Genomic DNA, 72,089 nt, shown 5'->3' with positions numbered 1-72,089 from the left:
AGAAAATACCCTTCCCCCAAACTTTCCCCACACTCCCATACAAATGTGTGCTCCTGTGTGTACTCTGTGTACCTGCACACACACACACACACACACTAAATATAAACATATCATGTCCTCTAGGAAGTGAACCATGTGGTAGACACAAGTATTGAATGGAAAGCTACTTCTTCAGAAGAGGTTAATACATTAAAAGCCCAAGATAACATAGCCTAGGGTAACAGGACTTTGGATATAACAAAGTCAACATCAAATATTCTCATGGAGGGACAGGCTGAGAGGAGAAGAAAGAGCTGTACGGGCAAACTGCAGGTAATCCTGATTTAGAAAATGAGAGGCAGAGGATGGGTCTCTGCACTTCAGCTTTCTCCAAAAGGGCCAACAAAATGGTATGAATTAGGAGTCCTGGAATCTGCATCTGTCTTGAAGATCCCACCAAAAGTCCCAGGACCCCAAATCATTATTGATATTTAAGCCAGAGCAGATAGCTGCCACCAGTGGTGTCAAACCAAAGTCTGGGCTGGGACAGACTGCACAGTACCGTGGGTCCAAGGCTAACCCATTCAGTGAGCAACATCTCAGTCTTGCATTTTAGGAGCTTGGGTTTCTCAGCCTCCACTTATGGCTGTATGTTACGATTTTACTAGAGTGATTTTCTTTGGGATAATGATGATCCTTTGCATATCTAAAATGCTTTGTAGTTTATCCGGTGTTTGCTTTTGTTCTATCTCATTGCAAGAAGGGTGACAGTTAGACAGGATGGGGTCATTACTTTCATCTTGTAGGCAAGAAAATTGAGGTTTAGAGAAATCACAGAGGGAAGGGAATGCCTGGCCATGCTTCAGCTGCTTCATGGCCCTGAGCATTCTATCTTTTTCCTCATTGATCTGAGGTATGCTTGTAATGTGTAAAGGCTTTGTGTCAGGGGTTTCAAGGGACCCAGGGGTGAAGGAGTGTGTACCTGCTGTCATGAAGCTTTGAGCCTTTTCACCCTCTGCCCCACCCATCTTTGCTGTTGTATCAGCACAAAGAGCTGGGCCCTCTCTCTTCTGTGACCTTATTCCTCTGCAGGCTGCAGCCACATTCTCATCATCACACCTCGGATCCATTCTTGTTTTCAAAATGAGCCTCCCATACCCGACTAAGTCAGGGATACCAAGAGCTACACAATAAATCTGAATATTCTTCTGAAACACCTTAGAACATCAGTGTTTCTTCCTTGACACCTGGTAGACCTTTTGTCTGAAGCCATCCTACCACCTAGTGGCAATATATAGGAATTGCATCCTCATCCTGGCCAATCCCAGAGAAGCCTGGGTTGTCCCACCTCCAAAGCCCTCTTCAACAACCTAATAGGGCTCCAATCATTCTACAAAATGCTACACCTGTAGCATCGATTACATTCTTTTCCCCATGTAGCCATATGGCTCTGTCCCTCACCACCTTTAGATCTGAGCTCTCAGTGAGGTCCTCGCTAATAACTGCTGTAAAGGAACCCCATCCTCCTCCCCACTCCTCACTGTCTTCTTTCCTTTCCTTCACTGTGCTGTCACTGCCTGTCATTTTTTATAACATCTTTTTGTTTATTGTGTCTGACCACCCTACTAGAATCTAGGCTTTCTGAGGGTTTAAGTTTTACTCAAGTTTTTATTCCCGTGGCTAGAACAGCACTGGCATACAAAGGCTCCCATTGATGAATGAATGAATACACAGTACCAAATACACACTAGTCCATGATTTTGCTTTCTTTAAACACTTGATTTCAGTTTTATGAACTGTATTCCATTATGTGTCATCTTGTACATCGCAATATGTAATCTCATATTCTCTCCTGGATTGCAATGTCTGGAGAAGATTATGTTTGCCATTTTCTAACTGAAACTGAAACTCAATAAATAAATATTTATTATGAATATGATAATACTACTATCATTAATAATAATACCTCACATGTATAATCTGTTTTATAGTTTTTACCAATTTCTACCCTTGATCTTCTTGACAATTCTGTAGAAGATTAAAAATAGGAATTATGAATTCTATTTTTATATAAGGAACCTAGGGCTCAGTAAGGTTAAAGGACTTGCCCAAGATCACACAGCTCCTGAGTGGATGTGCTGGGACTTCTGACTTCTGAGCATTTGTTCCCTGGTTTTCTTGATTAGCATCCAAATGGGGAGACTCCCTCAAATGAGGTTGTTGGGAAAATGTGACATCACAGTGTGGGTAGAGAGGATATGTAAAGGGCCTGTGGTCTGTAGAAAAGCTGATTCTCTATCATTCCTTGCCTCTGCTGTATCAATATGCTACTGTAACAAAAAGTACCTGAGACTGGGAGGCTTAAACAACACAAATTTATTTTCTCATAGTTCTGGAGGTTCAAAGTTTGAGATGAAGGTGTCCACAGAATTGGTTTCTCCTGAGGCCTCTCTCCTTGGCTTGTAAACAACCACCTTCTCCCTGTGTCCTCACCTGGTCTTTTCTGTGTGTGTGTGTGTTCATGTCCTAATTTATTTTTATAAGAATATCAGTTATATTAGACTGGGGCCTACAATAATGACTTAATTTTACCTTAATTTCCTCTTAAAGGCCCTATATCCAAATGCAGTCACATTCTGAGACCCTTCAACATATGAATTTGAGGGCATCCAATTCATCCCACAATATTCTGCCCCTGGCACTCACCTCCATCAGACAAATGTCACCTTCTTTCTCCACAAGTCTGTGCACTCCTTGGAGAGCCTCTGGATATCTTCCTGCCTGTTCAGAATTGCCAGCTGGTTGGCTGATTACTGGCATATGGAAGGACAAGGTCCCAGGCTGCTAGTTACTGAAAGGGTAGAAAAACCCCAGAAGCCAAAGAGACCCCTGCAGGAAAATTAGCTGTTGTAAACTATGACCACTTTGGCTGCCAACAAATTAACATCCCAAGTAAGTAACAGGGTACTTTCCTTCTAAGAGGAATGCCTTAGGGCCAACATCTAGAACTTTCTGTGCACATGCACAGAGGAGGCAAGCACTCAGAATTTAATTTTGGAGACCTAAGAAGCTCTCCAAATTTGTCCCAATTAACTGACACCTGAAATGTGTTCAGCTCATTTTGGAGCAAACCTCTTTGTGACCCTGGACCTCAGTTTCTTAACCTATAAAGTGAGGAGCTTGGATAGGTCCAACAGTAAGGTTTAAAAGGAGGGTTTGGGTCCCAGCTCCCATACCAGCTAGCTGTATGACCTTAGTCATACACTTAACCTCTCTGCAACTTAGTATCCAAATCTCATAAATAAAGAGTAGGATCAGGTAATCTGGAATTCAGCACCATCTCTGAAATTCTGTTTTAAAGATTTTCAAGCAGTTATAAACTTACAAAAAAGTAGGAAGTACAGTTAGATAACAAAACCTTTTCCTTCCTGATCACATTTGAGATAAGTTGCTGACCTGATTCCCTATCAATGTGTGTTTCCATAAACAAGGACATTTGCCTCTGTAACTACAACATCAGCGCCAGGGGATTGACACTAACACATTGCTATCATCGTAATCTTCAGACACCACCGATGTTTTACCAGTTGATCCAATAAGATCTTTCAAAGCAAAAAGACCCATTCAGAATGATTGCTGCCTTAGGTTGTCATTTCCATTTAGTCCTCTTCAGTCTGGGACAATACCTCCATTTTCCCCCTTGATTTTCATGACCTTGATACTTGTGAAGATTGCAGTCCAGTGACTTTGTAGAATGTTCCTCAATGCCAGCCCACCTTCACAGGGACACTTCACTTGGACTCTGACTTCCCACGTCACTCATCCTGCTGCATGGACAGCCCGTTGCCCCATGCAGGCTCTGATCATCACTCTGGGTCACCTTTCCTTGAGGATACCCTTGTTGCCTGGCTTTGGCTCCACCACTACTGGCCGGGCCACCTTTCCTTGTGTGTGTCTTCCTCACTGCTCTCCTGCCGCTCTGAGACTGGCTCTCCTGTCCCTGAATTGAAGACACAGTAGGTATTCCACCACACATCATGGTTTCAGGACTGAATAGTTCTTTGTGAAAGGGAAGATGGTAGCTTAAGACTTTAGTCATGAGTGTGTCCTCTGAGTGTGGATGATGCCTGCAAATTAAGAGTCAATAAGAAGGAAGAGAACACCCAGGAGGCCCAGGATTTAGGGAGGGTTAGTAGTGGGGTTAGGAACAGAAAAACAAGGAAGCTGAGGGCACTGAGTCAGGTGTTGAACATTCCAGGGCTCAGAAAGACTGGATATGAGGTTCACCTTTGGGGTCTACAAAGAGAACCCTCAGAAGAGCAGGATAGGTATGGGTCTCACTTTGGGAGGCTATCTCACATGGGCATTTGTTCCCAGGTGAGTGACAGAATGGTTCAGATTGTAAAACTATAAACAGGAGATGTGGCAGAGAGCTGGGGATGTGCAACTTAGTGAGGTCAAGGCTCTGTGAAGCCAGAAGCATGGTCTTCAGGCATGCACACACTGTTCACTTGAGTGACAGGGAGCTGCCCCTATGGGAGCTGCAAAGTCCCCAGGGAGCTGCACCCAGTGTGTGCAAAAGAGCTACAAGGAGTCTGATGTAGCTCAGTATGGGACTTTGTTCAAAGCTGTGTAAAGCTGACAAGGGTTGACTGTAAGTGGTGAGTTCCTTGTCATTTGTGGCATTCAAGTTGAATAACTACTTGCTGTGGTTGATATAAAGAACTTCAAGGGCACTCAAGTACAGGCCAAGGAGGGAGAGAGGGGAGGAGAGGAATCTCAGTAAGGACCCACCCCAATCTGAGATCTTGTCATTCAGCTTGCCCTATGATGGGTGTTTTGTTCTACTGAGTGTTAACTGTGTGCCAGGCTTTGCACATCTCTTCATCTGCATCATTACACCCTGGTATTGGCCTTATGCAGTCCATGTGACAATTCTTCCCATTTTATAGGCAAGGAACATGGGGTTTAGATGCTCATGTTCTTGGAGCTAAGCCCTGAGCCTTGGCCGGTGTGATTTTGGACCTGACCCAAGAGCTCAGGTCCACTGCCCGCTACTATTCTCAAGGCCAACTCAGGACAAAGGAGCCCAGTGCTGCCAGCCCCCCTGGGGTGGGTCACACTGAGGTCTGGCTCTGCTCTCCACATCTGTGCCAGCAGCTGCTCACACAGCATCTGAGCCCCTGGGTGATCTGGGGACAGTGCTTTGGAAGGATGCTCCACAGGGAGGGGTGGCCCATTCACACACGCAAGCAGAGAGATGTGCCAGGAACCAAAGATAGAAAATGCCTCTTATTGGGCCTGTTCTGATGTAAAAATGCAGAACTCAGAATTAAACAGGCACTTTGCATTGCAGAGCAATAGTACCTAATTAAGCTATTCTGGGGCCTAGGGGCACTTAGGAATTTTGTGAGTTTTTATTGCTCAAGACAATGAATAATACATAAGTCTGTACAGTCTCAATTCAAATGATGACTCATCAGTCACACCGAAGGCTTCATTCCAATCCTATCCATATTCTGATGTGATCTTTCTATACTTCGGAAACCCTAGGCTTGGCAGCCTAGGCCCCTTTATTGGTGATTAAAGTTAGGCTCTTTTAGAAAAGTTCCCTTCAAAGGTGAAACGTGGACCCTTGTTGGTCTGCAAACTACTTTTCTTGGTCCATGAAGAGATAAGCACAGAAATGGAGAGTAAATGCTTAGAAGCCTTTATAATAATTTAACAGAGTGATTTTGTGTGGGTGGAATCTAATAATAAAAGTATGGGCTTGCATTTTATATGTTCGTTTTTTAGTTCATTTTTTTAGTAATTCAATTTTATTATGTTTTATGACAATATTGGTTTGTAATAAGTTAGCAATTTAAAATTTAAAAAAAAAAAGCCCTTGTTCTCCCACAGTTGGTCTAAGAAGTGTGGGTCCAGGCGATGTTCCTTCCTGCTCATTGCAGACTCTGCATAGCACATGGTCAGCTTCATGACCCTCAGTCCCAGGCAGTGGTTCAAGCACCTGGGGAAGAGAGCTGTGCCTTGCATTCACTGTGAGGCTCTCTGTGTTGAGTGCCAGCTGTATGGCCCCTTAGCTCAAGAACACAGCTGATCTTCCTGGAGACACAGTGTCCTCCTGGGGCTTGCAGACCAGTGACAGAATCAGGATATTAAAGTTCAAAATCCCGACTGTACCACAAAGTGGTTGGTGACCTGAGTGTGATATCTGAACCCAAGTATCAGATCCTCAGGCCAGAGTCCTCACGTTGAACAGTGTCTGGTAGTAGAAGCTGTGTGGCCCGGTAGTTAATCTGCCTCCCTTTAGATCAGACTGTCTGGGTGTGAATACTAGCTCTACCACCTCTTAACTGCATGACATTGGGCAAGTCACTTCACCTCTTTCAGCTTGGTTTCTTCTATCTGTAAACAAGGCATGATAATAATACCTACAGGGGACTGATGGGGATTTAAATACATATAAAAGTATTTAGAAGTGTTTTTGGCATATAGGAAACATTATGCAAATGTTATCTGTTATTAACAAAGAGTTGCATGGTGTTTCTTGGCCTGCTCAGAGCCACTCAACCAGTGATCGGAGGGGAAGAAATCTGAGACATTTTTTTATTTCAGCAGCAAATGAGAGGTTGAATTAGGACTTAGGACACTGAGGCTCATGGGGTGTTTTCAAGGGCTTAAGTATGGCTGTCCTTCAATAATCTTGATTCTTAGCACTTCAGTCTGAGTGAATACCTTCTTTTCTCTGAGCCTCAGTTTCTTCTTTTGAAGGGAGGAAATGGTCATCTCTACCCTGGTACCTATAAGAGCAACAGAGATGGGTGAGAAGGTGATTTTAAACAGGAAAAGTGAAAGTTTTCACAATCATTTTTCCAAACAAGTGATTTGTCAGGGGAAAATACCAACCAAGTTTTGAGTCCAAAATACTCCTCCTGGAAGAAATTGCTGTGAATCTGCTTCTTAGGAAACCAGATGACGTCGAGTGGCAAGTTAACAGTTCATTTCATTGGCTACATCTGTGCCCAGAGTGGGCGCTGCCAGCGGAGGTGGCAGAGTGCCCAGGCCAGTGACACCGACACTGGGCAGCCGGGAAGAGGCGGTGACATCTGTGTGGAGGCGGGAGCAGATGCATTTGTCAGGGTTTTGCTCTTTCTTTTCTAAATTCAAAATGTTTGGGGAGAGAACAAGAGAGAGGAATACTGATTTCCTCTCCAGGAAAGGATGATGGATGGCAGGTAGAAAACATGGCCACTTCCTTCCCTCCACCCCCTATCCATCCCATCTCCATCTCTTCTGTGAAGGCTGTCTGCTTTTTGTCTCTCTCCCTTGACCTCTGCTACCTCCCCATGCTACCCCACTCCACTTCTCACTCTCTCTTTCCTCAATCCCTGACCACAAATGCTGTCTGGGTTTGAAATTATACTACATGTTTCAGAAGGAGTTATTTTCCTTGTGTGTAATGGAACCTCTGTGACCAGAAAAGTGCCAACCTCAGTCCGGGTCATCTGTGAGGCCTGGTAGCAGAGTGCGTTTTCCCAGGTGGCCAAATGGTCACAGATGTGAGCAGCAAAAGAGATTGGACAAGGGCAGTATTGAGCTCACTCCTCCTTAGTTGTGGGGAGACATATGGCTGGGAGGAAGGAAATGTGAGGGTTGGAGGCTGTTACTGGGGACAGTCCAACATATAAGAGACCGTGTAAAGAAAGAAAAGGCTGGGGTGTGGGGAGAGGGTCCTTAGAACAAGGGATCAGGAGCCAGGACCTTGAATTCCAGCACCAACAGCACCTACCTGACTTTGAAGAACCACAACACCAATCTATTGACCAGTTAAGATAATGCAAGTCTATAGTAAGGTTTCTCAACCTTTGCACTATGGATATTGGGGGCCCTATAAGTCTCTGTTTTGGGGCTTGTCTTGTGTGTTGCAGCATCCCTAGGTAGATGCCAGTAGTATCTTAACCCCAGTTCCCAGGTGTAACAACTAAAACGGTCTCCAGACATTGCCAAGTGTCTCCAGAAGGCAGGAGCAGCAGTGGGTGGTGGGGAGGTATGTGCAAAGTCCCCACTAAGTTGAGAACCATAGAAAACAATTTGTTTGGAAAATATTACCTATTGGACAGTGGGCCTTTAACATTTTATTAACAAGTATTCAATCCTGAATCAATAAAGAATACTTCTGAGATTTATGTTGACCTTAATTCTGCAGGCAACAAGCAAAAATGGAGAGAGATTTGGTACTGGGCAGTACAGCTGGATCATCATAAAAGAAGATGGGACAGCTGAGTACCTACTAGACACCATGACATATGCTTCAATCCATTCGGATTGGGCTGCTTATGTTTTGTGGTTTTTATGTTTTCATTATACTGACAAATATTTTGGAGCTAATTAAGAAATTCCAATATAAAACTCATGAAGACTGGATATTAATTCAGGTAAACTAAGGCACAGAAAAGGAAAACCCTTAAATAATCTTAGTTAGAACTAGTCTTGGGTTTCTGCCATATATCTAAGCTCATGTACTGTAGGAGGGAAGAATACATAAAAGAGGCTCTCAGAGCCCTGTGTCACACAAGCCAAACAAATTCAGATACCTGGTTTCTTATAGTCAAGAAAATGGAACAGTAGGAAAGAAAGAATCTGGGTTTTAGGGGGGCATATCCACTATAAACTGCCTATCTCCAGACTTTCTTTACATCAAACAATAAATGCTTGTGTGTTTATTCTCTGCTTTTTCAATTACTGTATCTCTTGGACAATTCTGTAAGTTAAATCAGTCACAGGAGCTCAGCTCAGTCTTTGATGCTGGTCCTCAAGTTCTTGTTCAAATCTTACCTCCTTACCACAAAGATTTTCTTGATCCTTGAAACCTAAGGTATCCTGACTGTCCTCTGACTTCTCAAACCTTTTGGTCAGTTTCTCTCTCACAGCAAATCTTCCCCATTGCACCATTATCCATATCCATAATTCAATTGTCCCACTGTCTTTCCATCTTACTTGCCAGCAAAAATCCAACTCTGGACCAGTTCAACTGTCTCCTCACCTTTCTTTCTTTCTTTCTTTCTTTCTTTCTTTCTTTCTTTCTTTCTTTCTTTCTTTCTTTCTTTCTTTCTTTTCTTTCTTCCTTCCTTCCTTCCTTCCTTCCTTCCTTCCTTCCTTCCTTCCTTCCTTCCTTCCTTCTTCCTTCCTTCTTTCCTTTTTCTAAGTTACTCCTTCCCCCCACATTTCCCATTTCCCTCTTCTTTTTTCTTTTATTTAATAATTTAGTCAACAAATATCTAGTGAGTGCCTTTTCTTTTTAAGTTTAATGTTGCTTTTCTTTTTTTACAAATAGTTTATTGTCAAGTTGGTTTCCATATAACACCCGGTGCTCATCCCCACACGTGCCCTCCTCCATGCCCATCTCCCCCCTCCCCCCCACACCCATGAGTCCTTAGTTTGTTCTCAGCAATCAAGAGTCTCTCAAGGTTTGCCTCTCTCCCTTTCCCCCACCATTTCTCCCCTTTTTCTCCCCCATTGTCCTCCGTTAAGCTCCTCCCAATCCTCCTATACGTGCAAACATATGATATTTGTTCTTTTCTGCCTGACTTACTGTGTTATGCTGAGCGAAATAAGTCAGGTAGTGAGTGCCTTTTCTATTAAGTGCCAGGATGGGCTCTGAGTGTTCAATGGTGAAAAAAAACCAAAAACAAAAAAACATGGTCTTTGCCTTCATGGGCCCTCACTAAAGTTTATAGTCTAGTGAGGGTGATAGTCAATAAGCAAGTGTAGTACTGTGATAACCATGGGAAGATATTTAAATGAATATCAATTTAATAAATATCAAGGGGACCAAGTTAGAGAGTTAGAGACATTTCCTTTTAATAGATGACATATAACAACTGAAGGGTGAGAAGTATCCAGTGATACAAGACAGGCTGGAAGGTGGAAGGAGGACATTCTAAGGGCTAAATATCTTCAAAAACCAAGGGGTAGGAAAAAGCTAGTGCGTTCAAGGAATGGAAAAGACCAGGCTTAGATGGCTTCACTTGAAGGTAAATTCTATCAAATATATATTTTTAAATACAGACTATTTATTAACAAAGTCTTCCTAAATTTAGAACCTTTCTAGTTCATTCTCTGAGGCCACTGTTACCCTGATGCCAAAACTAGAAAAGATTTCACAAAAACAGGAAAAACAGGAAAAAGTGTGGAAAGAGCACAAAGACATGGAAGTTAAATAACATGCTACTAAACAACGAATGGGTCAATCAAGAAATCAAAGAGGAAATTAAAAAAATACATGGAGGCAAATGAAAATGAAAACAGAAGGATACAAAATCTTTGGGATGCAGCAAAAGTAGTTCCACATATGATATATGTGATAAAGGGTTAGTATCCAAAATATATATATAAAGCTTATAAAACTTATAACAATACAGGTCTACCTCAAGAAGCAAGACAATTTTTAAATAAACAACCTACCCTTACACCTAAGAAAGCTAGAAAAGAATAAAAAACAAAACCCCAAACAAGCATAAGGAAGGAAATACTAAAGATCAGAGCAGAAATAAATGAAATAGAAACTAAAAAAAACAATAAAACAGATCTTTGAAACCAAGAGATGATTCTTTGAAAAGATGACCAAAATTGATAAACCTTTAGCCAGACTCATCAAAAGAGAGAGTGGAAGGGGATTCAAATAAACACAATCATAAATGAAAAAAGAGAAATAACAACCAACGCCACAGTAATGCAAAGGATTATAAAAATATATTATTAAAAATTATATCCAAACAAATTGGATAACCTAAAAGTGGATAATTCCTAGAAACATATAACTTCCCAAAACTGAAGGAAGAAGAAATAGAAAAATTGAACAGACTGATTATCAGCAATGGAATTGAATATGTAATAAAAAAAATTCCCACCAGACAAAACTCCAGGACCAGAGGGCTTCACAAGTGAATTCTATCAAACATTTAAAGAAGCATTAATATTCGATTCTTCTCAAACTATTTCAAAAATTAGAAGAGGAAGGAAAATTTCAGTATTCATTCTGTGAGGCCAGCATTAACCTGATATCAAAGCCAGATAAAGACACTATAAAACAAGAGAACTACAAGCCAATAACTCTGATGAACATGTATGCAAAAAAATCTTCAATAAAATATTAGCAAACTGAATCCAATAATACATTTAAAAAATTATTCGCCACAATCAAATGGAATTTATTACTGGGATGCAGAGGTAGTTTAATATTTTCAAATCAATGTGATACATTACATCAATAAGAGAAAGGATAAAAACCGTATAATAATTTCAATAGACGAATAAAAAGCATTGACAAAGTACATCAATTCATGATAAAAATCTTCAACAGAGTGGGTTTGGAGGGAGTATTCCTTGATGTAACAAAGACCATATATGAAAAATCCACAGCTAACATCATACTCAATGGAGAAAAACAGAAAATTTCCCCTAAGGTCAGGAGTAACACAAGAATGTCCACTCTCATAACTTTTATTCAACATAGAAGTCCTAGCCCTATCAATCAGACAAGAAAAGGAAATAAAAGGCATACACACTGGTAAGGAAGAAGTAAAATTTTCACTATTTGCAGGTGACATGATACTATATACAGAAAATGAGAAACACTCCACTAAAAAAACTACTAGAACTGATAAATGAACTCAGTAAAGTTGCAGAATATAAAATCAATATACAGAAATCCGTGGTACTTATGTATCCAAATAATGAAGCAATAGAAAGGAAATTAAGAAACAATCCCATTTATAAATGCATCAAAATAATAAAATACCTAGAAATAAACCTAACCAAGGGGGTGAAAGACCTGTACTCTAAAAACTATAAAACATTGATGAAAGAAATTACAGATGACTCAAAGAAAAGGAAAGTCATTCCATGCTCGGACTGGAAGAACAAATATTGTTAAAATGTCCATACTACCCAAAACAATCCACAGATATAATACAATCTGTATCAAAATATGAACAGCATTTTTCACAGAACTAGAACAAACACTACAAAAAATTTACATGGAACCACAAAAGAACTTGAATAGCCAAAGCAATCTTGAAAAAGAAAAAAAACTGGAGGTATCACAATTCCAGATTTCAAGTTATACTACAAAGCTGTAATAATCAAAACAGTATGATACTGGCACAAAAATAGACACATCAATGAAACAGAATAGAAAGCTCATAAATAAACCTATGATTATATGATCAATTAATCTTCAACAAAGGAGGCAAGAATATGCAATGGGAAAAAGACAGTCTCTTCAGCAAATGGTGTTGTGGAAACTGAACAGCTCTATGCAAAACATTGAGATTGGACCACATTCTTAGACTATACACAAAAGCAAACTAAAAATGGATTAAAGACTTAAATGTGATACCTAAAACACGAAAATTCTAGAAGAGAGTACAAGGAGTAATTTCTCAAACAGGCTATAACAACATTTTTCTAGATATGTCTCCCATTGCAAAGGAAATAAAAGCAAAAATAAACTTTCATGACTACAGCAAAATAAAAAGCTTCTGCACAGCAAATGAACTTATCAACAAAATTAAAAGACAACCTACTGAATGGGAGAAGATATTTGCAAATGATATATGCGTAAAGGGTTAGTATCCAAAAAATATATAAAAAGTTTATACAACTCAACCCAAAAAAACCCCAAATAATCTGATGAAAAATGGGCAGAAGACATGAACAGACATTTCTCCAAAGAAGACATCAAGTGGCCAGCAAACACATGAAAAGATGCTCAACATCACTCATCACTAGGGAAATTCAAATCAGAACCACAGTGAGATATCACCTCACACCTGTCAGAATGGCTAAAATCAAAAACACAAGGAACAAGTGTTGGTGAGGATCTGGAGAAAAAGGAACCCTTGTGCACTGTTGGTAAGAGGGGAAACTGGTGCAGCCACTGTGGAAAACAGTATGGGGTTTCCTCAAAAAAGTAAAAATAGAACTACCTTATGCTGGGTATTTACCCAAATAACACAAAAACACTAATTCCAAAGGATATATTCACCCCTACGTTTATTGCAGCATTATTTACAATAGCCAAATTATGGAAGCAGCCCAAGTATCCATCAGTAGATGAATGGATAAGGAAGATGTTATATATATATATGCAATGGACTATTATTTAGCCATAAAAAGAATGAAATCTTGGGGCACCTGTGTGGCTCAGTCAGTTGAGCATCTGACTTCGGCTCCAGTCATGACCTTACATGTCGTGAGTTCTAGCCACACATTGGGCTCGCTGCTGTAAGCCCAGAGTCCGCCTTGGATACTTTTTGGATCCTCTGTTCCTTCTCTCTCTCTCAGCACCCCCCTCAAAAGTAAGTAAAACATTTTGAAATCTTGCCATTTGCAACAACATGAATGGATCTGAGAGTATAATGCTAGGCAAAATAAGCCAGTCAGAGAAAAACAAATACCATTATGATTTCACTTATATGAGGAATTTAAGAAACAAACAAAGGAAAAATAAGAAATAAATCCTAAACAGACCTTCACAATAAAGAACAGATAGTTACCAGAGGGGAGGTGGATGGGGGGATGAGTAAAACAGATGAGGGGGATTAAGAGTACACTCATCTTGATGAACACAGAGTAATATATAGAATTGTGGAAACAGTGTATTGTATGCTTTCAATTAATACAAGACTGTATGTTAACTTACTGAATTCAAATTGATTAAAAATTTAAAAAGGATATTGCAAATAAAGTAAATTAAAGACTATAATTCTATATAAATATAAACACAAAAAGTCCTCAACGACCTACCAGAAGAACAAATTAAAGGACATACAAAAAGATTATACACCATGACAAGTGGAATTTATCCCAGGAATGCATGATTGCTTTAATATCTATCAATTAATTAATGTCATGCACTATATTAATAAAATAAAGAACAAACATAAATCATTTAATAGATACAAGAAAAGCACTTGACAAAATTCAACACCCTTTCATAATGAAAACACTCAACACATTAGAAATAGAAGGAAACTTCCTTAATCTGATGAAAGACCCCTACAAAACACCATAGCTAACATCATACGTAATGGTAAAAGACGGGGTGCTTTTTCCCTAAGATTGGGAACAGAACATGGATGCTCATTCTTACTATTATGTGCCCTGGCTCTCACTGGGGAAATTAAGAGAGTAAAGGAAATAAAAGTCACCAAGATTGGAAAGGAAAAAGAATAGCTATACTATTGGTAGATGACATGATCTTGTATATAGAAAATCCTAAGAAGTTCATTTAAACACTATTAGAGCTAATAAACAAGCTTAGCAAGCTCACAAGATATATGATCAGTATACAAAAATCAATTGTATTTCTATATCCTAGAATGAACAATCTGAAAATGAAATTAAAAAAGCAATTCTGGGGGTGCCTGTGTGGCTCAGTTGGTTAAGTGTCTCTGACTCTTGGTTTTGACTCAGGTCATGACCTCATGGTTTGTGGGTTTGAGCCCCACATTGGGCTCTGTGCTGACAGTGCGGGGCCTGCTTGGGATTCTTTCTCCCTCTCTGCTCCTCCTCCACTCTCTTTCTCGGTCTCTCTTAAAATAAATAAATAAACAAAAAAAATTTAAAAAGAAAAGATTTTTGTTTAAAATAACACCAAAAAAGTCAAATACTCAAGAACAAGTTTAACAAAGAAGTGCAAGAGTTGGTGCACTGAAAATTACAAAACATTGTTGAAAGAAATGAAAGGAAATCTGAATAAATTGAGAGACATATTATGTTCATAGGGCAAAGGACTTAATACTGTTAAGATGGCATTATTCTACCATAGATTTCATATAATCCTCCCCAAAATCCCAGATGCCTTTGCTGCAGAAATTAACATATTGATCCTTAAAGTTGTATGGGAATGTAATGTACTCACAAAGCCAAAACAATCTTGAAAAGGAAGAACAAAGTTGATTTCAAAGCATACTACAAAGGTATAGTAATCAGAACAATATTGTACTGGCCTAAGGATAGATATATAGATCAATGAAGTGAAACTGACAGCCTCAAAATAAACCTTTATACTTGCATTCAATTGATTTTTGACAAGGGTCCCAAGACAATTCAACAGGAAAAGAACAGGTTTTCAACACGTGGTGCTGGGATAACAGAAAGGAATGGAGTTAGACTCTTTCCTTATATCATACACAAAAGTCAACTCAAACCATGTTATAAATCTATATGTAGAAGCTAAACATATTAAACTCCTAAAAAGAAAATAAGACTAAATCTTTGTGAATGGGGGTTAGGCAATGATTTCTTAGATACAACACAATGTTTTTTTAGACACAAACGTGACTAAAGGAAAAAATAGGCAAGCAAATATTTTCAAATCATGCATTTTATAAGAAACTTGTAGAATATATAAAGAACTCGTACATCTCAATAGTAGAAAAATTCATAGCTCAACTTAAAAATGAGCAATGCATCGAAAAAGGCATTTCTCCAGAGAAGATATATAAATGGGCAATAAACACATGGGAAAATGCTCAATGTAATTTAGTCTACAGGGAAATGAAAATCAAAACCACAGTGATACATCACTGACATACACTAGGATGTAAGATTAAGAAAATGAGCTATAAAGGGGTTGATGAGAAAGTGAGAGAATGAGAACACTAATACACTGCTGGTAACAATGTGCAGTGACTTTGGAAAACAGTTTAGATGTTCCTCAAAAAAAATAAACATAGATTTGCTATATGATCAGCAATTCCTCTCTTGGTATATATACAAAAGAAATGAAAATATATCCATACATGAATTTATCTATGAATGTTCTAGTAGTATTATTTGCAATAGTCAAATGTGGAAACATCCTAAATATTCATGAACTGATGAGTAAACAAAATGTATTATATCATAACAATGGAATATGATTCCACAATAAAAAAGAATAAAGTTCTGATACTTGCTATAACATCATTAAACCTTGAAAGCATTATGCTAAGTGAAAGAAGCCAGTCACAAAAGAACACACATTTTATGATTCCATTTATATGGAATGCCAGAATAGGAAAACCTGTAGCGACAGAAGACCCAGTTAGTAATTACCGAGTACTGAAAAGGGAATGCAGCTGGGAGGAATGAGGTGTGACTCTTGCTTTTGGCTAAGATAATGATCTCACAGTTTGTGGGTTCAAGCCCCACATCAGGCTCTGTGCCTATTGGGTATGTGGATACTTTAAGGTTACAAAAATGTTCTAAAATTGGATTGTGGTGATGGTTGCACAATTGTGTGACTACACTAAAAATCACTGATTTATATACTTTAAATAGGTAAACTGTATGGTATGTAAATTATATCTTAATAAAGACACAAAAAATCCCTTTCGTATGTAGCAAATGAAAAGCAGGAGAGTAGAAACACAGAACACACACACACACACACACACACACACACACACACACACACACACAGCCAACGGATCCAGGCAAGAGATAATGGCTTACCTTAGGTTGGTGCAGGTGTAAAGAAATGGAAAATTTGTTTTGGAAGAAATATCTAAAAAATATGAAGATGGGTTTCACATGGGAGATGAGACATTCAAGAATGTCTTCCAGGTTTTTGGCTTGAGCAATTGAGTGAATGATGGTGATGCCATTTACCTATCTTGAGACTGGAGGAAGAGACACATTCTGTGGGAGAGTAACCAAGTGTTCTATTTTAGTGTGGAATTTGAGATACTGTTTAGGCACTTAAGTCCATGCACCTGGCCTTCTGAGCCCTGCTGAAAACACTCAAATAGACTCATTGGAATGAACCACTCCTACACACAGTTTCCTACTTCTACTGAGGGGTCAATGGTGCCTGAATTTCTTCTCTCATTTGCCAACTTTCTATGCCAATCTCTGCAGTAGCTGCTTCAAAACTTCACATTCTCCTAAAACTTCCTATCCCACTCTCTTTCCCTTCACTCTTAAAGCTGTATCTCAACTCTTATCTCACCAAAGATTAGAAGACACTAGACAAGAATTCCCTCAACTTCTAGACACACTGGCTACCAATTCCTCTCCCCAGTTGCTCTTAATTCCTACCTTTGCGCCCAGCACTGTGTTGAGGCTGGTTCCTCCTGGCCTGGGAAAATCATTTGAAAAATACCCAAGAATTTTGAGCTCCGGTTGTTTTAACCAATGGTTGCTTGAAAATCAGCCAAGGCGGTAATATTACATAACAGAAATCAGCAGAAGCAACAAATCAATGCTTTTTCTTTCCTTCAGAGGGACTATTTATTAAAATGCTACCTCTACTCTTGTTCCATCCATTATCCCCTGAAGAGCCAAAAATTAAGTCCTCCATTAAGAGCAACCTCTGGCTGCATGTAGCCCCAGTCCCAGTCCCAGGAAAAGCCTCAGATTGTTCAAGGCTAAAGCCATCCTCGGACTGCCCTCAGTTCAGTTAATCAAAAAACATTCCTATGGTCTGAGTCAAGGCTGGGAACTGCAGTTACAAACTAGCCAATTTCTCACCACTTTTCTGAACCCCACTTGGGCCTTTTGATCTCACTTCATAATTGGTCATTTTCTAAGGATTCTCAAAAGTCATGATTGGGTCCCGCCAAAAGTAATGAACACCTCACAGATACTGAAGGGTCAAAGCTGTAATTGTAATTGGTGCTTATGTGATGATGCTACATGTACTGTAACAACCCCATCCCTTACTCCTTAAAAACCCTGTTCGCTATTGTTCTTTGCTTCACCTTGCTGCCATGACACCGACAGGCTGGTGAGCCCCTGCTCGAGCTTGTAATAAAGACCCTTTTGTATTTGCATCGGTGCCGGCTCCTTGGAGGTCTCTGGGACTCGTGATTCGGGCACAATACCCATTATGATACCTACTGACACATTCACATGTGCATTTAAACATATTCTCCAAAGAGGAAAATACTCTTTCATCTAAAATTTCCCTATGTTATTACCTGTTTCTCTCCTGCTCTTTCCAATCAAGGTTCTTGGGTTGCTCACCAATACGGTCTCCAGTTGCTCACCTTCTAGCCACTCCTCAATCCACTACAATCTAGCTCTGTCCCCACCATGCCATGAAAACTGACTTTTCTAAGGTCATGAATGACCTCCTTATTAAATCCACTGGACATTTTTCTAGTGCTTATATTCTCTGGTCTCTCAGCCACATTGGAAGGAGATGACAACTCCCTCCTCTAGCTGTTGGGACAGCACATTTTCCTGGCCCTCCTGACACCTCCCTGGAGGCCACTTCTCAGTCCCCTTTACCAAGTTTTTTTTTTTTTTTTCTGCTGCTGGTTCCTCAAATGTTAATTTTTCTCTAGAACTCTGTCCTTGCCCTTATTTATTTTCATTTATATTCTCCCTTGACAGTATCTTCCACTCCATTAGATAGAGTTAGCAATCCAACCTTCTCTTTACTCTGGGGATACCCTGGGAAAAATGGATGCTCATGTCAATTCCCCTTGTAAATAGAGTAATGCCAGACCTCTTGGAAAATACACTAGTGATATTTTCTAGTGGGATATTTTCTACTGAATGCATTTGGTAAGATATACCTGGTCTAGGTAGTATTACTTATAGTAAGTAAATCTAGAATATATAGGCATGATGTTCTGGAAAATATCATGTAAATCATGTACCTAAATCAATAGGAAATGGAGAAATTTTTTTTTTTCAAATGAAAGTCTCTGAGGTACTCATCATGGGGAAGGCATAAGTTTGTGGGACTTCATTTTTTTATTTTTTTTAATAGTTTATTGTCAAGTTGGTTTCCATATAACACCCAGTGCGAATTTTTTTAATGAAATAGTCCTTTGTTGTGTAAGTGATGTTCCTACAGATATTATTTACAGACCATCTATGTTAAATCCAGACCAGAACTTCTCTCGTGGCAGACAGAAAAGATCTGGCAAGCAGCCTCAGATTGCCAGGCTTTGCTTGTGCCCTTCAATTACCTGTATCTTTGAAATTATTAGTAAAACTTGTAACTTCTTACTGGGTAAAAGATCTGATTCATGAATCTCATTTGACAATCTGCTCTTTGTCATGGTTTCAATTAACTTTTTATGTGAGTGACTGTAAAGTTTATTTTCTCCTATTCTGTTCTCATCTGAACTCCAAACCATATATCTAAACACCTAATAAACACCTCTACTGGAGGTCCCACTGAGAGCTTAAATTCGACATATCAAAATATGAACTTGACATTTTATCTCTTCCCCTCCGTTTCCCCTTCCTGCCTTCCCACTCACCTTCAATCAGTGGAATGGGAACTTCAATTCCCCTAGATGCTCAAACAATAGCCTGACACAGAGCCAGCAAAGGACCTGGGGCTGAAGATACCATTGCTTAGATTTAAAGTGCTGAAGGCTCCTACATCTTGACTGGTTGGTTTGTCATGATTTCCAGACTCAAATGGCACCTGGGACTTTCCTATCTTATCAGCGCCTGCAGTTCAGTGTCACGGGAAATTCCTTTGAGTTTAAAGTGTGCAGATTGGAAGAATTAATATTATAAAAATGTCCATTCTACTCAAGGTAATCTATAGGTTCGATGCAATCTGTATCAAGATTCCAATGGAATTTTTCACAGAAATAGAAAAACAATGATAAAATTCATATGGAACCAGAAAAAACAAAACAACCAGAAAATAGCTAATGCAATCTTGAATAAGAATACAGCTACAGGCATCACAATTCCTGACTTCAAACTATATTACAAAGTTATAATAATCAAAATAGTATGGTACTTCCATAAAAACAGACACAGAGCCCAAAGGAACAAAATAGAGAGCCAGAGAGAAACCCATGCATATATGGTCAACAAATTTTTTAAAAATTAAAAAAAAATTTTTAAATGTTTATTTTTTATATTTTATTTTTGAGAGTCAGAGGGAGACAGCGTGAGCAGGGGAGGGTCAGAGAGAGAGGGAGATACAGAATCCGAAGCAGGCTCCAGGCTCTGAGCTAGCTGTCAGCACAGAGCCCAACATGGGGCTCGAACCCACTAACTGTGAGATCATAACCTGAGCTGAAGTCGGATGCTTAACCGACTGAGGTACCCAGGCACCCTGACAACAAATTTTTGATAAACGTGACAAAAATATACAATGGGGGAAAAGATAGCCTTTTCGATAAATGGGTGTTGGGAATACTGGATATCTACATAAAAAGAATAAAATTAGATCCTTATAACATACACAAAAATCAACTCAAAATGGATTAAAGATTTAATCATAAGACTGATATTGTAAAACTTCTAGAAGAACACCTAAAGGAAAAGCAAAATGAAGCAAGTGAAACTACGTCAAACTAAATGCTTCTGCAGAGCAAAAAAAAAAAAGTCAACAAAATGAAAAAGCAATCTAAGAATGGAAGAGAATATTTCCAAACCATATATGAAATAAGAAGTTAATATCCAAAATATATAAGAAACTCATACAACTAGATAGCAAGAAAACAAGTAACCCAATTTAAAAATGGGCAGAACTGAATAGACATCTTTCTAAAGAAGACATACAAATGGCCAGCAGATATATGATGCTTATCTAGTCATCAAAGAAATGTAAATCAAATGAGATATCACTTCACACTTCTTAGAGGGCTATTCTCAAAATGTCTAAAGAGAACAAGTGTTGGCAAGAATGTTGGGAAAAGGAAACCCTGTGCATTGTTGGTAGGAACATAAACTAGTACAATAACTTTGGAAAATAGTATGGAGGCTCCTCAAAAAATTAAAAATGATCCAATATCCACTTTGGGGTATATATCCAAAGGAAATAAAATAAGTATTTCAAGGAGATATCTTCATTCCCACATTCATTGCAACACTTTTCACATTAGCAAAAATATGGAAACAGCCTAAGTGTCTATTGACAGATGAATGAATTTTTAAAATGTGGTATACAGTAGAATATCATTCATCCTTTAAAAAGAAAGATATCCTTCTATTTACAACAACATGGGGAGGACATTATGCCAGGTAAAATAAGCTGGACAGGCAAATATCACATGATCTCATATGTATATGAAATAAAAAAAACTTTTTAAAGTCAAACTTTCGGAAACAGAGAGTAGAATGGTAGTTACCAGACACCAGGGTGTGGGAGAAAGGAGAGGCATTGATCAAAGAATATAAATTTTCAGTCTCAAGGTGAATAAGTTCTGGAGACCTAAATTACAGCATGGTAACTATGATTAATAACTATATATTTTACTCTTGAAATTTGCTTAGAGTAAATCTCAAGTATTCTTACCACACACACACCAACAGGTAACCATGGAAAGTGATGGCTGTGTTCATTAGATTTTGGTGATAATTTCACAATGGACACAAATATCAAAATATCACATTATACACCTTAAATATATACAGTTTTTAATAAAAAACAAATAAATAAAATATTTTTAAAATAATGTGCAAGAGTAAGACTGGTCCCTTTTGTATCAGTCAAAATTCTTCCAGTTGTAAGACACAGAAATCAAACTTAAAAAGTTTTTTTCATGTGTTCATAATAAAAGAAAACCTGTGCTTCCTTTCAGCATCTTGCAGTGTCAAGATGAAGTACGCAAAACACACACACACACACACACACACACACACACACATTGATAAAAGTATGTCATGGGAGCACAGAAACCAACAGGGAGTTCCCAGTAATCACCGCTGGATATTTGAGCAATAAAACAAAAACATTAGTTTTGGATTAAACCCAAAAATTAGTTTTGGATTAAGTAGAAAGTGAGTCCATATTGATATATATATATAAATGACTAAATAAAATAGTGAATGGGGTATAAAAGATAAATTTCCTGTGTAGACGAATTCTAAATAAATATATTCTACATTATAGAAGGTGGGGATATAACTCCATACTCCTTAAGAGTGGGCTGTGTATTGCGACTTCTTCCAAAGAGTACAGTACGGAAATGAGGGGATAAAGAGTAACTTTATAGTAGAAAGACTTGACAAACCTTGCCTCAGCCAAGTGATCAAAGTCAAAATCAACAGTCAAAAATCATGTTGATAGTATGTCCTCTTGTTATATGATAAAAATACACTTAACCTCTGTGATCTTCCTCCCCAAAACTCAATAGCTCCAGTATAATCATGAGAAAAAGATAAGACAAATTCCAATAGAATGACATTCAACAATATACTTGACCAGCATTTCTAAATGCTGTCAAATTAATAAAAAACAAGGAGAATCTGAGAACCTTGTCATGGCCAAAGTGCACAGTATTACTAAAAGAGCCCACACTTGAATTACAAGATATTAACATAGTACTACATCAGAGGTTCCCAGACTTCCCCAGTTCATGGGATTTTGGTGTCTTAGTAATTTTTTTCACAGCATTCCTAGGCTAAAAGAAATACCTAATGACTGAACTTATAAAGTAGTTAGGTCTTAATAACTTAATGGTAGTAGCCTGCTCATTGTCCAAAAGATGTCTTTGTGTCCATTGTGTTCCTACAAGTTTGTAGTAGTCCCCTGGGGCACCTCAGTACAGTTTAGGAATTACAATATAAGGTATTAAAATTCTGATGGAACATAGATAACAATCATGTAGCACAACTAATCACAAGTCAATTGACTGGATAATGTTTAAACTTATAGTTTCCGTATCATGAGGAAGCATTGCATTGGTTAGTTAACTGTTAAGTGGCAACATTGCTTCCACCTCATTATCTTAGCAGCCCTCTTCACTATAATGAAGACAGTCCTCACTGTATTACTTAGGGTTCTTTAGAGAAACAGAAACAAAAGGAAGTGCATACATATATAAAGAAAGAGAGAGAAAGATATATTATAAGGAAATAGCTCCTCTGACTTAGAGACTGGCAAGTCCAAATCTGCAGTGGAGGTTGGCATGTTCAAGACCCAGGACAGCTGATGGAACAGGTGAAGTCCAAAGGCAGTCTGTTGGTGTTTTTTCCTTTGATCAGGGAGACCAGTCATTTTTTTTTTCTATTCAGACTTACCCACGTTATGGAGGGAAATCCACTTACTCAAAGTTCACTAACTTAAATGTTAATTTTATCCAAAATACCCTCCAAATTGGTGCATAAAATTAATCAACAGAATATAATATGTATATATAATATATATAATACAATATAATATGTATATATAATAATAATATGTCTCCTTAAGTCAAACCTAATCTCCAAATAAGGGCAACAAGTTCCTACTTCCATCTAACATAATACAACTATTCTAGATACAATAGAAAATGCACTAAGTCTTTCTCCAGAAGAGAATGTAATGTCTTTGTGATGTTTAGTGTTCTCTTGATATTGTGTAATTAAGTACTCTTTCATACAAAGTTCTATATAAAGTTAACAATACTTAAATACTATGATATAAAGTAAATATATCTTATGTTACATGATAAGGAGATAAGAAGGATGAAAACAAAGATATTTGTTTGATATATACATATACAAACATTCATAACAAAATAAAGGAAAAATACTCATGACAATTATAGTTTTCATTTCTGTGACTGGTCTCATGGTTATATCTGGTATTTATAACTATCCTCTTCCAGTATCCATTCTGTCATTCCTTTGCCATTATCAAGCAGTTCGGCTGGTCATGGTTCTTTACCTGGTGGTAAATCTTCATTCCTGAAAGTCTTGGCCCATTAGCAGTCTTGTCTAGATTGAGTTGTTTTGGTTTTCATTAACCTTAATTTCAGGAATTGCTGGGGTTCCAGACATGCTCATCCTGACCTCCATTATGGAATATTAGATCAATTTCCCTTGGTAATCTGGATTAATTACCCTAGCCAGCCCAGTAACACTCTTATTTGTCTGTTGATTCAGAGGCATCCATTTTAAGGAGTCCAAAATGGCCAGGTGGGAGTCTTAACTTCTAGTTCAATGAAATCGTTGTTATGTCTCATGGTGGAAACATTCCTCCAGTTAGAACTACAACCTCTAAGTTGTGGGGACAGAAAGCAAAAATTTTATTAGCAGGTAAGTTGTGCCACTCTATTTCTAGCCCCTTCCATGATGGAAGTGGTTCAATTTAATCAATTGAGAGAAGTAGCTGGATGATCACCCTGGGGAATGGTGCCATATTGGGAATATTATTGATCTCTGCCATTGGCATGCTGAGCACTCAGCAGTGACTATGGCCAGGTTGGCCTTGGTGACTGGGAGTCCATGTTGATGCCCCCATGCATAATTTCTATTCTTGCCACCACAGTCACTTTGCTCATTAAGTCTTTGGAAGAAGACAAGTGTGGCTAAGTAAAGAAGCTGACTGGTATTGCCAGAACAGGTCATCTTATCCACTGGATTATTAAAATTTTCCTCTGCCTAGGTCTCCTTTTGGTGAGCATTGACATAGAACACAAGTATTCTCACTTTTTCACTCATTCAGAAAGGTCTGTCCTCATATCTCTTTTCCAGACTTCCTTGTCGCCAATTTTCTCAATCATGTTCCTTCCTAGTCCCTGACTCTCCAGCCAAACCATTGCCCACAGCCATGAATCAGTATATAATTGCACATGTGGCCATTTGTCCTTCTAAGAAAAATGAACAACCAGTTGCACGGCTCAAAGTTCTGGGAGAATTTCTCTTCATCACTCTCCTTCAAAAAATACATGTATCCCAAAAAGGAAGTATAGTACTACATCTGTCTACTTTCTGATAGTGCCTGCATATCACACAGAACCACCTGTAAAGCAAAACTGAGTTTCCTCTCCCTTGGTCAATTGATCACAGAGAACTTCTCATGAGGCCATAGGTGCAGACTGGGAGAGAGAAGGAAGTGTAGCTGGGTTGGAGTGAACCATGGGCATTGAAACATTTCTTAATGTAACTTACTTGTGTCTTCAGGAGCTGCTTGAGTCCAATCTTATATATACTAATGTTCATTGGATGATGGAGTGCTACTGTATGTACATGTCCAATTTTGTGGCTTGGTATGACAGATTATACACAGTTCATGATCGGCAGCTCAAGTCATAGGTTAACTTGGTGACCCATGGTTAAGTGTTCAGTATCCACAAGTCTCAGAATTGGGCCAAAACCTGCTTCTCAAAAGGAAAGTAGTTAATCTACAAAGGATGGCAGTACTTTGCTCCAAAATCCTAAATACCTATGCTATAATTTACCTTTAAGTGCCTGCCACAGTCTTTCAACAGTGTCCCTATCCCACTGATATTTCAAGCACCATTGGATCTGCTGGATCATATGACCCAAGTGTAGAGCAGCTTTTATGGTAGGCTACACCTGTTGCAGAGCCTTCTGTTTTGGGTTTCATTCAGCAACTTTTTGCATTACTTAGTAAATAGGCCAGATTCCTCATTTCACTCAAATGAGTAATATGTTGCCTCCAAAACCCAGTGAGGCCCAATAGGTTAAACCTATTTTTTGGTTGTAAGAGGGGACAGATGCAACAATTAATGATTTACCTTAGAAGGAATATCTCAACATGTTCCACCCACTGAATCCATAGAAATTTCACCAAGGTAGGAAGTCCTTTAAATGGGTTAGATTTTTTCCCCCTCACTCTGTAGCATGTAAATGTCTTACCAATAAGTCTAGAGTAATTGCTACTTCTTGCTCACTAGGTCCAATCAGCACAATGTCATCAATGTAATGGACTAGTGTGATATCTTGTGGAAGAGAAAAAGATCTTATGATTAAGATCCCTATGAATTAAATTATGACATAGGCCTGAAGAGTTTATATGCCCCTGAGGTAGGGCAGTGAAGGTGTAATGCTGGCCTTGCCAGTAGAGAGCAAACTGCTTCTGGTGGACTTTATGGATAGGAATGGAGAAAAAGGAATTTTCCATGTCAATAGCTGTATAGCAAATACTAGGCAATGTGTTAATTTGATCAAGAAATTAAAGCACATCTGGTAGAGTCACTGCAATTGGAGTCACCACTTTGTTAAACTTACAATAATCCTCTGTCATTCTCAAAGATCTACCAGTGTTCTGTTCAGACCAGATAAAAGAGATGAATGGGGATATAGTGGGAATCACCATCCCTTGAATCCTTTAAGTCTCTGATGGGGCATTAATATCTGCAGTCCCTCCAGGAATGCAGGAATTCTTTTGGCTTACTATTTTCCTAGGTAGAGGCAGTGCTAGTGGCCATCATAGTATCTTTTCCATCATAATATCTCTTACTCCATAGATCAGAGAACAGTGTGAGATTCTGCCAGCTTCTCAGTATGTGTATTCCAATTATGCATTCCAGAACTGGGAAAACAACCACAGGGTGAATTCTGGTACGTACTAGGCCTCCTGTGAGGTGAATCTGAGCTAAAATCCCATTGATCATCTGACTTCCATAAGTCCCTACTCTGACTGGAGGGCCACAGTGACGTTTGGGTCTCCTGGAGTCACTGTCAGTTCAGAGCCAGTGTCTAGTAGTCCTCCAAAGGGCTATTATGTTTCTTCCCCTGTGCACAGTTATCCTGGTTTAAAAAAAAAAAAGCTGTAGGTCCCTTTGGAGAAAGCTGAGAAAATTAACAGTATAAATATTTGGTAACATGCCAGGCTCCTTCATCAAGGGTACCCATATTCCTTTTCATTTAAGGGGTTCTGGGTATGTAACTTGTTAAAATCTGAGAATTGATTAAGGAGCAACAATGGTCTGTTTTTATGATTCAAGTTAGACCTTTGTTCACTTGACCTAGAACTTCTCTGATTATACAGAACAAGTAAGAATTTAGTAGGCCTCTATTTCACTTCTTGGCACACCATGATCAACTAGCTAACACCATGGGTCTGTGCGTGTCAGCCTATTCTGATCAATACATTGACTCTGCTGCTGTACAGTATCCATGTTCCCCTTGTCTTGGGTAGTTGAGTGCCACCATTAGGTATCTGCCACCCCAGGACCCAATTACTCCTATTATGGTTAGATTTCCCAGTTGAGTGACTAAATTTCACCCTGTACTTTGAGGACATGCAGTTTTATCCCTTTTTTTTAAAGTTTATTTTGAGAGAGAAAGAGCATGCAGGTGAGGCGCAGAAAGAGAAGGAGAATCCCAAGCAGCCTCTGCCCCATCAGCATGGAGCCTGTGGCAGGGCTCAAACTCACAACAGTGAGATCATGACCTGAGCTGAAATCAAGAGTTGGACACAGACAACGGAGTCACCCAGGTGCCCCATTTTTACCCCTTTCTTGAGAAGCCTTAATTATTTCTCAGGACCCTCTTTTTAAAAATCATATTTTTATTTTCTACCTTGGAACTGTTCTCTTTCATGGCAGAAGGGTCTGCTGTCTTTTCCCCTTGCTTTCAGCTTGCTACCAATTTTCACTTCCAGTTTATTCTTGAGTCAAATTAATGATGCTTATCTCAAACTAGTCCTTCATTTGCTCTTCTTTCCATGCTTGGAAAAACTTCACTTCACCCTCAAGCTGTTTCAGTCTCTGTGAGGAGATTTCTAGGTTCTGTCAGCCTCTGAAAATGTCCCCCTGTAGATTCCTGGGTTCCACACCCTCTAGCACACAATTGGGAGGGGCAGGTGTGGGACAAATTACTGTTTGCCAAGAAGCTTCTTGAAGATGCTGTCCTGCCTTCTGCTAAGTCCTCCAGAATCTGACACTGTGAGTTGTCAATATAAGACCAAATTACCGAGTGTTGTCATGTGCCTGTTTCCTCTGACTTTCATCTCCATTGGATTCCCTAGGCCACACTAAAGACTAAGTTGTAATTTAGGAAATGTAAAGCTTTAAATGGAAGGTTGGGTTTTTTCCATGATCTACAGCATGGCTGATACTTCTTTAGAAGGAGATTATGAGACAAAACACCTCCTAGTGCTATTTTCCCCCACTCTAACCTTGCTTTTCCAGTGGTCCTGAAGCAATTTTTGGACATAATTTCTTCATAAGCTCTCAGGAGCCTGAGATTCAGTTGCCTTGGGGGCCAGCCAGCTAAAATGTCCATCATCAAGGGACATCTTCAGTACACAGTCCTCTTTTCCTGTTAATTGCACCCTTATTTCTGTGTGGGATGCCACCTGCACCCATTATCAGTGCACATAGTTCTGAATGGCTGGCCTTTGTTGGTTCCTGGAATGGACTTGTCACTTGAACCTCTCACCATGGAGAGTGCCACTGTTGGCCACAGTGATGAGCAGTGATGGACCATAGCACAAGATTGACTGGAGCACAAGAATTAGACCACAGACTTTTGCTAGAATTATGAGGAACAAGTCTCTCTCTTTTTACTGGGGCTATTAAGTTGGTAGGATGCAAACTGGACATACTGTTGTCATTATGGTCACCACTTGAAAGCTCTTTTTGAGGGTTATCGTTATAAATAAAATAGTCCCTGTCAACATCTGTTGAGCCCCTAGTTTCAGCCATGCCTGAACCCAAACTCTACTCCAGGTATTTTTCTGTTATGTATATCTATAAATAGCTGTTTTTGGTCTTAGATGGTTTGATATAGATAATTCACCTGCAGTGGAAAGAGTACTGGCTAATGCAGGGACCCAAAGCCCACCCCCCAAGCCAGTGATGCAGTCTGTCTTTCTAGTCCTACTTTCTATTATCACTCTCAATTCCTGGACCTTAGATCTAATCTCATAGCCTGTCCCTCTGCTGGTAGCACACTTTCACACATCTTCCTTGAGTAAGGAATAGCACCTGCTTTATTATCAGTAGAAAATGGCCTAGAATAGCATATAGGACAGAAGGGAAATCAGGAGCCAGAATCTGGGGCTGCCTGTCTCTGAAAATTCTGCAGCATGAGACCTCACTTGTTTCCTGCTGGGAGGAGATCTCATTTCCTCAGCGTTAAAAGGCCTTCCCTCTATCTCGGTCACATTCTTGATCCAGAGGTTGTAATTTTCTAACAAGGTGTATATTCCCGGAGTGTTCTTCTGTCCACAGCTCCTGCCCCAGCTGATGATGCCCACCTGGTACCAATTCTTGTCAGATTTTGTGGTGCAGACCAGAGGCCCCCCACTGTCACCCTGTGGGCAGAGGACACAGTTAATAGTGAGTACCATTCTTGACTGTTCATTTGAGGCAGAGCATAGCTCATGAATTGAGAGAATGCACTGATCTCCCCTGTTCCTGGTTCCTGGTTGCCAAAGGAAATCTTGCCATTGTTGACCAATGCCTACACCTTTCCTGGGTCCAAGGGAGAAGAGCGCTGCTGTCAAGCTGGCTCTGGGAGTTGTAGGTGTAGATTATAAACAGTGGAGAGGACAACACTGAATAGGGAGGAGGAGAGAAAATTGGTAAGAAAAATAATTGCATCTTCAATACAGTGAGAGGGGCTGGAAGACAGAGAATGCTACACAGACCTAGAAGAATGAGACCTTATCAAATAAGAAGCTACAGGAAGGGCTATAAAAGAAAAGAATGAAAACAGGATACAAGAAGTATTGTTAGAGCTGTGGAAATGAATTGAGTCTCCTTTGATGTGCTTCCAGAGCCATGAAAGAGAATGATGTTCCTTTTTATTTCTTTTGTGTGGGTGTCTGCAGGGCACAAATGAGCTTTTCTAAATGAGTGACCCCCCTGAGGTGGAATCTCATGGGTCTATGACTCACATGATTTATACAGAGAAAATATATGCTTGGTCCTTACCATATACCACTCACATATATGGCTTCCTTTTATCCATCTTAATACATGGAAAATGAGGCTTAAGGAATTGAAGACCTGATCAGGGCTACAGAGTAGCCCAACCAGAGTTGGAACCAGGACTTCCTGATCCCAAAGCACACTTTCTTTCCATCTTGTTGCTTGCCTTTCATGGAAGTTGCTGACTGGCTACAATCATTCAGGCCTTTCTTCAGTGGAGACATAGCTTAATTTACCAATGTCATCAACAGGTGACTAGAATGAATGGAATCTTATAATAAGCTCTAACAGGTGGAGGAAGAACATTAACGTTTCCCAGACATCATAAGTGAGGCACAGAGCTATCCCCTTGACTTTTATTTCTCATCAACCCCACTACCTCACATGAGGTAGGTATTTTGACTCCCATTTTATAATTCAAAAATTGGTCAGAATTTATCAAAAAGTGATCAAAAATTGATCACTCCTATTTAACAAATCTTCACTGTGGAAAAACTAATTGTCAGGCCTTTGGAATACAAAACCTTATGCTCTAGTGGAAGAGAGAAATGTAAACCAATAGAATAAACTGTGTTCGATGGGATAGAAGTACAAACACAACATAGAAGCAGTACAAAGCGAGGAAGAATTGATTATGTTGAGGGGAAGGTCTGTTAGGGTAGACTTCAAAACATTTAGTTTGAAGGATGAAGAGGAATTTGACAAGAAGACTGTGTGAGGCACTGACTGGAGGGAAGTCAGACAGGAAGTAGAGGGACTAGTTAAGAGGACATGAAAATGGTGAGGATCTGAACCACAAATGACTTTGGATATAAATGATGAGGAATAGTTCCAAGGTCATAGGGAGTGGATAACAGAGATAAAGTGCAGAGGGAAATAATGAATAAATGTGTTCAAATGGAGTTTGGGTTGATTGAAGAACACATCCCCAAACAGAGGGATATACAGAGAATTAACAAAGAGGTGGAGGCTCAAGGACACCCAGGAAATGTGGGCCAAAACCAAAACTGTCCTTTCCAATACAAAACACTGCCTCAAACACTTGTCTGGCTTTTGAGAGTGCGTGTTTTATGCTGTGCTAGTTTTGTTTCAGTCGGTCATTGGGCAAGAACCAAATCAATAGGATTTCCATTCAAATAACTCCTTCCATAAATTTTGTTTTTATAACTTTCTTCATTTTATGAAGGGATGAATGTTATAAAAAATCTTATGAATATGTTGCCTTGATTATATGTTATTTTCTTACACAACATGGAAAGAACTGTGTTGGGCAAGTAACTCTCTTAAGCCTCAATTTCCACATTGTTCAAATGGAGATAATACCAACCACTTCCCAAGACTGTTAACAGATGAAATTTTAAGAATCTATAAATCACTTGGCACAGGGTAAATGCTATGGAACAAATGCCCTAGAAATGTATTAATATTGTTATTTTACCCTTATGTATTACAAACATTGCTTATAAATTTAGGAAATAGAGATTCTCTTCATGGACTCTTGGGACCAAGAGGGACATCTGTAAATACATGTTCTTTTACGCATAAACTTAATTTCTTTCTTTCTATTGGAAAGAAAAGGCAAAGATTGCCTCAAAGGAGGGTCTGGCCTCAGCAATTAAGGACCCAGGACTGATGACAGCCAGGGCCGCATCACTGTCAGCTTATTGCTAACAATAGCTAGGTGCCTAAGGAAGACTTTCTTCCAAGGACTAAGTCTGATAGCCAGAGACCTGTCTGGTAAGAAACATACTGACCACAGGAGCCTCTCAAGTTCACCACACTGAGATAATTATGCCATGTGATCACTCCTGTCTGTTTTGGGATAGAAGCAGATGACTTGGCTTCCAGCCTGGCCACATTGCCACCTGGACTTCAAGCAAATCTCTTAAATTCTAAATTTCTGTTTTCTCTGGCAGTGAGCACTGCCCAGCCCATGGTACAAGGTAGTGGAGAAAATGAGGTTGTTGAATATGTGTAAAAGAGCTAGGAATTTATTACACTGCTTTGGATTCATTCAGATAGTGAAGGGAATGATTGATGATTGAAATAACCGTGTTTTGTCATCTGTGAAACAGAGTCTTGATCAAATATTTCCATATATTCTTTTCAAGCTCTAAAAAGTCTGTAATTCTAAAAGTCAAAGATTCTATGGAGGGAAATAAGACTTCTGTGAAAGCATCATGGGTGATGAGCTCAAGATAACACAGGGCGGTGAAACTACTCCGTATGATACTATAATGATGGATATGTGTCATTATAATTTTCTCCTAACTCAGAGGATGGACAGCACCATAAATGAACCTTAAAGTATAGCATGAACTTTGGGTGATATGATGTGTCAGTGTAGGTCTATCAGTTGTAACAAATGTACCCTTCTGATGGAGGATGTGGGTAGTACGAGAGGTTAAACCTATTATACGGACGGGGGTAAATGGGAAATCCTTATACCTCCTTCTCAGTTTGGTCATGAACCTAAAACTGCTCTAAAAAAATAAAGTAGTTAAAAATAAAAACAGCTCAAGTCTAAATCCAAGTCAGCTTGGCAGTCCCATGACCAGACATCCCAACAGCCGAGCTGATCTCCTCTCCACCTGCAGACTCTTAGCCTCCTTGAGGACCTTTCTCAGACATCCCCTCCACTAATGCTGTCTTACTGATAGATAGTTGCTGACTTCCTTGGAAAGTTCATCTATTTGACAAGCATTTGCTGAGCATTTTTCACGTGTCAGGCTCTGCACTAGGCACTGGGAATTCACACATGAATACGACAACATTTCTGCTGGAGCCAAGACAGATAAGAAAACAGTGCATTTCGTTCTTTATTTCTTTTTTAAGGTTAGCTATCTTAGAGAGAGAGCCAGTGGGACAGAGGGAGAGAGAAAGACAGAGAGACAGAGAATCGAGCCTGATGTGGGGCTTGATCCCACGAACTTGATCATGACCTGAGCCTAAATCAAGAGTGGGATGCTCAACCAACTGACCCACCCAGATGCCTCTAAAAATTATTTTTAATTGAACTCTTTATTTTTCATAGTATAACCTTTTTAAGGCTACTACAAAGAGGAAAAGTGTTGAGAAAAGTAAAGAAAAAATTCAGTTGTTTTTAATTATAATATTTGATTAAATTTTTTAATGTTTATTTATTTTGAGAAACAGAGACAGAGAGTGAGCAGGGGAGGGTTACAGAGAGAAAGAGGCACAGAATCCAAAGCAGGATACAGGCTCTGAGCTGTCAGCACAAAGCCCAATGTGGAGCTTGAACTTATAAACTGCAAGATCATGACCTGAGCCAATGTCAGATGCTTAATGGACTGAGCCACCCAGGCACCACTGTAACATTTTATTTTAATTTGTATTTTAAATATAGCATGATCTTATTACTATTATTTTGGGCATATTTAAATGTTTTCATTATAAAATTATCATTTTCCTGAATTATGTGATGACATGGTTTTTAAAAATTTGCTAAATATAAAAGTATGATTTTATTTTTAAAGTCAATTATTTTTAAGCCTTAGGGGACTGTCTTCCTGGTTTATCTGTTTTTAAGTGATGATAATATTGTGTACTTTCAGAAAAATTTCCTTGACTGCATCACTGTCAGCTTATTCTTAACAATAGAAAGCTTTCTAAACAGAGAGCAAGGCTTCTCACTTCACAATTTTAAAAACAAGGCTTAAAATGATAACAACACATTCATTTATAACATTTTTAGATAATAGATAATTAATTCTAGAAGCTTTCACTAAAGTACATGTTAGCAGGAGAGGCATTAAAGCAAAAATCCTAGACTCCAGATGGTAGATCTAGCAAAGGGTACAAAAAAATGTCCTCAAAAATGACACTTAATTATTTCAAATTTTGCCATAGTTGGCTTTGGCCATTTGAATGTGGGATAGTGTTGAATCAAACAGATTGAAATAGGAGGTGGGAGTGCTCGTGGGTTCTGATTCTTATATTCTTGGGTGAGCAGTGGGAGGGACAGCCTGGGATACAGCAAGTCTTCCATGCCTGGCACACACCTCCCTTGGTGATATTGCTCTGCCCACTTCCCCCGACTCATCTTTTATGACTTTTGGCTTCTGAAATATTGGAAATTCCCTGAGGATATGATGCTGTTTCAAGCCTTTGTGATTTTTTCCCACATTCTCTCCAAATGCCCTACCTTTTCAATCTTATCTATTAAATGTTATTTCCCCTTTTCTATTGATATTGGAGCCCTTTTCCTCCTGCTTCCCTATGAAATGGTTGCTCTTTGAGTCTGTGGCCTGGCTATGATCTGAAATCTTTCTGTAATTTCTATTATTGGGAAGCTTTGTCTTCTCTTCATTATTTAATTTTGATATAGTTGTAGAATTATGTGCAGTTGTAAGAAATAATACAAAGAGATCCCATATTCTTCCAATAATAACATCTTGCAAAAGCGTAGCACAACCAGGATGTTGACATTGACACAGGGATCCCTCATGTTGCCCTTTTTGTGCTACATCCACTTCCCTCTCACCTGCAACCTTTCCTTAATCCATGGCAACCACAAATCTGTTCTCCATTTCTATAATTTTGTCATTTCTACAATGTTATGTAAATGTAATCATTCAGGGTGGGACTTCTGGGGATTGGCTTGTTTCACAGAGTATGAGTCTCAGGAGACCCATCCACATTGTTGCATGCATCAGTAGTTTCTTTTTGTCAAAACTGAGTAGTATTACATGGTATTTGATGTATCACAGTTTAGCCATCCACATCTTTCAAGACTATTGTTTTCAATTTTTGGCTATTATGAATGCTATAAACTGTCCTGTACAGGTTTTCATGTGAATACATGCCTTCATTTCTCTGGACTAAGTGCCTAAGACTGTCATTTGCTGGGTTGTATGGCAGGAATGCATCTAGTTTTTTTTTTTTTTTTAAAGAAACTGCCAAACTATTTTCCGGAGTGGTTGGACTATTTTAAATTCCCACCAGCAATGAATGAGTGATTCATGTCCTTTGCATTTTTGTCAGCATTTGAAGGTGTCACTTTCTTATTTTAGCCATTCTGAAAAGGATGTAGTGATATCTCATTGTAGCTTTAATTTGCATTTGCTTAAAGGCTAATGGCATTTAACCTCTTTTCATGTTATTTGCCATCTATATATCTCGTTTAGTGAAATGTCTGTTGGCACAAAAAATGTCTCCCTGTGACACATTTGGCTTTTGTTTTACGATATAATGTCCAGTACTTTTAGCTGTACTTAGTCAGAGGGATTGGGGGAAATGTGTCTACTTCATCTTGTTGAGAACCAGAAGTTCCAATTCTCTTTTTTTGTTTTTGTTTTTTTTTGTTTTTTTTTTTAATTTTTTTTTTAATGTTTTATTTATTTCTAGGAGAGAAGAGAGAGAGACAGCGTGAGCAGGGGAGGGTCAGAGAGAGAGGGAGTCACAGACTGAAACAGGCTCCAGGCTCTGAGCTGGCAGTCAGCACAGAGCCCGACGCGGGGCTCGAACCCACAAACCGCGAGATCATGACCTAAGCGAAAGTCGGACGCTTAACCGACTAAGCCACCCAGGCGCCCCTGTTTTATAATGTTTTAAAGTGTCCAGAATGTGAAGAAAACACAAGGTTAATGTGACATTGATTTTGTCTCTCCTTTTGGTCCTCACAGTATTCACCACATGGGAGACTCCTTCTAAACTCAGCATCATTGGGGCACCTGGGTGGTTCAGTGAGTTAAGCATCCAACTCTTGATTTCAGCTCAGGTCATGATCTCTGGTTCATGAGTTTGAGCCCCATATCGGGCTTTGCACTGACAGTGCAGAGCCTACTTGGGATTCTGTGTCCCTTGCTCTCTGTCCCTCCTCCATTCACTTTCTATCTGTCTCTCAAAATATATAAATAATCACTTAAAAAATAAACTCCACACCATTGTTGCTGGAGTCCATTCTTCCTTGCCTCAGAGCCCCTTCTCCATTCTCTTCTCCCTTGATTCCTTCAACCTATCCCAGAAACTCCCTGAAAAGGCCCCATCTCAGAGCCTACCAGGGGTAAACAATAATAGATAATTCTGTAGATACTCTCCCCTTCCATGAGACAGCTTTTTCATTACTCCATAGAATATTTGAAATCTACATTCATAGTTTTACACCAGTGACCAGATCCATTGCCTAGCAAATAAGTAGGATTAAGTGGGCTCTTCAAGGTGATGATGAAGAAAGCATCTCCCAAGAGAAAGAGAGAACCTTAAGCTTTAAAGACAAAACCTATCATTCATCCTTAGAGCCATAGAAAACTAATTTCTGAGTTTTTCCTCTATTTTTCTAGCATCAATCAAAAATATTTTTCTCTTTAATTTGCTGTGTTTATTTTATTAAAACTAAGACATCAGTCTTCAGTTCATCCACATGTATCATCCAAAATATTATTGGTGTTTACTCAGTAACTGCCTTCTCAGAAGATTATGGGATCCTTTAGGTGAGAAACTATGTCTCATTTATGATGGATTCCCTAGGGCTTAATGTGTGTAACAGTAGTTGCTAAATTAATGAAAATAAAACAATTCCTTATATGAATCTCAAATCCTGTTTGTTTTTCAAGAAGTCCAAGAAATGGAAAAGTCTTGGAGTCCTATTTTTGTAGTATATCTGGAGAAGAGCAGAAATATTTATGTAGTGTTGCTGCATACTGACTCATGGGCATGCACTAATTCCAAGGATCTGACAAAGAGCACTCCACAGTCCGTGACCCCATTCCCCCATTCCCATGGCTGAGCCCTGATTCCTATACATTTTCCAGACTCTTATTGTCTTTCTCAGTGAGGAAAGGATACCCTTGCATTGACAGTCCTGTGGTGATAGGACTCTGTAGGGTGAGGGTGGAGATACCTTCTAATTACCTGGCAAGCATCAAAGCTCTCATTCTCATATCCAGCACACAGCATATTCTTGGTAAGTCTTGGAAATGCCTTTGAACATTTCTTCCAATCCATGATGATCATAGGCACTTTCATCAGATCAGTTTTCATAGAGTTTTTGTCGTCTAGTCCACAGAGAAAGCACATTAGAAAAGTCATTAGACAGCAGTCCCAGTGCTGATAATGCAACCAGATCACCCTGCACTTCCCCATGTCCCACGAGCCTCTCGTCCACCTTCCTTCACATCCTCCATTCTCCACTTCCTTCCAGTAACCCCATGCAGTTCACTTACTCTACCATCCCAGGCTTGTCCGAACAATTCTCCTCCTACTTGAATTATTCCTCTTATTCAAAATCACATTCTTGCTCCTAAGCAGGCTTCCTGCTTGACTCCAACCAGCCCTACATACTTGACTTCTTGGAACTGGCTATTGATCATTTCTTAACATAATCCTGCCTCTTCAGCATGTGTACCTATTGTTACTTTTTAATATGTGAGTGTGGCACTTCCCCAAAACAGGCTGCTGAAAGTGGGTTTGCACTCCCAGTAAAAAATGCTTTCAAGTTCTCCAGGCAAGGGTAGGTTGGTTAAGGGTCTTTATAGGGGATTTGCCAAGGTCCACTCTGGACTGGTGGCTTTCATGAATTTGTCTGGACTTCTATCTCATTAACCCAGACCACACAGATTTCCAAATTATTCTCCTTATTGAGTAATTTTAGTCTTAAATGTACTCATCTGCTACCTCCTCACTTCTAACTCTCCAGTAGTGCCCAGATCCCAGAAACAATGTTACTTTAGTTGTCCTATAGTTACCAAACTCCTGAAATACTTACCATCTTCCAGACCCCAGCTGGTTGCAAAGCTCCTTATGGACTTAAGAGTCTTGTTCAGGCTTGAGACTGCTGTACTGTTCCCATCTCTTCCCCTACCTATTTTCTTTGGGGATAATCCAAGGGGGCTTTCATAATCCCTTTCTACCCTGGTACAGTTTCGCCTATTTTGGCCAAGTAATAATGTAACAACGAGTAACAACAGATTCATTTCTAAGAATGGTTGGGCAACACTCCAGGACCATCAAAAGTCTAGGCCAGGGCAGGCATCCTGAATGCCCGTAGGAACCAGGTGGGAAACATCAATGTGTGAATCAAGGCAGATGTGAGTGAATAAAAAGTATGGGGCCCCCTGGCAAACTGGAGAGTTTAAATGCAGTTAAACAAACAAACAAGGCTGCTCCGTGCTGGCTGAATATGACCACACCCGGGGATTGGCTTGGACCTAACATCTCAGCTTGGGGCTTTGAGGAGATGCTTCCTTGGCACTAGGAAGAGCTGAGATTTGGCGTCTCTGAGCTTCAGGTATGCGAGGATTTGCTCCAATCCAAGTCCTTTTCTCTTCTCTCCTTCCTTGGCCCCCTCTCCTTTCATGCTCCTGTCCATATCTTTTGATTTACTGGCCCATCCTCAGATGCCCATGATGTGGCTCCTCCCCCAGAAGCTCTCAAGAAATGTTGAGCAGTCACGTACCAGTGTTGGTCTGACCCCATCCTGCCACCCAGCATTTGTGCCACATGGAGGGGCTGAGCTTCCTGGGCAGGCAGATGGGCTCTTTCAATCCGCTGAAGGTGATGGGCAAGGCCAACAGCAGCAAGGCGATGTCATTGTCCATGTTGACTCTCTGAAAGTCCTTGTGAAGAATTATGCTGGTAACCCTCTTTATTTCCAGGGATGGGCTTCTTAAGTCATTGGTTCCTAGCACAACACTCAAGTCCATTGGACTGGTTGTATAGAGCCAGACAGGGGGAAGAGGGAGGGGAAGAGAAGTCACAAAGCACAAAGAACTTGCTATGCCCCAAAAACCTAAATCCCATATAGTTCTAGGGGCCGTAAGAACTTGTCATACTGGGGCTGCTGTTCAGAAGATGTGAGAATCTGAAGAAGGTAGAGGGAAGTGAAAGAGCAAGAGTGGCAAGACCACAGCTATGTCGCTGCTCCAGCACAGTCCTAGAGATGTGAATGGCACATTCCTGCTTAATGTTACAGAAGAAGTTTTTAGCTTTGGGGACTCCAAAGAATACAGAAAGGACCACTGTATCAAACATGCTTCAGATAACTGAGTTGCTATTACATTGATTTGTCTACCAGCAACTTAATAGACTCAGCACAGAATTTAATCTAGTCTACCATTGATTAAGCAGAAAGAATCTTTAATAATAATTTAGTAATTGTCTCCAAGCAGAATGGCTAGAAACTTCCCAATAACCAATCCTTAAGTATATTATAGAAGCATATGCAACAAGTTTCCTTGGTTATGCCATGGTGAAACTTTCCCCTGTTTTTTATTAACTTTTAAAAGTCAACCTTTCTTTGCATCTTCAAACTTTCTTGGGGTAGTGTAGCAGATACAGCAGAAAGCATAAGCTCTGGAGCAGGACTTAATTCCTATTTCTGTTTATTGTATGTGCACCTTCTGTGAGTCATTAGGCTTATTGGATCTGTTTCCCTATCTGTAAAATAGTGTTGCTCATTCTACCTGCCTCTGAGGGCTGTTGTAAAATTGAATGAGTTAAAATGGGGTTATTCATCTACCTGTTTCAGGGTTGATGTCTGAATGAATAAGTTAATGCAGGTAGTTTCCTAGCAGGTAACTGAATCATGATTATGCTAGATTTACAACCAGTCTCCTGGAGTGCAGAGAAAACTCCACAAGTAGCAAGTAAATAGGGTGTCAGACAGCCCAGGATCTCAGACTTCCAGAATTAGGAGGGTTTCTTCCTAGAAGGACTTAAATGTCCTAGAAGAGGCAAACGGACCAAGCCCTTTGACTCCACCAAACCACAAATGTTCCTGAAAAGGACAGTGTGTGACCTCAGGGAAACCATAGTTATTAGTCCTGGGTGACAATGAGGAGGACACAGAAGATGTTAGTTTCATGTTCACTGCCTTATCTTCCATGGGGCTGGTGGTGTTGGGTAGTAGTCATTCCTGGCTGACTCAGGACTGCCCAGGTCTAGGATTTCCTTCAGCAATCAGGTCTTGTGCTGAGTGTGGGTGTGCCCTGGGGGCTTCTGAATACTATCAGAAGCAATGGGATTTTGATACTCACGATAGCTCTTCAGAAAATAAGCAGTGAGCAGCAGTGACAATCCACCACTCGTTGATGATTGCGCCACCACAGAAATGTTCATTTCTTGCCTGAATACTCACCTGCCATGGGAACTCACCCACCTCAGCCTCCATCCCCCCTATGATTCTGGAATACTGAGTTCCGTCCTCAAAAATGGGTCTTTTACCACATTCTGGTAGAATGAAAGAGACAAAAAGGGAAAAGATGCAACATTTGGTCAGTTTCCATAGAGGCTTATAAGTAGTTATCACTATACCCATTCTAGAGATGAAGAAAGAGAGGCTGGCCCTGTAAATCACCTCTAGGAACATAAGTAAGCCAACAGATGGTTTATTTTGTTAAACAGAGTCTGGGACCTGGGTCAGAAGTGTTGGCTCTGTCTCCTCTCACAGCATTATGATCTCAGGCAAGTCACTTCACTGAGTTTATTTCTGCTCTAGTCCAAGGAGAAATCACAGTAAAATACTTGGTCCAGAGCCATCCTTGGAGTGGTAGGCAAAATAATGCCCTCCCCCCACCCCACCATTGACATCCACGTCTTAACGGACCACATCCTGGAACTTGTGACTGTTACCTTCCAGGGCAAAGGGGATTTGGGAGAAGGAATTAAAGTTGGTAATCTGCTGATCTTAAAATAGGGGATTATTATGGATAACGGTACAATGTCCAATGCAGTTACAAGGGTCCTTAACATGGTGGAAGGAAGTAAAAGAGAGGTGTGACTGTGGAAGAAAAGCATGCAGAGATGCAGCATTGCTGGCTTTGAAGATCGAGGGGCCACAAACTAAGGAATACAGATGACCTCTAGAAGCTGGAGCAAGCAAAAATCTCCCCTAAAGCCTCAGATTACGAACAAAGTCCTGGTGACAGCTTGATCTTCGCCCGCTGAGATCTGTGCTGGATATCTTTCCTACAGAACTGTAAGGTTAAACATGCATGTTGTTTAAACCATTAGGTTTGTGGCGGTTTGTTACAGCAGCCACAGGAGACATACACATGGGAAACCAGAAAGGAGGCCCAGAAAGGTCCAGGACCTACTGCAAGCCCTGAGCTGTGGTAGGTTAGAACACTGTGTTCCAAGCAGAGCAGCTCCATGCTCTGGGAAGCTGAGAGCAAAGAATGTGGCTGCTTGTGAAGAGAAGAGAATTCACCTCTGGAGAGAATATGGGTCCAGCTCTTTGCCCTAGGAGGAGGAGATACTCCATTAATATTTGCTGACTTGAAGGTCCACTTTGTGTTCTGGAACAAGGAATGAATTTGACTGCAAAGAGCCTAAGATCTGCTCTTGTCTCTTTCTTGATGCTACTTTTCCAACTTTTCACTCAATGAGCATTTTGAGAATTTTGTAGTGTAGGTTGGAGTGACCTAGTAGTGGTCATTTTTTTTTCCCTTAAAAATAAAGATTAGAGTGAAAATTCAACACTATGTGTCAAGAGCTTCAGCTGTCAGTAATCTATAAAGGCTTTTTTCAGAACTTAAAAATTTTTTTTTATATTTATTTATTTTTGAAAGCCAGAGAGACACACAGCACTAACAGGGGAGGGGCAGAGAGATAAGGAGACACAGAATCTGAAGTAGGCTCCAGGCTCTGACCAAGCTGTCACCACAGAGCTCAACATGGGGCTCAAACCCATGAAGTTCAAGATTATGACCTGAGCCAAAGCCAGACATTCAACCAACTGAGCCACCCAGGCACCCTCTTTGCAGAACTTTTGAATCTGTACTTCCTCTTTTATTTGCCAAACACACATAGATGGTTTGCTATATGTCACACACGGTTACACTCTACAAAGACCAGTTTACTTAATTTTCATAACAATGTTATGTAGTAGGTACTATTATTATCATCCTCATTTTATGGTTGAAACAGCCGAGCGACAGAGTTTAAGCAATTTGCCCAATGTGACATTGCTAATCATGGGCATACCAAGTTTTGAACCAAGACAATCTGGCTTCATGCTTGGTGTTCTTAGCACTACTCAGTGCCACTCTTTGGGATATTCTTCTCTCAGATGGCTGCATGGCTCACTTTGCTCAGGCTTTTGTTCAAGAATCACTTCTTTGGAAAGGTCTTCCCAGTCCCTCCCATCCTGGCCCCTCTTTATCTCCTGCCCTGCATTATGTTTCTTCATTGCTTTATCATTGTGTTAAGTCAGACATTATTCATCCCTCTTTGTCTGACATCAGAATGTAAGCTGCATCTAGGGAAAGAGACATGCCAGCCTTGTTGCTAGTGGAACCACAGCATCACAGCTGGCAGGCAGGAGCAATGGTGAATGATCCTCTGACTCAGTGGTTGCACTCCTGGGAATTTATCCTAAGGGAAGAATCTGGAATTCAACAGTATAAAGATGTTCACTACAGTGATCTCTATAATGGTAACAGATTGAAGACATCCTCAAGGTCATGACTAAGTAGAACACCTTCGTTCAGCCATGAAAATTATGCTTATGGAGAGCTTTGAATGATGTGAGACAAATGCTCATGAGACAATGCTGAGGGGAAAGTCAAAATAAAAAAATCATATACAAACTTATGGCTTCAATCATGTTAATAAGCTGGCCTTATGCATGCGGGAAGAAATGTGCCACAATACTAAGAGTGATTATGAACTTGAGGTTTAATCAAATGATGGATGACTGCTATGGGTGCCAGTTGTGTAACATCTCTGAGAAGCAGAATATGGCATTTGCTAAGAAGGTAGAAACTAGGGTCCCACAGCCCAGGATCCAAATGGTGTCTCTGTTGCATACTGATTGAATGATTTGGAGGAAAACTACAAACCTTGCTTATACTCCCTTTCTTCATTCTTAAAGTGGACCTACCCTATAAGACAGATGCACAAGGTGCCTGGGTGGCTCAGTCAGTTAAGCTTCTGATTCAGTTTTGGCTCAAGTCATGATTTCACAATTCATGAGTTTGAGCCCCATGTGGGGCTCTGTGCTGACAGTGTGGACTCTGTTTGGGATTCTCTCCCTCCCTCCCTCCCTCTTTCTGCCCCTCCCCTGCTTGTTTTCTCTCTCTCAAAATAAATAAATAAACTTAGAAAACCCAGATGCACAGATTAAACGAGATAATGAGTGTTAAAGTGCCCAACACAGTGCTTTGCACAGAATAAATCCTCAAGCCACATTAGCTGTCAGAATTAGCTCTTGCACCAAAGTCTCCATGAGGCTGGCAGCTGGGCTCCATTCTCCATCTTTGTCCTGAGAACAACCAATATCACCAGTGTAGAATTGTGTGGACTTGGAGATTAATACTAGAGCACAAAACCCCCAAGCTGTGATGGAGGCAGTGCTGAAATGGGTGAGAAGCAGCTGCAACTGAACACACTGGCAGAGAGATGCGTTCTGCTGATTCTTTCCCAACACTATGCGCCATCCCCCAATCATATTTCAGTCAACTCCAGGCCAGAACGAAGGAGGCCAGGTGAATAGGCTGTGTTCATTTCATGGGGTAGTGTGTAGAAGGGGGAATGTGAGCCCTGGAGTTAGATGGGTGCAAATCCCAGCTCTTCCACTCCCCCACTGTGTGACTTGGAACAAGATCCTAGCACATGCATGGGGATGAGAGTGGAGACCCCACTGTGAAGGTGTGTAAATTAAACATGGAGAATGATGTGACCCATAAAAGCAGCTAAGTATCCCAGCTTCCTTCCAACCTCAGCCACCCCTTGGAGACAGAACTACAATGGAGGCAGTAGGAGCTGCCTACTGACAACAGAAGGTCTTGGCCTTCCAGCCTCTTGCACACATGTGTGTGTGCCCAGCTATATTTCTGCTCTGCATCTGCAGTTCATAGGAGCTCTGTCATGCTCTCAACCCCCATACTCTTTTTCCTCTGATTTGGCGGTCTGACACTCAGCTCATTCTGGGCACTTGTTTCTAGGTACAACATGAGTAACAACTCATGCAGGGATAAATTTTGGGATTTCAAAACTGAAACTTAAGGTCAAACAGTCTGAACTTTGGGCTGGGAAAGAGAGGAAAATAAAGGGAAGTATTTTCGAGAAGGAGTTTGTGGGAAAACCTGAAACTACTGCTCTTGTGCTCTTGTGGGCCAGCCTCTTAGTGGCCAATTAGCTAATCAATGAGCTCACTAACCAAATCTCTCCCTCAGCCCTTAATGCGCACCACTGACTGGATGAAAGTGATGTGAGCAGGACCATTTTCATGCCTAGCCCCACCTGGAAGAGCTACTCTAGCCACTGGGAGAGGGATCCACATACCGAGATATATGCCCTTGGCTTGGGACATGAGCACCAGCATTGATAACAGGAGCATGGCCTTTGGCTTTGATGTTGGCCTAGGAGGTGATGAAAGCCAGGGCTGAGGGAAATAATGCTGACAGAGCCTCCCTTCTTATAGCCACTCCCTGGCTGGTGATGTCACAGTGGGTTTGAGAACTCCGGTCATGAAGCCTTCTCCTCTTGCCATTTTGCTTTCAAGGTGGTTGCATAGAGGAACCTCATCCTTGAAGCCTTCTTATCTGAGCTTCCCTTCCTGCTGATCTGGGCAGGACCCATCCCTTACTGAGTCCTTGATGGGCACCTTGCTTTTGTCTCTGGTCACTCCCACCCTTTTTAAAGGCTCATATGCCTCCTCTTCCACAAAGCTGGTCATGTAAGGGTTTTTCTGTGAATTTGTGCATAAGACATCAGCAAGGGGTTGCCAGACTGGACCTATAGATTGGGGAGAAGATCCAGGAAGCCAAGAGGCATCTCCCAGCACTAACACTCTACCCAGTACATTTGCCCTCATAGTTTTCTGCTCAGGCCTCTGATCTGGGGCTACAGGTGTGACCCTCACAGGCTGGGTTCAGAGGCCCTGGCATCCCCTATGCCCAGCCCAGCTGGTGACAATCTGTGCTCCCACTGCTTTCTGGTGGAGCCTCCAGATCTCCAGATAGGCCCCTGTCCATTTCTAAAGATGGAAAAGTCAGATCTGAGGTGGAAATGCCTGGTCCATGGCTTCTCCTTATGTAAGCAACTCAGTCATGGGATTTGGACCTTACTATTTTTTCCCTGCACTTTCAACACACCTATTTGGGTGGACTCTACCTAAACATCCTCAGTACTGTCTTCCTGACCACTGGCCAGGCCCAGCAGTAGGAAGTGAATCTCACTAATTTCAGTTCCTAAAGTCACTTTCCAGACCACAATGTCTACTCTGTCTAGCCTGCTCTCTTGGTTTTCTTAGTTGCAAAAAAGAAATAGTAGGGTCCACTAATAAAGTTATAAAGCCCAAAATGAGATCAAGTGACTTGGGTGGTGGCCCCTCTTTACTATACCAAGAATGTGGCTCCAGCTACTTTCTGAGGGGAGAAATTCCAGGACAAGTGACTGACTCCTTCTCTTGTCCTATGGCCCTTTGCAGGCAGCTGCTCCTCAGCACCTAGGTGTCCTTTCTGAGTATGGGGCCAAGGTCTGTTTTGTGGTCATGGGATAGTGCAATCCCTATCTGTTCCAAATGGTATATAATCTGCCTCCTCAAACAGAAGAGGCCTGATGAAGAGCTAACCCTTTCTTTTTTGGGGGCCAGGGAGCTAACCCTTTATTTTACTGGCATATAGGTTAAGGTACTAAAGCATACCAAGTCACTGGGCCCTAGTCACTAGGAAGCTCCTGCTTTCCTTCTGCTCTTCCTTTAGACTCATCTCTCTCCCTACCCCTGGCCCTGCTACTCACACTCCTGCTGAATGCTGGTGGTTTTTCCCTTTGCTCAGGTTCTAGGAGTAGGGATGCAGAGGGGAGGAGGAGCCTGGACCCTTACTCTTAATCTCTACTTGTGGAGAGGCAGGGATGATGGGCACATCCACTAAACTACTGCTCATTTTCTATGAAAGTATCTAGACAAAAGTACAGCTTACCTCTAGGAAGATCCATTTCCTTCTGGGTCTAAATCCCTCTTATTAATATGACTTGAGCCCTATTTCTTGCGAAATATTCATTCACTACACAGCATTTTTTTTTGCCAAGCTTTTTCACTATAACAACAGGTTACAAAATACCTGAACTGATGGAGGGGAGAGACAGGTGAGGACAGAGCCACTGAGCACAGCCACATCTCCAGTAAGTACCATTCCTATAGACTATAGTGGGAATACTTCCCTATCAATTGAGCAAATATGGGGGCCTAGCTGTGTAGAGAAGCCTCAGTGCTCTTTAAGGAATCTATAGAAATCTAAAGAGAAAAGAAGGCACATGGTGACATAGGTTACTTATGGGACTACTGCCTGGCGGACACTTCAGAGGCCCCCTGGGTGGCATTATCATAGTGACTTTTTTTTTTTTTTTTTACCACAGTCTTGACCAATAGATCTCTGACTTAGATGTGCAGCCTGGTGAGCTCATTCAGTGCAGATTAGGGTTGTCAGATTTATCAGACAAAAATGCAGGATGCCCACTTTATTTCTTGTTTTGTTTTGTTTTCAGTGTTTGTTTTTGAGAAAGAGACAGAGAGAGAGAGACAGAGCATGAGCAAGGGAAGGGCAGAGAGAGAGGGAGACACAGAATCTGAACCAGACTCCAGGCTCTGAGCTGTCAGCACAGAGCCTGATGTGGGGCTTGAACTCATGAACTGTGAGATCATGACCTGAGCTGAAGTCAGACACTTAACCAAATGAGCCACCCAGGCACCCCTAATTTTGAATTTCAGGTAAAAAATATATTTCTAGTATATGTACTCATGCAATGTTTGGGACATACATACACTAAAAGAAAATCATTGTTTACCTGAAATCCTAATGTATCTGGAGTTCTGTATTTTATCTGGTGACCCCAATGTTGATTTCCATGCTTCTTCCTTTCCAGATGCTAATTCAGTGGATTGGGGAGGTGGGGGGAGCCAGATCTAAGCATTTTAACAGCTGCCTCCAGATGATTCCAGTGTGAATCATCCTGGACCACACTGAGAAATGTCACTTAAGACTAGGGTTGAGAGCTTCCTGGGGTCCTGGGAAGCTGGGGCTGGAGTTTGACTCCACCTGGGAGATCTGGAGAATGAGAGAGTGGTTGACCAACAACTTAGACTCTGGGATATGTACAGTTTTTGCAGTGTACGCTGCACAGGAGACCTACCCATGGGGCTTCCTGGAAGAGACAACTGGGCCCCACAGGAAAGAGGATGGGATATACTATCAGGAGAAAAGAGGGCAGCAGGGAGCCATGGAAGAGCCCATGAAAACACTACTCTAAGAGACACCAAAGAATGCCTCCTAGGCCCAGAGGTCAGGAAGCTGATATTTGGGCTAGCTCACCTTTATTTGCACACTCTCCCCAACTTTGATCCCTGCCAGGAGAGAAAGCAGCTCAAGATGGGGGAAGATGAGCACAACCAGAGGTAACAAAAGGTCCATGTCCCTAACTGGACCCAGACTGGGAGAGGGAGACTTAACAGTCAGATTCAGCCTCTGGAGTGTGACAAGGGTTTAGATATTCTAATGCCTAAATTGAAACTGTGTTTGGGACTCAAGTGCCTGTAGGACTATCATCTCTGAACAATCAAAACATGTACCTAGAGCTCTCTTTCTCTTTTTTTAAGTCAGGACAGGACAAATCATTCCTGGTGAATGGAGTTTTAAAAAATGGTGGGGGACACAAATAAAGCTGTGGTTTGATCACAATCCATGCATTGCACTTGTTCAAAAGTAGCAGTTGCATTATCCATTGTGTTCTTCAGTTGCCTTTACAGTTGGTGGAAAAGGTCTGGCTGAAGCTTCATGATTTCTCTATTTACACCAGTTTGCTGAACAGTGACTGTGGGGAACATACTCATCCATATAAGCATGGGCAAGTCACCTAGCTCAAGGAGGCTGATGTCTGGTATAACTGCCATGCTTCACCCACTGCCACCCACAGCCCCCAGCTCTCATGACAGATGTGGCCAGTTCATCACAACTCTTTTCTGCTGAGCCAAGAATTGGTCACAATTTGGCCATTTAGGCAGCTGTTACCAGGTGATCAGACAAAATCCACTGTCATTGTTGGACTATGACCTTTATGGTTTCAAGAACTTCACCAATATCCAGTAATGACATTGTCAGAGACTTTGGAAGATGCATCTGGCCTCCTCTCTGATGTTCATGCAGGGACTTGGAGCCCCTAAAAGTTATACCTCCATTTATATTGTGCTATATAATTCAGGAGGTAGTCTGCATGTTATACTAGAGAGTGATCTCTGAAGTCAGACATAACTAGCTTCAAATTCTGCCTCCTCCACTTCTGTAAAGGGTCTTGGGTATGTTATTGCTCCTCTGAGAATTTTGTTTATTTCTACACAGTATATAAGAGCACCTTTCTATTAGGTTTGACACGAGGATCAGGCTATGGTCACAATGTGTCTTAGTCACTTCTGGCTGCTATAACAATTACAGTTGACCCTTGAACAATACGGGGTTAGGGACACAGACCCCACCTTGCAGCCAGAATTCCACATATAACTTTGACCCTCTAAAAACTTAACTACTGATAACTTACTGTTCACCAAAATCTTACCAATAATATAAACAGTTGATTAACATATTTTGTATGTTATGTGTATTATATACAGTATTCTTACAATAAAGCAAGCTAGAGAAAAGAAAATCTTACTAAGAAAGTCATAAGGAAGAGAATATATGTTTACAGTGCAGTACTGTATTTATTAATACTATAAGTTTGCATCATGTTTACAAGATGAATGGTTTGTCACTACCTACATCAACACTATCTTATATTATACAAAAAATTATAAATATTATACATATTACTAATACTAGACATCAAAAATGAAAAGATAAGTTGAAAAATAAATTCATATTTTTTACAGGTATAATGATCCATGCATTGAAGCAAAAATATGGTAGCTTTGTGGGAGCCCAGTATAACTGATATGATTGCATCACTTGTACACTAATGAGTGAATTGTTATAAATTTTTTATGGCATGCAGTATTACAGTCATATTCATAATGCAGTATTAGTAACATTGTTACAGTTTTTTAAAAACCACTTACCTGTGATGATATGCAGTTTCTCCAGTTATGAGAGAGAAATACTGTACAGAAATGTAATTTTTTGAAAGCAAAGTTTTAAAACAGTAATAAAGCTAACACAACATTAATCTACATTAAATATCACTCACCTTATGCCTATGTAGGAGAGGCTATTCACTTCCATACAAATCTTGCACACAATGTTCTACCCAATGAATATTTAGGCAATGATGATGACACAAAAATGTCTTGTACAGATTTTGCCACACAGTTATTAGATTTTCACACACATGCACACACACACACCACTGAAGGTTTATTAACTATATGGCATGATGATTATTTACTATTCATTCAGTGGAAGTAGTTCATCATAGAGGTCTTCAACCTCATTGTGTTCCATGGCTGAGGAGGAAAAGGAGGTGGTTTTGGTCTTACTGTCGTGGGGGCAGGAGAGGTGGAGGAGGTGGAAGGGGAAGCAGGAGAGGCAGGCACACTTGGTGTAACTTTATGGAAATACAACATAATTTCTGTCTGACTTTTTTGCTTCCCCCCCCCCCTCTAAAAATGTTTCTATATGGTACCAATCTTTTTCCCACCATTGCTTTAGTTTCAGTGCTTGTGTCATGGAAGTGTCCATGTTAGAAAAGAGTCAAAAGCAGTCTTCAATAATCAGAATGCTTCTGCCAGATTGTCTAATGTCAGTTTGTTTTCTAGCTCTGCTTTTTCTACATCTTCTTCCTCATCATCTGGCACTGGCTCAGAAGCACCCATCTCCATCAAGTTGTCTTCCATTAATCCCTCTAGTGTAGTGTCAATTACCTCTTGAATTTCTCCAAGGTCCGTATCTTAAAACTCTTCACTCCTCACTTTTTCCCCCCCATATCCACAATCTCTTCCATGACTTCAATTGGCTCTGTTGTAAATCCTGTGAAGTCATGCACAACACATGGACACAATTTTCTTCAGCAGGAATTTATTGTTTTAAGCTTGATGGATTTCATGGCTTTTCCTAGAACAACGATGGCATCTTCCATGGTGTAATTCTCCCAGGCTTTCGTGATGTTCTATCAGGACTCTCCTTTATAGCACTAATTATCATTTACACAGAGTACCATATGTAATGAGCCTTAAAGGTCCTTATGACCTCCTGATCTAGAAGCTTAATTAGAGATGTATTTGAGGATAAGTAGACCACTTCTAGACCTTCAGTGTTGAGCTCATGGGACTCTGTGTGGCCAGGACCATTTCCAGTGTCAAAAGAACTTTGAAAGGCTGTCCCTTAGTGGCAAGATATTTTCTGTCTTCAAGAACAAAGCATTGATGGAACCAATCCAGAAAAAGGGTTTTTGTTGTCTAGTCCTTGTTATACAACCAAAAGGCTGGAAGCTGGTGTTTATCTTTTTCTTTTAAGACTCAGGGGTTAGCAGCTTTACAGATAAGGGCAGTTCTAATTATAAACTCAACGTTGGCATAAAACAGTAGAACTAGCCTATCTTCCCTGTCTCAAATACTGGTGCTTGCCCTTCCTCCTTACTACAATTTGCTGGAAATGACAACAGCTTACATGGAAATAATTGGCATCATAGCATTTTAAGTGGATATTCCCAACACTGGAGCTCACTACAATAGCAAGGGGAGGTGGTTATAAAATTATTACAGTAATACAGGATACAGTACAGTTAATTTTGTGCAGTTATGATTTAATACTGCATCTTTATGTTTAATTATTATTTCTCCTGACTGCGAATGGTTCCATGTATGGACTATAAATTTTGTGTGCCTAAGTTTTGACAAGTTTTAACATTTTTTAATAGATTTGTGTGTATTTTATAGCAGTAAAGTATTAAATAGTCTCATATATACATACATTTTGTGCATTTGTGACATACCAAATTTTTTTGATATTTCTAGGCTATGTAATTTGTCTGTTTTTCCAAATTTTTGCAAATCCCCAAAAAATTTCTAGAGCATTTACTGGAAAAAAAATCTATGTAAGTGGACTTGTGCAGTTAAAACCCATGTTATTCAAGGCCCAACTGTGCCCTAGACTGGGTGACTTAATCAACAGACATTTGTTTCTCATAGTTCTGGAAGTTGGAAATCCAATCTCAGGGTGCCAGTATGGTTGGTTCTTGGACAGGGCTCTCTTCCTGGTTTTCAAACAGCTGCCTTTTCAGTGGGTCCTCACATGGCAAGTAAGAAATCTCTCCCTGTCTCTTATCATAAGAACACTAACCCAATTCATGAGGGCTCCACCATCATGACCTAATTACCTTTCAAAGTCCCACCTCAAAATCTTAACACATTGTAGTTAGGTTTCAACCTAATTTTGAGGTGGATACACGCATGCAGTTCACAACTGCATGGTAACGCATCCCAAATGTGCTTGCTGTGATGAGGCAATAGTGTTCTGGAGCCCAATTTACAAGTTTAATCACCAACTTTGCATTTTCAGTTAGTGGCAGATCATGATCATTGTCCCAGGTATACACAGTCTCTGAGGTCATCTTTACATCTAACCCTCTTGGATTCTGAGTGAGGTACCTGGCATTGTGGAAGGATAGGGCACTGGCTTGTTCTGATGGCTTTCTTCATGTTAAAGTTTTGTATTTGCCATCACATTTAATCTGCAGAATAACCCTGTAAACTAGACCAAGTTATCTCCTTTCCTCATTTCACAGGAAAGAAGGCAGCCTAGGACAAGTTAAGGAACAAGAACAGAATCAAAGTTTACTGAGTCTGGGGGGTTAATTTTGTGTGTCAACTTGACTGGATCATGGAGTGCCCAGATATCTAGTTAAATATTATTTCTGAGTGTGTCTGTGAGGGTGTTTCCAGATGAGATTACCCTCTGAATTTGTTGATAGAATAAAGCAGATGGTTCTTCCCAATGTGGGCAGACATTCTCCAATCAGTTGAAGGCCTGAATAGAATAAAAAGATGGGAGAAGGGAAAATTCGCTCTCTCTGCTTATGTGAGCTGTGACATCAGCCTTCTGCCCTCCAACTTACACAATTACCACGCTGGATCTCAGGCCTTTAGAGTTGGACTAGAACTTACATCACTAGTTATCTTATTTCTTAGGCATTTGGACTTGGACTAGAACTACACCATTGGCTTTCTGGGTCTGAGGCTTCATACTATACCAATGGTTTTCTTGGGTTTCCAGTTTGCAAATGGCCGATAATGGGACTTCTTAGCTTCCATAATTGCATGAGCTAATACCTTATAATAATAAATCATTACATATATGATATATAATAATAGCCTTTGGGTTCTGTTTCCCTGAAGAATCCTGACTAATTACTCTAAATATCATGCCACAATCCAAACCCAGTTCTGCCCAGCTCCAAAGGCCATTACTACTCCACATTGTGCTTTTAGACATAACCATAGTTAATTCTCACGTTATTTTGACTCATCCTCTTGAAAAACCCATAAGGGGAGAGGAAACAAACTTTGACTTGCTCAAGATAATACAACTCATCAAGGAAGAGCACACCAACATTCCCATGTCAATCTCTACCTTAAGTGGGAGGTCAGCTTTTTCTTCTCAGGGCATTTATTCATTCCAACTATTTATTAAGTGTTTAATATGTACACCAAGCAATTCTCTAAGAACTAGGGATATAGGAGTAAATAAAAAATAAAAAGCTTTTGCCCTCACTAAGGTTATAGTCTAGTGGAAGAGACAGTAATTAAATAAGTTCTGAATATTTAGACTGACAATCTAACCAGATGGTCATAAGTGCTATAGGAAATTAAAGCCGGGAGAGAGGATAGGGAGTGCAGGTTGGGGAAGGTAGCTGATGCTGCTTTTAGTGGAGTGACAGGGAGGTCTAACTGACAAGGTGACAAAAGAGACCTTAAGGAAGGAGGGAGCAAGCCTCGCAGGTAATTGAGAAGTCTTATAGGTAGTAGTAGGGAGACTTGTAGGTAACTGGGGGTTCTTGTAGGTGTCTGGGGAATATTGTTGTAATCTTGCGATATAGTAAGAAATATATGTAGTGGTCTTCATCTGGGTCCCTGGCCAGAGCCCTTAAAATCTTTGTAATTTACTAAGTGCTAAGAACAATAGAAGCATCTTTAATACGTGATTCTTGTCCTGGCCCCTAAAATAGCTCTTAGGTGGTAAGGAAGGAGTGTCTCTTGTTATCCATAACAAGCCTTTTTCAACCACACCTGAGTTTATGTTAATGTGGTGACTTGAAAAACCCCTTAGGATAAGGGGCTGGTTGCCAGGGGAACTGATCTCCTGATTAGAAGATCTCCTGATTAGAAGGTTGGAACTTTCAGCCTGAGAGCTGGAAACTGAATTAACCACCAGTGGCCAGTAATTTAGTCAATCATGCCTACATAATGAAGCCAACATAAAAACCTTACCTGAAGGGGCTCAGAGAACATCTAAGTTGGTGAACACATGGTGGTGCTGGAATGGGGGCATACCTAGAGAGGGCCTGAAAACCCCATGTTCCTTCCCCATACCTTGTTCTGTGTATCTTTTCCATTTGGTTGTTCCTGAGTTGCATTCTTTATAATAAATCAGTAATAGTGAGTAAGGCACTTTCCCGAATTCTGTGAGAGTAGAGGGAGAGCATTTTGAGACCGTGTTTATTTAGAAGGTTTTAAGGTGGAAATGACTTGAACACATTTAAAGATAAGAAAGATGTGGAAGAGAAAAAGAGCATGAGGACTAGGAAGGGAATGTATAGTTATAGTATCAGATTCTTGAGGACGTGGGGGGTTCAGAGGACACATGGAGGGGTTATCTTTAATCAGGAGGCATTGCTCTTCTTCAGAACATCCTAGTCCTATTTTGCACAGCAAACACCTGATTCTTATTTTCCTATAGTACTTCTGGCAGTTGCCAGCCTCCTTTTCCTGCTCTGCTTCCTCTGTATGACGGTAAATGAAGACAGTTCTTCTGGGCTCAGCCCTAGGCCTTCTTTGCTTTTCTCTCCATACCTCCTCAGGGGACAGTCTCATCCATTCCGGTGACTTCAATAGATGGATGGCTTTCCTACTTACACTTCTACCCATAATTTTCAAATCTGTATTTGTATCTGCCTGTTCATCCTGTATAGCTCATCAATCACATTACTTTTATATTCAACCTCTTTAGTATCTCTCAATTGCATCTGTTTCTTAGTAACTCCACTGTTACAGGCTGAATGTGTCCCTCTTAAAATTCGTATGTTGACATCCCAGCCCCCAGTACCTCAGAATATAATCATTTGGAGAGAAAGTCTTTAAAGAGATGATTAAGTTAAAATTAGGCCCTAATCTAATATGACTCATGTTTTTATAAAAGGAGGAAGATGGTTACCAGAGGGACATGATGGGGATTAAGGAATGTTGTTGTGATACATTGTGAGATATTTGTGAGACTGGGTCATGTCTAAAAGTGTTGAATTGCTATATTGTACACCTGAAACTAATATAACAGTATATGTTACCTGTACCGGAATTAAAATAGAATTAAATTTTTAAAAAAGAGGAAGAGATACCAGGAGTACATGTCCACAGAGAGAAGACTATGTGAAGAGGCAGCAAGAGGGTGGCCATCTGCACACCAAAGGGAGAGGCCTAGAACAGATTCTTCCATTATGGCCCTCAGAAGGTAACCAACCCTGTTGACACCTTGACCTAGGACTTCCCAGCCTCCAGAATTGAGAAATTTCTGCTGTTTAAACCACGCAGTATGTGGTACTTTGTTATGGTAGCTTTGGCAAACTAATATTTGCCACCTTCTTTACTACTTTAGGTCACCACCCTCTTTCATCTGCATTTCTGGAACCACTTCTTAAATTATATTCTCTTTTCTAGTTTCATCCTCTCTAAAATAATCTCTGTGTTATACTCAGAGTAATCGTTTCATGCATATGTGACTATATGACCTACTTTCATTCCATCACTCTCCCCATTAATGTCACAATAAAGTCAAATCTTCTAAAAAGTCAGAGAGAGCTTTGAGATAAAAAAAATATATATATATGAAAACTTACTGAAGGACCCATAGCTATTTGATGTCAAAGTGCATGGTAGACTATGTGGATTCTCAAGAGGCTCAGAGTCGAAAGTGGGAAGGGAGTGTGCAGGCAAAAGTATGCCTAATATGGTGCCCTTTATTCCTCACGGCACACAGAATACAGGGAAGGATTGGGCACACAGACTCATTAAGCCAGGCATCCCTGCATCCCCTGTTTCCTCTCTAACCCCAGGCTTACTGTGATGTCACCCAGGATCAGCTTTCCCATGCATTTGTGATGGCCCCAACTGAAACAGCTGCAGCTGGCACTTCATCAGCTTTGGCTAGAGGCATAGGTTGGGCAATTCTGGACTGGAATGAAAAGAAGATGCTCCAGCTTCTAATTCCACTGCTCATGGCACTCAAGGGATATGCCCAAGAAGAGCCAGGTCTGTGCCAGGCTAACCCAGAACAGGGGATGGAGAGAGCTCTGCAACCTCTTACCTGGTTCCTGTGGAGTTGATGTAGAATCCTGAGGGAGGGCTGAGTTAGAGCAAATGGCTCAGGAAATGAGGAGACCACAATTGAAGTAGACATTTTGGGCTTAGTGAATAATGCCATTTAAAATGATCCCCCAGAGTCTGAACCCAGAGTTCTGAAAATACAGGGGACTTGGAGCAACAACTTAGCAATTGCCTCTGCTTCTCCAGTCTCCACTCCCCTCTTTGTAAATGTATCAAGGATCTTTCTGGACTCAGCATAGTGCTGGGACCACAGTGGAATAAAGATCTTATTAACTTAGACCACCTCTATTAAATTACTTAATCTCATAAAGTGAGAAAAGTTATAGGACTGTTATTATAAGAGCAAATGAGTCAATGCACCATGTTCAAGTATGTTCTGCAGAACCCTGGTCCTGTTAGAAGCTTATCATTAGACAAGAAGATGTAGAAATGTTCTCTTCATTACTTTTTCTGTAGAGTCACAGTAGATATTCACATAGTAAAAGTTTTGACAAATCTCACTGTAAAGAAAATAGAATAATTTTATTTAATCTGGTATTACTGAAATGTATCTGGCCACAAGACCACTCTTTACACCCTCACTTGTAACATTTTCCACTTATTCTTTTGAGAATTACCAGTTCCTATAGTTTTCTTATTTTTCTTATTTGAATGGGTGTTGTAAACTGGTTTGTAGGAACTTAAAAAAATTTTTTTTAATGACATTAGCCTCTGTCTCTTATGTGTGCTGCAAAATAGTTTCTCCTAATTCTTCAACACTCTTCAAATTCTATTTTGGACAAAATGTAAAAATTGTAAATTTATGTAAAAGTTCATCAATATTTTTACTTATGGTAAAAAAAAAAAGTACTGACTTTTATTTGATTGTGTTTATGATAATCCCAGATTATAAACACAGTCATACCTGTAGCATAATGTGAGCCTCTGAAGTTAGATTGTCTGCAAATAATTACATTTCCTCCGCATACTTGCTATGTCATTTCAGAATGAATTACTAAATATCTTTGTATTCATCTCTTCATCTGTAAAATGGTAATATTAAGGTTAGTGTGAGGATTAAATATTTTTAAAGCTCTGAGAACAGTGCCAGTCACTTTGTAAATACTGAAAATTTGTTAGCTGCCATTGTTTCAGCATTTATATGATTTTGTCTTGAATAAAAATTTTCCTCATCCCAAGTTGATAAAGATATTTTCCTATTTTATTTTCTAGAAGTTTATTTTTCATCCTTTACATTTAGATATGCAACCCATTTATTTTCAAATTTTATGTACAAGCAAGGTAGAGTTCAAGATTTTTGTTTTAAGAAAGTAACCTACAAAGGAACCATCACTCAGCCATCTTCAGATGTCTCAGCAGAAAATCTACAGGTCAGGAGAGAATGGAACGACATGTTAAAAGTGTTGAAAGATAAAACTTGCCAGCCAGGAATACTTTATCCAACAAGGTATCCTTCAGATATGAAAAAGAAATAAAGCCTTTGCCAGACAAACAAAAGCTGAGACAGTACACCATCACTAGATCTGCCTTGTAAGAAATGCTGAAAGGAGTCCTTCAGGCTAAAATGAAAAAATGCTTATCAGTGACATAAAAGCAAATGAAAGTACACAATACTCTAGCAAAGGTGAAAGACAGTCAGAATTAGGAAACTGGAACCCTGTATTAGAATGCAGTGTTAATCAATTATATTATAAAGGCTAAAGGAAAAGAGCATTAAAAATAACTATAGCTACTATAATTTTTCAATGAATTCACAGCATAAAAAAAAGGTAAATTGTGACATGAAAAATATAAAAGTGAAGGGTTAAAAGGGTAGGACTTTTAAAAGCCAAATGAAAATTAGGTGCTATCAGCATTTTTTATGAGTTGTTTTACGTAAGCCACATGGTAACCACAAACTAAAAACCTAGAGGAGAGCCACAAAACATAACAAAAGGGGAGACTGAGCAAATCCCCATGGAAAACCACCACTTAACAAAGGTAGACAGAAACAGGAGGAAAGATACAATGTTGATACAAAACAACCAGAAGGCAAACGATATGATGGCAGTAGTACATCTTTACATGTCAATAGTCACTCTAATTATGAAATGAATTAAATTAATTAATGGGAAGGCACAGAATGTCTGGATGGGTTAAAAAAAAAAAGAAGACCCAACTCTACACTGTCTACAGGAAACTCATTTTATCCCTAAAGACACATGTAGACTCAAAGTAAAGAGATGGAAAAAGATTTCATGCAAGTGGAAAACAAAAGAAAAGTGAAGGTAGCCATAATTATTAGACAAAATGTATCTTATGCCAAAGGAAATAACAAGAGATAAAGAAGGGCATTATACAATGATTAAAAAGTCAAGAAAATATACATCAAGAAAATATAACAATAGTAAATATATATGCACTCAAAATTGCAGCACTGGAATATATTAAACAAATTCTAATGGAATGAAAAGAGACAGAGACAAAAATATAATTAACAGTAGGAGAGTTTACTACCCTACTGTAAACAATGGATAGGACACTCAGACAAAATCAAAAGAAAACATTGGAATTGAATCATAATCCAGAGCAAATAAACTATTAAGTTTATTTAAGACATGTATTGACTGTTCTATCAAGCATCATCAGAATACATATTCTTCCAGAGTTCACAAGGGACATTCTGTAGGATAGATTATATGATAAAACACACACACACACAATCTTAGAAGTTTTGAGAACATTGGAGTAATATCAACTACCTTTTCTGACCACAATGTAGTGAACTTAGAAATGAAGAAGAGGCAAGATGTGGAAACTAAACAATAAATTCCCGAACAACCAATGGGTTAAAGAAGAAATCAAAAGAGAAAATTTTAAATCTTAAAACAAATAAAAATAGAAATGCAACGTATCAGGGTGCCTAGGTGGCTCAGTCATGATCTTCGGCTCAGGTCATGATGTTGTGGCTTGTGAGTTAGCGTCTTGTGTCAGGCTCTGTGCTGACAGCTCAGATTCTGGGGCCTGCTTCGGAGTCTGTGTCTCCCAGAGAGGGAGAGGGAGAGGGAGAAGGAGGAAGAGGGACGGAGGGAGAGAGAGAGGGAGAGAGAGAGGGAGGGAGAATCTTAAGCAGGCCCCACATTCAGTGCGAAGCCTCACACAGGGCTCAATCCCCATGACCCTGGGATCATTACCTAGGCTAAAATCAAAAGTCAGACAATTAACCAACTGAGCCACCCAAGCACCCTTAGTAAGCTAATATTTAAAAGCCAAATAAGAATACCAGAAAATGAAACTTGAATAATATTTGGAATTAACAGAATATACATCTTAAAAAGTTGAGTGTTAAAACTTTAATATGAGAATAATAGTTTAATTAATTTAACTAGTTTTTAAATATTTTTATGGATTTAAATAAGAACTTATAAAATACTGACATGTTTTTATGAAAACATTTTAGTTTGAATGCTACATTGAAGCATATTTAGATGCTTCAACAACTTTGTAAGGAATTTTTAGATAATTTTAATCCATTTTCAGTGGTTATTAACATACAATAGAATCTAGAATTTTAGTAATATAAAGTTTTAGCATAAAGTTATGAATTTAAGTATGGATTTTACACATATATTTAGGTCATGTATTTGGTGGCCTCTATGACTAACAGATGAAAAACAAGAAGTGACTTTCAGTGGTACTTATTGAGGAATAGCATACAACAATTTCCTTAAATATGGGACATGGCTTTGTTCAAGTTACATCAGCTGAACTCACATATAAAGATCCCAAACTGTCCTAAATCAGAGGAACTTTTTTTTAATGTTTTATTTATTTCTGAGAGAGAGAGAGAGAGAGGCAGTGTGAGCAGGGGAGGGCCAGAGAGAGAGGGAGACCAGAATCAGAAGCAGTTTCCAGGATCTGAGCTGTTAGCACAGAGCCAGACACGGGGCTTGAACCCACAACCATGAGATCATGACCTGAGCCAAAGTCAGACGCTTAACCAACTGAGCCACCCAGGTGCCCCTCAGAGGAACTATTTTTTTTTTTATGTTTTTATTTATTTATTTTTTCTAATAGTTTATTGTCAAACTAGTTTCCACAGAACACTCAGTGCTCATCCCCACAAGTGCCCTCCTCCATGCCCATCCCTCCTCCCCCCCACATCCATCAGTCCTCAGTTTTTGTCATTATTCAAGAGTCTCAGAGGAACTATTTTTAAGACTTGAAACACTGACAAAGTTTAGACAGAACCACAATAATTTTTATTTAATTTATGAGTGCCATTTTTACCTCAATTAAATTTGATCTGAAAAAAATTACTTGAAACTCTAGTTGTATTTCATTATATCCCCAAACTTATTTCACAAGGCCAACATACTCTAATACCAAAGCCAGATAAGGATGCTAAAAGAGAAAAAAAAAACAAAAACAAACTACTGACCAATATCCCTGATGAATATAGATACACAAATTCTCAACAAAATATTAACAAACCAAATTCAATACCAAATTAAAAGGATCATAAACCAATAATCAAGTGGTGTTTATTCCTGGGATGAAAGGATGGTTTACAAATCAATACATGTGACACATCACATTAATTGAATGAAAAATAAAAATCACATGATCATCTCAATAGATGCAGAAGTAGCATTTGACAAAGCACATGATCATTTCGTGATAAAAATGCTCACCATATTGATTATGGAAGGAATATACCTCAACATAATAATGGCCTTATATGACAAACCCACAGCTAATATTATTAAAGCTTTTCCTCTTAAGACCAGGAGCAAGACAAAGATACCCATTCTCACTTATTCAAGTCCTAGCCAGAGCAATCAGGCAATAAAATAAAATAAAATGCTTGTAAACTAAAAAGGGAAAAGTAAAATTGTCTTATTTGCAGATGATGTAGTCTTATATATAGAAAATACATAACTCTGCCAAAAAACCAATTAATTAATTCAGTAAAGTTTCAGGATACAAGATCAACACAGAAATCAGTTGCATTTCCATAGTCAAACAACAATATATCTGAAAATGGGATAAGGAAAGTAATCCCATTCACAGTAGCATCAAAGAATAGGAATAAATTTAACCAAAATAGATGAAAAATCTCTACACTGAAACTATGACTTTAATGAAAAAAACAGGAAGACATAAACAAACGGAAAAATAGCCCATGTTTATGTATCAGAATTGATATTGTTAACATGTCAATGCTACTCAAAACCATCTATGGAAGTAACACAATCTCTATCAAAATTACAAAGACATTTATTTCAGAAATAGGAAAAAAATCTTAAAATTTGTATGGAATTACCAAAGATTCTGAATAGCCAAAGAAATTCTGAGAAAGAATAAACTTGGAGGCATCACACAAAGCTATAGTGAATAAAATAAGACACAAAGCCCAATGCAAAAAAAATTGACAGCTCAGAAATAAACTCTCACATACATGTTCAACTAATATTTGACACAGAGCCAAAGAATACTCAATAGGGAAAAACAGTCTCTTCAATTAACAGTTTGGGAGAAAACTAGATGATTACATGAATGAATACCTTACACCACACATCAAAATTCACTTGAAATGGGTTAAAGCCTTAAACATAAATAAAACTCTCATAAGAAAACAAAGGGAAAAAGTTCAGTGACATTGGTTTTCACAGTTTTTTGGTTGTGACACCAAAAACACAAGCAATCAAAGGAAACAATAAGAGAAACTACACAAACTAAAATGCTTCAGTAAAAGAAAAAGTCAACAAACTAAAAGGCAACCTACTGAATGGGATAAAATGTTTGCAAATCATATATCCAGTAAAGGCTTGATATCCAAAATATATAAAGAGCTTGTATAATTTAATACTCAAAAAGATTTTTATTAAAAAATGGACAGAGGTTGTAGAAACTAATTTGACAATAAACTATTTGTAAAAAAAAAAAAAAAATGGACAGAGGGACTGAATAGACATTTTTCCAAAGAAGACATACAAATGGTCAACAGACACATGAAACATGAACAGATACACAGACATTACTAATCATCAGGAGAATGCAAATCAAAACCACAATTAGATATCACCTCACACCTGCTAGAATAGCTTTTATCAAAAAGACAAGAGATAACAAGTATTGGCAAGGATGTAGAAAAAAGGGAACCCTTGTCACTGTTGGGAGGAATGTAAATTGATGCAACCATTATAAAAAACAGAATGGAGTTTCCTTAAAAAAATTGCAAACAGAACTGCTGTATGATCCAGCAATCCCACTTCTGGGACCCAAAGGAAATGAAAACAGGATCTCAAAGAGATGACTGCATTTTAATGTTCATTTCAGCACAATTCACAATAGCTAAATTATAGAAACAGCTTAAGTGTCTGTCAATGGATGAATGAATATATATATATATATATATACATAAATGTATGTATGAATATTATTTAGCCATAAGAGATAAGGAAATACTGACATTTGCAACAACATGAATAGACCCTGAGGGCATTATGCTGAGTGAAATAAGTCAGACAGAGAAGGACAAATACTTTATGACCTCACTTACATATGGAATCAGAAAAAAACAAGCTCATAGAAACAGAGTAGAATGGTAGTTACCAGGTGCCTAGGCTGTGAGAAATGGGGAAAGGTTGGTCAAAGGATACATATTTCCAGCTAGAAGATGAATAAATTCTAGGGACATAATGAATAACATGGTGATTATAGTTAATAATACTATATTATATACTTAAAAGTTGCTGAGAAGGGAAATCTTAAATGTTCTCACTAGAAAAAAGAAATGGTAATAATGGGACATGGTGGAGATGTTAACGCGTGGTAGTAATCATTTCACAATACATAAGTGTATCAAGTCGACACACTGTTCATCTTAAACTTACACACTGTTATATGTCAGTTATATTTTAATTAATCTGGAAAACAAAATTATCCTTAGTAGAAAGTACTAGACAGATACTGCAGAAAGAAGGGGCTTTTTTCCTGGTTCTGTCTGGCTTGTTTGTGTTTGCTTCTCCTTGCTCCTACAGTATCACTGTTGGAGGGAAAGACATCCAATAGCGCGTGGCTCCTGCCATGGGTCCCTCTATAAGCTTGAGCCTTGTCTCCTGTTTAGTGATCTCCTGTTATATAAATGGCTCCAAAAATGACTTTTGTCTACTAGACCACAGATTGTTTATTTCTTCGTAGCAAGCTGATACCCATTAGCTCAAAGCCTGTTGGTGCCAAACTTAATTTTTTATACTTCCACTTGTTTTCAGTATAGCCTAACTAAGTAGTTTTTAGACGTTTATGGCCTGTCTGTTTTGCATTCCCCATGAAACTGCACCCAATACCTGCCAGTCATACATATGATAAAGACTGTGATTATAAACACCCCACACCACTGCTGCCCTTCATTGCTCTCTTACTCAGAGACTCCCATTTGTGCTGCCGAGGAACATTACCTAGATGTTAAGCCCCTTCTCTGATCACTTTCACCTGGGAGTTCCGTTGTCCTCCTCCCCTTCGGTATAGTGGCTCCCTTCCTTAGCTTCTGGATGGTCTCATGTTGTTAAAGGGCTTCTACTGGCACTTGTGGGGATGAGCACCGGGTGTTATATGGAAACCAACTTGACAATAAACTATCTGTAAAAAATAAATAAACAAACCTTTAAAAATTTTTTTAAAAAAGGGCTTCTACTGAATGCAGGCCTGTTCAAATAAAGCATGTGTGTGCTACTGCCACCTTGTGGTCATATCTTTTTCTTTCATCAGCTCTCCCAATCCTTCCAATCTCCTATGCCTCCTCAAGGCAGCAGTCCCAACATAGACATTGACACCCCTGTGATGAGCTGGCTCTTGACACCTAAGTTCCCGCCTGCTCATGTCTACTTGTTACCAGAGGAATGTTCCAACCTCACTCCAGCTGTACTTCAGAGGGGTGTTTCCTGCTTGCATAGCAAGAGGGACTACCAAACCTCTGCTTTTCTTTGGGCTGCAAACACACATTCTCTAGTGATTTCTGAACCCCAACCTTGTGGAGAGGCTACCCTGCCAGGTTGAGTCCTTTTACTCTCTCCTAACCTTATGGTATTCTTGGAGTCCTCTTGACGTTGTGTAGCTATTCCTCTGTTATAGTATATAATTATTGATATTAACTCTTCCTATCCAAATTCTGCATGGTTGCATTCTCCTGAATGGATCCTGCATACATTTAGCCATTTCATGTTGCCCCTTAACCTCTTGACAGCTTCTAATGAATCTCCACCCTGACTTCTCCAGGTCTCACAGCTCTTTTTGAATGTGAGGGACAGACCTCGGAAGTGTGTTTTGTTAGTGTTTTCTGAGACCTGTCCCCTCTGTGCCTGCTCACTTATTTCACTCAGCTTTAGCACTAGTCTAAGCTGGGAAGATGCTGGGAATACCAGATAAGAAGGGTTCCTCAGTGCTCCTCATGTACAAATGGCTCTTTCATTTGCACATATAGGAGGATTAGGAGGAACTTAATGGAGGACCATGGGGGAGAAAAAGGGGGGAAATGGTGGGGGAAAGGGAGAGAGGCAAACCATGAGAGACTCTTGAATGCTGAGAACAAACTGAGGACTGATGGATGTGGAGGGGGAGGGGGGAGATGGGCATGGAGGGGGGCACTTGTGGGGATGAGCACTGGGTGTTATATGGAAACCAACTTGACAATAAACTATTTGTAAAAAAAAAAAATCATTTCTCTTTCAGACAAAGTTCAATGTGGCCAGCGACCTGCCTTTTCAAACTCATCATCATTACGATTTCGTGAACTGTTTGCAGTCCAGGAAGGTGAGTTCCCATGGCAAGTGAGTATCCAGATCTCACGGAAACACCTCTGTGGAGGCTCAATCATACATCGATGGTGGGTTTTGACAGCTGCACATTGCTTCCAAAGAACCCTGTAAGTTTCTGAAATGTTGTCTTAACTTACATCAAATCTTCTCAATCTTTTGTCTGGGCTGGGTAGCTTAATGGGTTAGTGCACAAGGGTTATGAATCCAGTTTGTTCCCATTGGCTTTGTATCAGAAAGTGTCTTCTCTATACCTACTTTCTCCAAAGGTTGGCTACTCATTGTAGCTGTGCACCCAGTATTGGAAAATAAATACAAATCTTCCCTTTTGCCTTCCCTGTCTACATGTGTAGACAATACACTGTATTTATTCATTGTACACACACTCATGGAACACCTACTATGTGTTATTCTAAGTGCTGGTAATATAGTGGTAAACAAGACAGTCAAACTCTCTGTTGTCAAGGAACTCACATTCTATTCTTTTGGATGGATTAATTCCACTTCTTTGAGTCAGGGAAATGTCCCTGGGCTGATGATTCACTAGCTCAGAGTCTGGGCTGCTACCTCCTGCTGCTCTCATCTCTAGCCACTCTCTAGGCCACTACACATCCACTGCTTTGTTTTTTTTCAGTATTCAATTGTAAACTGTACTATTGACCAATGTGAAATACAGTGTGACTATTATTATTGTTTGAAGTTATTATATTCGTTTTTTAGGTTAGAAATGGTATTGGGAAATGTTACTGTGGTCATGGGAATCAGAAGATTCGGCGATGACCGCTTGGAGAGAAAGCAAGTGCAGAAGATAATTATTCACAAAGATTATAAACCATCCCACCTTGACAGTGATCTCTCCCTTCTCCTGCTTGCCACACCAGTACAATTCACTAACTTCAAAATGCCCATCTGCCTACAGATGAAGGAAAGGATCTGGGACAGGTGTTGGATGGCAGAGTGGGTGACAGCTTATGAGTATGGTATGTGCCTTCCCTTCAAAATCCATAGAAAGCCTACATTTAGGTGTCCCTTGCCTAGAAAGCATGTTGCACTGGAAGATTTTGGCCTCACTACTCTAGCTTTGTAATCTTGAGCTAGCTAACTCCTTCACCTTACTCATCCTTAACTTTTCTCACCTGTAGAATGACAGCAATGTCTCCCTCGAATTCATTATGTGGATTAAATTAAACGCAATTATACTTGTAAGGTCCCTAGTGAAAACCTGGAATATAGAAGAATCTCAAAACATGAGAGTGATAATTTTTTTTGAGCCCAGAAGCACTTTAGAAAGCCAGTTTGGATTCTTCCTTCATGGACTATTTTACAATGTGCATCTCCCCGTCTGTTTATCATTTAATGAAGTCCATGTTGACCATCATTCTGAGATACCTGAGCTAGTGATTCCCTAACCAATCTTTGTCATCAATGACTCTTTTTGCAGGGCACAAGGCCGGTCACACAGGAAGAAACTCTAGGAAGGTGGCAGTAGGATTGAGAAAAGGCCAGAAGGTCCTTTAGAATTACAGTTCTTTCCTTTCCACAAGTTGGCACTTACAGGTGTGTCATATTCCTGGTTCCTCCACTGGCCTGGCAGAGACATTGGGATAATACTCAGGAATTGGGTTATTCTGAAACTCTGCACAAGGACCAAACTGGCTGTGGGGAGATAGTGAGGCCATGGAGAAAATTTACCCTAGCATTTCCTGGCAGGAGCTAATGCTAGGGGTTTAGTAGGCTGTTCCAGAGGAAATACATATAAGCAGAAATGAAGAAGCCACTTATTGGATTGAGTGGGTCATTACATTAGGTCACGTTTAAGGCCTTCCTACTCTGTGAGTCTATTATTTGCTAAGTGTTTGCATCATTTCATGACTTCAACTCTGATAATTTGTGGGCCTGTCACCTTCAGTGATGTGGCAGAGTTGTGTTCAGGGTTGATGTAGCACTCATTCTCACACTAGCTTCCTCATTTCCCAGACCAACATGACAACATAAACATGTACCTGCAGAAGATGAGAGTGCTGCAGATTAGCTGGAGAGAATGCAGCAAAAGGGTAGAACAGCTCTCCAGGAACATGGTTTGTGCTTGGAAGGAACCAGGCACCAAAGGCAATTGTCAGGTACTCAGCCCCTGCCTCAGCCCCATCCTTCACATTCCCCACCATTTTCTAGGTTCTCGGGAGAAAGCCCAGGAGTGAAGCCCCTAACCAATGCCACTAGGACCCTCTTATCCTGACCTCTTGCTAGAGCTACTGTTGATTCCTTGCAGACTGTACCTTCTTCATTCTCTCATTCTCAGGGAGACAGTGGGGCACCTATGGTCTGTACTAGCCATGGAACCCAGAGGCTCTTCCAAGTGGGAGTCTTCAGTTGGGGCATAAGATCTGGCTTCAGAGGGAGGCCAGGTATGTTTGTGTCTGTGGCTCAATTTATTCCATGGATCCAAGAAGAGACGGAAAAGGAGAGAAAAGCCTACACCATCTCAGGAGCCTGGAGAAGCTCCCTGCCTCATGTTCCACAGTACCCCTTACTGTTGGGTTTGGTTTCTCAAATGTTGCTTGTCACCATATTTACTAGTGATAAATCAAGTCATTAAGCTTTAGACCCACCGTCACTTCTTCTCCTCCTCCTCCATTCTTCCCTCCCATCTTTACACAAGCATCAATGGAGCATAGACTATGAGTTAGCTTCTATGCTAACCCTGGAAGTTAGATATGGATTCAATTCTCCCAAATATCACAAACCAAATGAAGAAAGACCAAATACAGCACTAAAAAAGAGGTCTTTCATCACTCCAACATTTTGTGTTGCTAAGTAACTTCTTTTAGTTCTCTTATGGAACCCAATATTACCTAGCTAATGACCAGCTTTATCTGTCAGCTCAGTGCTTTAAATAGACCCCAACACAGAGAGCTCCCCATCTTAAGTACAAATGCTTTTATCTACTGGGTCACTCATGAAGAAAAATCTATGGTAGAATTATGATTAGGGGTTTCTTGTCCTGTTCGGAGTTGAAAGTGGGATGATTATGTCTTGGGACCACACCTTTCTTTCCCTCCCCTTTATATATCTAAATAAAAAGTTAGCATAGTGAAGTGGCTTGGAGGAATCAGCAATATCTGCCTTTACCATAGACAGGGATAACGGAATAAAGGACACTGCTGAGTGGCCAAAGTCATTACTCATAAATGAGAAAGGATAAAAATTCAAGGCAAGAAAGTCAGTATGTACTTTCACTGAGAAGAAACAGAATAGCTTGTGTAGCCAGACTATAATACAGAGCACAAGAATTTGTTTATAAAAATTTTGAGACAATGTTTAAAGATCAGGGCTATAAAGTGCAATCAGGGATGAGTAATAGAGTCTTTTCTAGGTCCTTCCTTGGTTAAGTCTACCTGGCATAGACATGATTAGAATTAGCAGATGCAAAGAAGACAATCAACCACATGCAGCCCCACTGGAGTCCATAAAGAGAAAAATACTCATTCAGATACCTTGTGAATACTGAATGTGTATCAGGCACTGGAAAGATATAAGGATGTAAGGTTCATGTGTTCAAATGTGTATGAGCCACATTTATATGGCTACATCCAAATTTATGAATATTTTACAAGGTCTCATAGTGATTAGTTTCATGGGATATTATAACTTTGTTTACTATTAGAGTTCTCCATAAAAACAGGAAAAAACTGTGTGGGGGGCATGGGAGAGAGAGAATTAGAGTTTTATTTAAGAAAGTGGGTTGGGGGAGAGAGCCTGGGTGCCTCAGTCAGTTAAGCGTGTGACTTCAGCTAGGTCATGATCTCATGGCTTGTGAGTTTGAGCCCCACATAGGGCTCTGTCTTGACAGCTCAGAGCCTGGAGCCTGCTGCAGATTCTGTGTCTCCCTCTCTCTCTGCCCATCCCCCACTTGCACTCTGTTGCTCTCCCTCTCAAAAATAAATAACAGGGTTTAAAAAAAAAGAAAGAAAGAAATTGGGGGGCACCTGGTTGGCTCAGTTGGTTGGGCATCTGTCTCTTGATTATAGCTCAGGTCAGGGTCCCAGGGTAGTAGGCTTGAGTTTCACATCAGGCTCCATGCTGTGTGTGAAGCCTGGTTAAGATTCTCTCGCTGTCTCTGTCTCTCTCTCTCTCTCAAACAAACAAATAGAATACATTGGCACATGCAATTATGAGAGCTGGTAAATCTGAACTCTGTATGGGAGACCAGAAGACTAAAGACCCAGGGAAAGATTGATGTCGAAGTGAGGAGTCTGAGGAAAGTCTGGAGGAATAATTCCTTCCTCCTCAGGGGACTTAAGTATTTTCTCTTAATTAACTGATTAGATGAGTCCCATCTACATTATAGAAGGTAATCTGTTTTGCTCAAAGTCTACTGATTTCCATGCTAATTATACCTTAAGAAACAAAACCCTTCACAGCAACATCTAGACTTGTGCTTGACCAAACAACTAGGTACTCTAACCTAGCCAAGCTGACAGATGAGACAGGCACATTGATGTAGTGTCATCTCTTAAAGCTGCTGAGAAAAGCATAAAATACAGGCTAGTTTCTCTTTGGAGTTTAACAAAATGTAACTCATATCGAACGTTAAATGATTAAAAAAAACCACAAATCTGAAATGTCCTATAACACAAAAACACCACACTTGTTGAGGCCCTTTATCCTACAGATGGAGGGACTTGTGAGTTCTCTCTCATGCCACTGAGAGGTACTTTCCTGTTCTCTTTCTAGTCTTCTCAGGCTATTCTGATTTCACTGGAAGGTCTTTGGGGTTTGCTTCACTATCAGGTTACTCTAAATTTTGCTCCTTATATATTAAGGCAGTGTTTCAAATGTCCACTAGAATTATCTGGATGCCCAGCAAAAATTCAGATTCCTGGACTTTATCTCAGGTTTACAAAATTAGGAGCTCTAGGGGTAAGGCTCAGGGCATCTGCATTAAGAAGCTCTCTGGGTCATTCTTTTAAAATTTTTGTTTTTGTTTTATTAATTATTATATATTTTTTTATTTTAGAGAGAGAGTGTGTGCAGGTCCGGGAGAGGAGCAGAGGGAGAGAAAGGGAGAGAGCGAGGAGAAGAACCTTAAGCAGGCTCCATGTTCAGTGCAGAGCCCAGCACAGGGCTCAATCCATGACCCTGGGACTATGACCTGAGCAGAAATCAAGAGTTAGACACTCAACTGACTGAACCACTTAGGTTCTTCAATTCTTTAAAAAATTTTTAAATTAATTTTTAACAGCTTTGAATTGTACACACTGAAATAAAGAATTAGGTAAGTTTTGACAGTACTCAAATCTTTCAAAGGCTGTTGGATAACTCATCTGAGATGATATTGCTACTAGGGACCCAAAATATCATGAAATGATCACCACAATCAAGAGAATGAATGTATCTATTAACCCAAAGGTTTCCTCATGACTTTTGAAGCACTAAAGTGTTTAATTTTCATGAAGCCCAATTTACCATTGTTTTCTTTTATGGTTCATGCTTTTGGTGTTGTAACTAAGAAATCTTTGCCTAACCCCAAATCACAAAGACTGGTTTTTGTGTTTTTGTGTTTTTACTCTTACATGTAAAACAATTAATAGGCCTATTTTGTATAAAAAATTTTAATTGAAGTATAATTAAGAGTTATTTTAGCTTCAGAAATACCTATAATGATTCAACAATTTTATACATTATTTAATGTTCATCAAGATAAGTGTATTATTGAGTTCACTGGTTTGAAACTTTTGTTGTTCTCTAATATAGAGATTTTGTACTATAAGTTTCCCCTAAATAATGTTTTAGCATGTTTCTCCAAATTTTAATATGTTGTATTTTCATTTTCATTCTGTACAAAATGAATTCTATTTTTCCTTTTGGTTTCTTTTTTGACTCAAGAGTTATGTAGAAATGTATTATGTGGTTTCTAAGTACTGAGCTATTTGCCAGATATTTTTGTGTTATTGATTTGTAATTTAATTCCACTGTGGTCATAGCACATACATTTTGTATAATTTTAATTATTTAAAATTTATTGATATTATTTTTATGATCCAGAATATAGTCTATCTTTTTTTTTTCCTAGGGGAGAGAGAGAGAGACAGCATGAGCAGGGAAGGGTCAGAGAGAGAGGGAGATACAGACTCTGAAACAGGCTCCAGGCTCTGAGCTGGCAGTCAGTACAGAGCCCGACGTGGGGCTCGAACTCACGAACCACGAGATCATGACCTAAGCGAAAGTCGGATGCTTAACCGACTAAGCCACCCAGGCGCCCCCAGAATATAGTCTATCTTGATAAATGCTCTGGGATGCTTGGGAGGAAAATGTATTTTGTCATTGGCATTGGGTGGAGTGTTCGATAAATGTAAATTAGATCAAATTGGTTGATCATATTGTTAATGCCTTCTGTATACAAGTTGTTCTTCTGTATGCAATAATAGAGGCACAGACAACATGTATTAAATAAAGGCCAGGAAGGAGAAAGACCTTCCTGAAGGGTGTGGGGCTTGCAGGACAGGTGGAATATGAAAATAGGCATTATTCATGGGATGACATTTAAGATGATGCCCCAAAAGGAAATATTAGGGTTTTGTAGAAGCTGTAGCTTCCCTAAGAGAGGCTTATTCATACTGCATTATGTCATTAAATAGGGGAGCTCTTAAGTTGAAGTAATGGAGCTTTATTTAAATTGGATAATAGACATTTGTCCAAATGTTTCTTGTTTCATACACATTTCTCAAAGGCTTATGATACCCTAAGTCTTTTCTTAAATCAGTAACTGTGGTTATTTCTGGTGTAGCCTACAAAGCCCATATCTCTGCTACTATCTCTGTTTGACTTACCAGGCTTGACCACACTGTTCTTTTCATTCTTTCAATGGGCCATGTTCTTTTTCTCCTCCAGGGTCTTTCTACATGCTTTGCCTGAAGCATTCTTTCCACCAGCCTTCCCTATGCTAACTCCTACTTATTAGCCAGGTCTCATTTCAAACATCACTTCTTCGTTGGGGAACTCCCTGCCCACTCAGTCTTAAACAGTTTCCCTCCTACCCTCAGTTCTTTTATATATTCTCTTGCTTGCTGTGGCAGACTGAATTACTGGCCCCATCCTTTATCCTTCCCTGTGTCAATACCCTTTTCACTTACCAGGGTAGCTGTACTCTGGGGGAAAGGAGAATACTCAGATCTTTCAAAAGCTGTTGGATAACTCATCTGAGATGATATTGTTACTAGGGACCCAAAATATCATTATGGCCCCCTGTTATAGTCCTCATCCAAGTCTGAGTCAAAATGGGTATAACAGATTTATGGACCCCATCCAATAGATCCATTTTTTCTGGCTCCTGGGTACACACAAAGATTGTTATATTTAGCAGCCAGCAGAACCCTTCATTCTCTGGAAATGTTACAGTAAAAAAAAAAAAAAAAAACACCCTGATAATTCCACTATTGATCAAGATAGTCGCCATAGTTTGGGCTCCCTAGGAAGCAGACCGTGAGACAATGTAAGAGATTTATTAGTGAGTGCCTTCTGGATAAACACCTGTGGAGGGAAGGACACAGGACCAGATAAAGGAAAGCTCGGGCTGTGATACAATTTCAATGAAATCTTCAGCAACCCCATGAGGTCCTCTGAAGCTAAGATGGCCTTCCACAGTTGTCTCTAATTGGGGTGAGGGAGCTGGAATTTTATATTCCCTGCATTGATCAGACATTCAATGTGGAGTTCCTTTGGAAACTAATCATGACCTTGGGTAAAGGTAATTCCCAAAGAGAGTTGACAGTTGAGGAAGTAAGTTGGAGAGATTCTTGACAGGCTAATTTGAGCACCACATCACAATGTCCATTATGGCAGTTAACCAGAGGTAGTACTGCATCCTGTGTGCAATTGCCAATATTAGTGCATTCAATTCACTGGTATGAATGTACACAGACAATGAGGTACTGCCAAATATTTTATCAATTGGAAGCCCCAATTGAGCTGTTATGCCTTATGTGGCATCATTATTACAGCACATATAGTATGCAGTTATTGATCTGGAAAACACATTCTTTTCCATTTCCTCCTAGAAGATTAAAATTGGGTTGCATTGACCTGGAAAAAGTGTAGTTGCTCATATCCACTGTCTTGGCCCAAGACCATGTTAATTGTCTTGTTCTCTGTCACAAATAGAGTATCACATTAATCTACTATATTAATGTCATCTTTTATATCAGACCTGGGGAATAGGCAGTGGAATGTACTTTACTCAGA

At 39.7% G+C, this 72,089-nt stretch overlaps 2 protein-coding genes across 2 annotated transcripts; one reads left to right on the top strand and one right to left on the bottom strand.

The window, feature by feature from the left end:
• Positions 1-28,608: 28,608 nt before the first annotated feature.
• PRSS55 (serine protease 55) lies at positions 28,609-45,418 on the bottom strand. Its single transcript, XM_039222333.1, has 6 exons — positions 45,358-45,418; positions 43,815-43,943; positions 39,566-39,758; positions 37,987-38,237; positions 36,444-36,586; positions 28,609-28,951 (listed from the first exon to the last, which is right to left on the bottom strand). The coding sequence occupies exons 1-6, from the start codon at positions 45,416-45,418 to the stop codon at positions 28,649-28,651; spliced, it is 1,080 nt and encodes a 359-aa protein (XP_039078264.1). The 3' UTR covers positions 28,609-28,648.
• A 9,455-nt stretch (positions 45,419-54,873) lies between these two features.
• On the top strand, positions 54,874-66,450 carry LOC120224105 (serine protease-like protein 51). The gene is made up of 5 exons (XM_039222340.1): positions 54,874-54,978; positions 63,766-63,958; positions 64,569-64,828; positions 65,826-65,968; positions 66,148-66,450. Exons 1-5 carry the CDS (start codon positions 54,918-54,920, stop codon positions 66,442-66,444), a joined length of 954 nt encoding a protein of 317 aa, XP_039078271.1. The 5' UTR covers positions 54,874-54,917; the 3' UTR covers positions 66,445-66,450.
• The last annotated feature ends 5,639 nt before the right edge of the window (positions 66,451-72,089 follow it).

The sequence above is a fragment of the Hyaena hyaena genome, unplaced genomic scaffold (assembly GCF_003009895.1).
Source record: "Hyaena hyaena isolate Hyena2069 unplaced genomic scaffold, ASM300989v1 scaffold_1104, whole genome shotgun sequence".
Lineage (NCBI taxonomy): Eukaryota > Metazoa > Chordata > Mammalia > Carnivora > Hyaenidae > Hyaena > Hyaena hyaena.
The sequence above is the reverse complement of the archived record's forward strand: the minus strand, read 5'-3'. Positions and strand labels throughout refer to the sequence as shown.

Excerpts from the sequence above, each read along its gene's own strand:
- PRSS55 (XM_039222333.1), bottom strand. The coding sequence starts at position 45,418 with ATGAGCAGTAGTTTAGTGGATGTGCCCATCATCCCTGCCTCTCCACAA. Across the intron at positions 38,238-39,565 it reads TTATTTTCTGAAGAGCTATC|TCCAATGGACTTGAGTGTTG; the intron begins GTGAGTATCAAA and ends CTATACAACCAG. Across the intron at positions 28,952-36,443 it reads AGAGCTTTGATGCTTGCCAG|GGTGACAGTGGGGGGCCTCT; the intron begins GTAATTAGAAGG and ends CTCTGCCCACAG.
- LOC120224105 (XM_039222340.1), top strand. The coding sequence starts at position 54,918 with ATGCTCCAGCTTCTAATTCCACTGCTCATGGCACTCAAGGGATATGCC. Across the intron at positions 54,979-63,765 it reads ATATGCCCAAGAAGAGCCAG|ACAAAGTTCAATGTGGCCAG; the intron begins GTCTGTGCCAGG and ends TTTCTCTTTCAG. Across the intron at positions 65,969-66,147 it reads GCACCAAAGGCAATTGTCAG|GGAGACAGTGGGGCACCTAT; the intron begins GTACTCAGCCCC and ends TCTCATTCTCAG.